The sequence below is a fragment of the Salvelinus namaycush genome, chromosome 17 (assembly GCF_016432855.1).
Source record: "Salvelinus namaycush isolate Seneca chromosome 17, SaNama_1.0, whole genome shotgun sequence".
Taxonomy (NCBI): Eukaryota; Metazoa; Chordata; class Actinopteri; order Salmoniformes; family Salmonidae; genus Salvelinus; species Salvelinus namaycush.
Genome location: NC_052323.1, coordinates 14,217,275 through 14,283,603, shown reverse-complemented (window position 1 = coordinate 14,283,603; position 66,329 = coordinate 14,217,275). Strand labels below are relative to the sequence as shown.

General features: G+C 43.0%; 3 protein-coding genes and 1 pseudogene across 5 annotated transcripts; 2 read left to right on the top strand and 2 right to left on the bottom strand.

Annotated features, from left to right (window-relative positions):
• The first annotated feature begins 6,305 nt into the window (after nt 1-6,305).
• Nucleotides 6,306-11,342, top strand: LOC120062320 (RNA-binding motif protein, X chromosome-like). 2 transcript variants are annotated; one of them, XM_039012198.1, is made up of 10 exons: nt 6,306-6,414; nt 7,122-7,247; nt 7,563-7,669; nt 7,762-7,915; nt 8,139-8,252; nt 8,360-8,474; nt 8,601-8,717; nt 8,796-8,887; nt 9,433-11,122; nt 11,224-11,342. In XM_039012198.1, the coding sequence occupies exons 2-9, from the start codon at nt 7,139-7,141 to the stop codon at nt 9,747-9,749; spliced, it is 1,125 nt and encodes a 374-aa protein (XP_038868126.1). In that variant the 5' UTR covers nt 6,306-6,414; nt 7,122-7,138; the 3' UTR covers nt 9,750-11,122; nt 11,224-11,342. The 2 variants fall into 2 exon arrangements, with proteins under 2 accessions (XP_038868126.1, XP_038868125.1); XM_039012197.1 differs by having other exon boundaries at nt 8,112-8,252.
• Nucleotides 11,343-11,789: 447 nt separating this feature from the next.
• Nucleotides 11,790-42,584, top strand: LOC120062319 (rho guanine nucleotide exchange factor 6-like). Of its 2 annotated transcripts, XM_039012195.1 has the most exons (22): nt 11,790-12,056; nt 15,820-15,903; nt 20,140-20,224; nt 24,694-24,806; nt 25,074-25,278; nt 25,422-25,474; nt 25,621-25,715; nt 25,912-26,007; nt 29,227-29,349; nt 30,806-30,944; nt 31,196-31,255; nt 32,118-32,264; nt 33,595-33,681; nt 33,764-33,845; nt 34,676-34,791; nt 35,046-35,210; nt 36,174-36,194; nt 37,133-37,226; nt 38,072-38,173; nt 38,385-38,484; nt 39,757-39,811; nt 39,980-42,584. In XM_039012195.1, the coding sequence occupies exons 1-22, from the start codon at nt 11,892-11,894 to the stop codon at nt 40,100-40,102; spliced, it is 2,310 nt and encodes a 769-aa protein (XP_038868123.1). In that variant the 5' UTR covers nt 11,790-11,891; the 3' UTR covers nt 40,103-42,584. The 2 variants fall into 2 exon arrangements, with proteins under 2 accessions (XP_038868123.1, XP_038868124.1); XM_039012196.1 differs by lacking the exon at nt 36,174-36,194.
• Nucleotides 42,585-44,086: 1,502 nt separating this feature from the next.
• Nucleotides 44,087-48,365, bottom strand: LOC120062108 (CD40 ligand-like). Its single transcript, XM_039011919.1, has 5 exons — nt 48,183-48,365; nt 47,314-47,448; nt 47,173-47,194; nt 44,867-44,953; nt 44,087-44,454 (listed from the first exon to the last, which is right to left on the bottom strand). The coding sequence occupies exons 1-5, from the start codon at nt 48,363-48,365 to the stop codon at nt 44,087-44,089; spliced, it is 795 nt and encodes a 264-aa protein (XP_038867847.1).
• Nucleotides 48,366-64,593: 16,228 nt separating this feature from the next.
• LOC120061958 overlaps nt 64,594-66,329 on the bottom strand; it is a 4,850-nt pseudogene continuing 3,114 nt past the window's right edge.

Genomic DNA, 66,329 nt, shown 5'->3' with positions numbered 1-66,329 from the left:
CCTTCACACTCCTGGGCCAGACTACACTCAATCATATGACCTACTGAAGAGATGAGTCGTCAGTAAAGACTTAAAGGTTGAGACCGAGTCTGCGTCTCTCACATGGGTAGGCAGACCATTCCATAAAAATGGAGATCTATAGGAGAAAGCCCTGCCTCCAGCTGTTTGCTTAGAAATTCTAGGGACAATTAGGAGGCCTGCGTCTTGTGACCGTAGCGTACGTGTAGGTATGTACGGCAGGACCAACTCGGAAAGATAGGTAGGAGCAAGCCAGTGTAACGCTTTGTAGGTTAACAGTAAAACCTTGAAATCAGCCCTTGCCTTAACAGGAAGCCAGTGTAGGGAAGCTAGCACTGGAGTAATATGATCAAATTTTTGGGTTCTAGTCAGGATTCTAGCAGCCGTATTTAGCACTAACTGAAGTTTATTTAGTGCTTTATCCGGGTAGCCGGAAAGTAGAGCATTGCAGTAGTCTAACCTAGAAGTAACAAAAGCATGGATTAATTTTTCTGCATCATTTTTGGACAGAACATTTCTGATTTTTGCAATGTTACGTAGATGGAAAAAAGCTGTCCTTGAAACAGTCTTGATATGTTCGTCAAAAGAGAGATCAGGGTCCAGAGTAACGCCGAGGTCCTTCACAGTTTTATTTGAGACAACTTTACAACCATCAAGATTAATTGTCAGATTCAACAGAAGATCTCTTTGTTTCTTGGGACCTAGAACAAGCATCTCTGTTTTGTCCGAGTTTAAAAGTAGAACGTTTTCAGCCATCCACTTCCTTATGTCTGAAACACAGGCTTCTAGCGAGGGCAATTTTGGGGCTTCACCATGTTTCATTGAAATGTACAGCTGTGTGTCATCCGCATAGCAGTGAAAGTTAACATTATGTTTTCAAATGACATCCCCAAGAGGTAAAATATATAGTGAAAACAATAGTGGTCCTAAAACGGAACCTTGAGGAACACCGAAATGTACAGTTGATTTGTCAGAGGACAAACCATTCACAGAGACAAACTGATATATTTCCAACAGATAAGATCTAAACCAGGCCAGAACTTGTCCGTGTAGACCAATTTGGGTTTCCAATTTCTCCAAAAGAATGTGGTGATCGATGGTATCAAAGGCAGCACTAAGGTCTAGTAGCACGAGGACAGATGCAGAGCCTCGGTCTGACGCCATTAAAAGGTAATTTACCACCTTCACAAGTGCAGTCTCAGTGCTATGATGGGGTCTAAAGCCAGACTGGAGCATTTCGTATACATTGTTTGTCTTAAGGAAGGCAGTGAGTTGCTGCGCAACAGCTTTTTCTAAAAATTTTGAGAGGAATGGAAGATTCGATATAGGCTGATAGTTTTTTATATTTTCTGGGTCAAGGTTTGGCTTTTTCAAGAGAGGCTTTATTACTGCCACTTTTAGTGAGTTTGGTACACATCCGGTGGATAGAGAGCCGTTTATTATGTTCAACATAGGAGGGCCGAGCACAGGAAGCAGCTTTTTCAGTAGTTTAGTTGGAATAGCGTCCAGTATGCAGCTTGAAGGTTTAGAGGCCATGATTATTTTCATCATTGTGTCAAGAGATATAGTACTAAAACACTTAAGTGTCTCTCTTGATCCTAGGTCCTGGCAGAGTTGTGCAGACTCAGGACAGCTGAGCTTTGGAGGAATACGCAGATTTAAAGAGGAGTCCGTAATTTGCTTTCTAATGATCATGATCTTTTTCTCAAAGAAGTTCATGAATTTATTACTGCTGAAGTGAAAGCCATCCTCACTTGGGGAATGCTGCTTTTTAGTTAGCTTTGCGACAGTATCAAAAATAAATTTTGGATTGTTCTTATTTTCCTCAATTAAGTTGGAAAAATAGGATGATCGAGCAGCAGTGAGGGCTCTTCGATACTGCACGGTACTGTCTTTCCAAGCTAGTCGGAAGACTTCCAGTTTGGTGTGGCGCCATTTCCGTTCCAATTTTCTGGAAGCTTGCTTCAGAGCTCGGGTACTTTCTGTATACCAGGGAGCTAGTTTCTTATGACAAATATTTTTAGTTTTTATGGGTGCGACTGCATCTAGGGTATTGCGCAAGGTTAAATTGAGTTCCTCAGTTAGGTGGTTAACTGATTTTTGTCCTCTGACGTCCTTGGGTAGGCAGAAGGAGTCTGGAAGGGCATCAAGGAATCTTTGTGTTGTCTGAGAATTTATAGCACGACTTTTGATGCTCCTTGGTTGGGGTCTGAGCAGATTATTTGTTGCGATTGCAAACGTAATAAAATGGAGGTCCGATATTCCAGGATTATGAGGAAAAATATTAAGATCTACAACATTTATTCCATGGGACAAAACTAGGTCCAGAGTATGACTGTGGCAGTGAGTAGGTCCAGAGACATGTTGGACAAAACCCACTGAGTCGATGATGGCTCCGAAAGCCTTTTGGAGTGGGTCTGTGGACTTTTCCATGTGAATATTAAAATCACCAAAAATTAGAATATTATCTGCTATGACTACAAGGTCCGATAAGAATTCAGGGAACTCAGTGAGGAATGCTGTATATGGCCCAGGAGGCCTGTAAACAGTAGCTATAAAAAGTGATTGAGTAGGCTGCATAGATTTCATGACTAGAAGCTCAAAAGACGAAAACGTAAAAAAAATAATTGTAAATTGAAATTTGCTATCGTAAATGTTAGCAACACCTCCGCCTTTGCGGGATGCACGGGGGATATGGTCACTAGTGTAACCAGGAGGTGAGGCCTCATTTAACACAGTAAATTCATCAGGCTTAAGCCATGTTTCAGTCAGGCCAATCACATCAAGATTATGATCAGTGATTAGTTCATTGACTATAACTGCCTTTGAAGTGAGGGATCTAACATTAAGTAGCCCTATTTTGAGATGTGAGGTATCACGATCTCTTTCAATAATGGCAGGAATGGAGGATGTCTTTATCCTAGTGAGATTGCTAAGGCGAACACCGCCATGTTTACTTTTGCCCAACCTAGGTCGAGGCACAGACACAGTCTCAATGGGGATAGCTGAGCTGACTACACTGACTATGCTAGTGGCAGACTCCACTAAGCTGGCAGGCTGGCTAACAGCCTGCTGCCTGGCCTGCACCCTATTTCATTGTGGAGCTAGAGGAGTTAGAGCCCTGTCTATGTTGGTAGATAAGATGAGAGCACCCCTCCAGCTAGGATGGAGTCCGTCACTCCTCAGCAGGCCAGGCTTGGTCCTGTTTGTGGGTGAGTCCCAGAAAGAGGGCCAATTATCTACAAATTCTATCTTTTGGGAGGGGCAGAAAAAAGTTTTCAACCAGCGATTGAGTTGTGAGACTGCTGTAGAGCTCATCACTCCCCCTAACTGGGAGGGGGCCAGAGACAATTACTCGATGCCGACACATCTTTCTAGCTGATTTACACGCTGAAGCTATGTTGTGCTTGGTGACCTCTGACTGTTGCATCCTAACATCATTGGTGCCGACGTGGATAACAATATCTCTATACTAATATCTCTATCTCTACAATATCTCTATACTAATATCTCTATCTCTATAAATCAAAATATATTTTATATTTGAGATTCTTCAAAGTAGCCACCCTTTGCCTTGATGACAGCTTTGCACACTCTTGGCATTCTCTCAACCAGCTTCATGAGGTAGTCACCTGGAATGCATTTCAATTAACAGGTATGCTTTGTTAAACGTTCATTTGTGGAATATCTTTCCTTAATGCGTTTAAGACAATCAGTTGTGTTGTGACAAGGTAGGGGTGGTATACAGAAGATTGCCCTATTTGGTTAAAGACCAATTCCATATTTTGGCAAGAACAGCTGAAATAAGCAAAGAGAAATGACAGTCCATCAAAATATGAAAAAACACTTTTTGTTGTTGTTGAAGTAACCCAAACAGTTTTAAACAAATCATAATATATTTTAGATTCTTCAAAGTAGCCAACCCTTGTCTTGATGACAGCTTTACACACTCTTGGCATTCTCTCAACCAGCTTCACGAGGAATGCTTTTCCAACCGTCTTTAAGGAGTTCCCACATATGCTGAGCACTTGTTGGCTATTTTCCCTTCACCCTGCGGTCCAACTCATCCTAAACCATCTCAACTGGGTTGAGGTCGAGTGATTGTGGAGGCCAGGTCATCTGATGCAGCACTCCATCACTCTCCGTGGTCAAATAGCCCTTTCACTGCCTGGAGGTGTGTTTTGGGTCATTGTGCTGTTGAAAAACAAATGATAGTCCCACTAAGCGCAAACCAGATGGAATGGTGTATCACTGCAGAATGCTGTGGTAGACATGCTGGTTACGTGTGCCTTGAATTCGAAATGAATCAGTGTCACCAGCAAAGCACCATCACACCTCCTCCTTCATGCTTCACGGTGGGAACCACACATGTGGAGATCATCTGTTCACCTATTCTGCATCTCAAAGACAGCGGTTGGAACCAGAAATCTTAAACTTGGACTCATCAGACCAAAGGGCATATTTCCACCGGTCTAATGTCCATTGCTCGTGTTTCTTGGCCCAAGCAATTCTCTTCTTATTATTGGTGTCCTTTAGTAGTGGTTTCTTTGCAGCAATTCAAATATGAAGGCCTGATAGTCACTTTAACTATACCTACATGTACATATTACCTCAATTAGCCCAACTAACTGGTGCCCCCGCACATTGACTCTGTACCGGTACCACCTGTATATAACCTCGCTACTGTTTTTAAATGTTTTCGTTAATTATCTTTTGTTTACCTAATACCTATTTTTTTCCTTACAAGCCCTAACCAACAGCGCAATTTGTAAGTGAGCATTTCACTGTAAGGTCTACACCTGTACCGGAGCATGTGACATTTATTTGGGCTGCAATTTCTGAGGCTGGTAACTCGAATGAACTTATCCTCTGCAGCAGAGGTAACTCTGGGTTTTCCTTTCCTGTGGTGGTCCTCATGAGAGCCAGTTTCATCATAGTGCTTGATGGTTTTTGCAACTGCAATTTAAGACATTTTCAAAGTTCTTGAAATGTTCCGTATTGACTGACCTTCATGTCTTAAAGTAATGATAGACTGTCGTTTCTCTTTGCTTATTTGAGCTATTCGTGCCATAATATGGACTTGGTCTTTCACCAAATATGGCTATCTTCTGTATACCACCCCTACCTTGTCACAACACAACTGATTGGCTCAAACACAATAAGATGGAAATTCCACAAATGAACTTTTAATGAGGCACACTTGATCATTGAAATGTACTCCAGGTGACTATCTTATGAAGCTGGTTGATAGAATCCAAGAGTGTGCATAGCTGTCAAGGCAAAGGGTGGCTACTTTGAAGAATCTCAAATATAAAATATATTTTGATTTGTTTAACACTAGTTTGGTTACTACATGATTCCATATGTGTTATTTCATAGTTTTGAAATCTTCACTATTATTCTATAATGTAGAAAATAGTAAAGATAAAGAAAAAGCCTTTAATGAGTAGGTGTGTCAACTTTTGACACGTACTGTATTTCCTATAGTAGGTCACTCCTATTAGATTTACCAGGTGATAAACTATTCAATACAGAGAGTACTATAATTCTAACAGGTTGTACGTCCTCCACCCACTAGAGAGAAACAATTATCACTTACAGTTCAACTGCGTATACTGACAGTTCATCTGTTAGCCTTCTACATATCTGCACATCAAATTCACGCCTGCTCCTGTGCGCCCACTATCTGGGTCCTTGGATCGATCTGTGAAAAGCGGTAAAAAAGCATAACTTCTACCAATGTAACTGTCAACCTTTCTCTATATCACTGACTTCTAACCAGTTTTTTCTTTTCTCTACCAAGGTTAGACCAACAACAGGATCTGACAGTGACCATGGAGGAACATCCCCTATCACCACAGAAGGGCCAACCTCCAACTCCCTCAAACCACTTTCATCAGCAAGCTTTCCAACTGTCCAACCAAAACCACTGCCTTGTCTACTAGCACACATCCAAACCGTCGTTCGTTTGGTTGTCATTAAGAAGTGGGACGGAAGATACGTTTGATTGGTTAGTCTGCCAGACTCTTGGCAAATATATGTACAACTATCCCCCCTTGTTCCATCTGTGCACTTGGTCTTCTCTAAAGTCGTGTCAGTTTAAATGTTGCAAGCGATCTACCTATAACATTATTACTGTTCAATGCTGTCAATGTTCTATATTTGTATGCTCATTAGAATAAAACAAAAATAGAAGAAAATAGAATATGAAAAAATATCAGACATGCACATAAAAAAGAGGCAGTGGTTTTACTTTTTGCTGTGCTGGTTTTTCAGATAGAATATGCATAAATTGCCAGCTACTTCCGGATGCGTGATAGCACGTGATCATTATAAATTTACATCCATCGTTTCGCAGTTTTCTTGATGCGCCAGCGCGTTGTGGAAATCGTAGAGGTAGGTGTCAAGCACCGTTCAAATGTATTTTGTGCACAATGTTTTGCAGATGGTAAACATCAAACTCACGTTAATATCAGATAAAACCCCATACATTTACGCGTGCACCTATGTTTTAACATCCGACTAAAAGCTAGCCAGCCTCAAATGAACTAGTCGCCATTTTGAGTTTTGTTCAATGAATCCACAGTTTTGTCCGGTTGTTATTTATTGTTAAATGCACGTTTATTGTTAAGTTACTAATAATGCACTTGGACTGACATGGTCCCACGTGGTAATTCTGCTTTAAACTAACTCGTTTGTAAATCAGCTTACTTGCCAGGTAACTTGAACTAGTATAATTGATGTCCTGGCTGGAGGGAATTGGCAGAGATACGTTTGGTTTGGAAATGTTAACTAGCCATTCATTCCACTTTCGACGCCATTTTGTCCTGCATGTTAAAGCTTAACAAAGATACAATAGCATTGTACATTAGAAAGTTAATCGTAATTAAGTAGTTAACGATAGCTACACAACACATAAACTTGCTAGACACCACGTAGACCCGAATCAAATATTAAGCTAACGTTAGCTAGTTAACGGCATGTTTCGAAACCGAGGTCAGGAGGGAGGACTAATTGTTTTCCCCAACATGCTTTAGTCCAAGCACGCTCATTTGTTTCACAAACAGTCGATATGGTGGCTTTAAACTAATTTCTCCTGTTAGGTTAAACCGACGCAAAAATGGCAGAGGCTGACCGACCAGGGAAGCTTTTCATCGGAGGCCTGGACACTGAAACTGACGAAAAGGCCCTTGAAAAGTATTTCAGCAAATATGGCAGAATAGTAGAAGGTACATATTTTTTATTTTGGTTATGAAGAATACACCTAAATGGATTGCTGTTACATTGCAATAGTTATGTCCCAATAAAGACATTACTCTTGCTATAGTATGAGGACAGTTGGATTCTAGAGCACATAACTTATGCATATTGGAACTGCTTGGATCTCAAGTATGAGCATTTAAGTGAATAACATGTTTTTGATAAGCAATGAGCTGGGGAAAAATACACCTAATACCTCAATTCTGAGCATCAGTTCAGATTAATATTTTGTAACCTAGTCTTCTTGTGTCTGCATTAAATATCTATTTTTTTCCTTTCATCAGTTCTGTTGATGAAAGATCGGGAAACAAACAAATCAAGAGGTTTTGCTTTTGTGACCTTTGAGAGTCCTGCAGATGCAAAGGATGCTGCACGTGAAATGAATGGGAAGGTAAAGTTGTGCATTTTTTAATCTACTTAAATGACCCTAGCGTCTGTAGCTTGTCTACATTCCTAATGTTCGCTTCAATCTCTTTTTAAAAGTCGCTTGATGGTAAGCCAATCAAGGTTGAACAAGCTACGAAACCTACTTTTGGACGCGGCCCACCACCGATGCATCCACGCAGCCGTGGTCCCCCTAGAGGCCTTCGAGGATCTAGAGGAGCACCAAGCGGTATGAGGGGTCCCCCATCCAGAGGTAACTTTGCGGAAGTACTCACAGGAGTTGTTGCATTGGGCATTTATGAATAGTATTATTTAAAAACCACTTACATTGGGATACGTATGTAGGCTATGAAACTGGCGTTTATGTCTTTTGAAATTACTTTTTCACATACATTGTTTCGTGAGTGCTGAGTTTGCCATTAATATTTGCATTTCTTGTCTGCCGAAAGACTACTATGATAACGTAGGAATTGTAGAACCCTTTTTCAAAGGGATTTCATCCAGAGGCCCCCCACCACTGAAGAGAGGACCTCCGATTCGTAATGGAGGCCCCCCACCCAAGAGACATGCTTCCTCTCCTATGGGTAGAAGTAAGTGTGAATACCTCTCGAACTTATTCCTGTAAGGACTGACTAACCACGTAGTGCCACAGACTTCTGTTCTCCTGATAATTACTGCAGGATCTTGTTTTCTTTAGCTCCCATGTCCAGGGACAGGGACCCCTATGGCCCACCCCCTCCCCGCAGAGAGTCGATGTCCAGAAGGGATGATTACCCATCACCAAGGGATGACTATTACAGCACAAAGGACAGGTGGGTTTGCCCATTCAACAAATATCTTGCTACTCTGTTTGTGGTTGGTTACATGTTCTTAATGTTACTTTTAACATTTGTCACATTGCTTGTTTACACAAGTGGCATGTTTTCCCATTTTGACAGCTATTCTAGCCGGGACTATACGAGTTCCAGGGATACAAGGGACTACGCACCACCACCAAGGGATTATCCCCAATCCAGTTCTCGTGATGACTATGGGTCAATGTCCAGGGGCTACAGGTATGTTTGGCTTGTGACTCTAAAGATTGGTTGAGAGTTCCGTTGACATAAGTAACGTTACACCATTCCTTTCACTAGTGAGCGTGATGGTTATGGTGGAGGCCGGGAACCCAAAAGCTATATGGAGCGCCCTAGTGCAGCTGCCTATCGAGAGCCCTACGGTGGTTACGGTAAGATTGACCACTTAAGTGTAATGGACAAAAGTTGCTCTAGTCTCCCACAACCTGCTCAATGTCCCCCTGGGAGCTGGAGACCTTACATGCACCACAAGAGGCGAGGGAAACATCCAAAAAGCCTCTTAACCATTCAATGTTCATTCTACAGTGTCACAAAATACTCCCTCAAGGAGTCATGCTCAAATCTGTTTTTGTAGGGTGAAACGACCCTCACAAAACCATCAAGACCTCACTGAAAAACTGTGACCAATGTGAGATTCTAACAACTGGAATTCTAAAAGGAAAAAGCAGCTCCTCAACAAAACCATGGCATGCTCAAAGGGCTTTCATTGCCTAATTTATGATCCCCAAAGCTTGGATAAATAATCGCTGAAAGCACCTAAATGTTAAGTTTTGATCAGATCCCTAGCATATTGGAGATTTAAACATATAGTTGCAATTGATAATCTTTAAGAAATACTCACAGAAAACATTGGCTCATAATTCAGCAAAGTGTGTGAAGTGAAACTTGCCAATTACCTGACCCATTGACCCTGCAGGTAACTCACGCAGCGCCCCACCCTCAAGAGCCCCCCAACCATCCTACAATGGCAGTGGCGGAAGCAGTCGCTATGACGACTATGGCAGCAGTTCCCGGGATGGCTATGGCGGTCGTGAAAGTTACCCCAGCAGTCGAAGTGACCCATACCCCCCTAGCCGTGGTGAGCGAATGGGCAGGCAGGAGCGGGGGCCAGCGCCCCCAATCGAGAGAGGCTACCCTCCTCGTGACGCGTACAGTGGCTCAAGTCGTGGAGCACCCCGTGGTGGCCGCGGAGGCACCAGAGTCGATAGAGGAATTGCCCGGAGCAGATACTGAGATGGACTTGGACATGACATCAAAGCGACCGCTACGTAATGCGTGTTCATTCACTACTTATATAAGTGGGTGGAAAGTTGGAGAGGGCAAAAAAACTAGGATGTGAAATTCCATGGACAAGCATAGATTTTGAGATGTTTATCTTCAGGCTGTCAATTTATTTTTGTTTTAAGTGTTAAAATTACTTTTATTTCCCCAGCCCATGTGATATCATTGCCAAGTGATGCGTGTTTAGTTTTTGTACATTTAGTGCTGTTAAGTCCTGCTATGCCCTTGGATATGGCTTTCGTATACTAATAAAGTTTTTAACCAAAGTTCTTTACGCAACACTAATGGATGTTCTGAAAGTGACAAACTATTACATAAATGTACACCGATTGCCCAGCGCACATCAACAAGTAGAGATCATTTGAGATGCAGAACTTTCAACTGTGACGCTTGTAGATGACACTTAGCAGTCCTGTACTTTGCATTGTCCAACCGGTTGTCGGAGGACAACGCATGTCAATCAGTGTAGTTTTCCCTCTGGAAATGGAGTCATCGCCATAAAGCCAAACAATGCTGGCTTGCAACGACCTTACCAAAGACCAACAACCAAACGCCAGAGTCTTTTCAACCCGACTGATAGTGTCAACAGCTGGTAAGCAAAGCAAAACTTTTTGTTTCTCGTCTGTTAACTGAATTTCTCATTACCGTGAATTGCAGTCAGCTCAAAAGTTATAGTGTGCAAGAGACTGGATGCCCCAGGGAATGAAACGAATCAATGTAGTTCAATTGAAGTAGCTTTTTTTTGTTGTCTTTTGTCTACTAAATTTTAATTGCAGCTATTTTAAGAAATTGTATTTTGCTTGATAAACAATGAATTAGCCACTAAACCTACGTTACGGGTCAACATCTTACTTGTCAACAATGCGCAGAATCACAAAAGGAGATCACCTTTGCTGGGCACTTGTTTTTCTCAACTCATCCCAAAAAATGTTTGGCAAATTTTTTTTTTTCTGAGGGGCAATGTTCATAATAAGGAATCTTTTTTTGTGTACAGTGGATTTCATTTTATTTTTCTGTGCCATAGTCAAAGATCAAGCTTGTCTCAAGCATGCCAATTCTCAAATGGAGACCACTCGGAAGAGCAGCCATGTCCTAACAACCAAGCTGGAAAGTGAATGGGAGCGAGAATCAAATCGGACCATTGCGTTATTTGAAGGGGATACTGGAGGATTGGGTTATCAATTTTATGTAATCCAAAAGAAATGGCGGGATTTTAATTTATATTTTTTTGTTTCAGGATGAGCAATCTTCTGGAACTATTGCTGATTAAAGCCGTCCTGTTGGATCCAAGTGGATGTTGGACCACTGCACAGAGAACCGAACGTGTATGACCACCACCAATTCAGTAATCAATAGTTTAATCACTCTTAATAGCTACATGTAACATTTTCAGACTTAATAGACTGTATTTGCTTCCCTGTTCCAGGTACCTGTGCTGATCATGTGATGGAACCAAGAGTGGTGGGCATGTCCATGGACAGAACTCTGGCTGAGAAATTAGCCTTGAAATCTTGATGTCTATTTTTGCCAATAAAACATGTTTTACTTGGAATTGTTTGGTTTAGATTTGTTTGTCATTTGCAGACAGTCCTGAACAGCGATGGTTAGCCACTAAGTGGTTGATGTTATATGGTGCCCAAAAGCAAAATAACTTGATTCCTGGAGTTTTGGGAGTCCATGAAGATGTTGGACTAGAATGTAATGCAGATTTCATTTTTTTTGCTGAGGCACTATTGTGGTCGCCACTTTCTACAGCATTCTGTTGAATATGGGATGTGTCCCTTCAGATAACATGATTTCTCTGTTTCCTGGTGTTATTTCAGTGGAATTGGAGGCAGAAAACATTCAACCATAGCTCAGAATTCACCTACAGTGTCTCAGGTGTGGAAGGGCGAAAACTTATTGCATAGGATGGAAACCACCTTCATCAATATGTATTGCTACAGTGCTTGTTATTAACCAGTAGGGGAACCCAGTACTAACGGCGTTTTTACAAGCAGAAGTGTGACACGGATGTGGGTAACATTTTGATACGGAGTTGTATAATTTGGCGCCTTCGGTGGGGATGCATAATAAGGAGGGTTAATTGGAACCATGAACCCAGAGGAGCAGACAGTAACGTGGCTGATATCATTAGGGGTGCTTAATTCACCCAAGAAGAACATAGCTGACCCAGAAGAATTTCTGAAAACATCTCTGAAAGATGGGGTCGTCTTGTGCAAACTCATGGAGCGGCTCGTGCCCGGCACTCTTCCAAAGGTAAGCAGAACATTGTTACTGCACTGTTATCCGTGCAACATTCTAACGGTGATAACGGAGAAAGTAAATATTACTTAAGTCAACAACTTGAACCGTGAGAAGAAAAAAACACTGGCTATGCCAGTGGAGGGATTGTTAGAATCGCAAGGGAGGGGTTGTTTGAATAAATTACCAATCCCCGTTGGCGTAATGTAACTTCAATAGTCCAATTAAACCAGCGTGGAATACATTAATATGCAACGTTACGATGAGAAATGTATCAATAATGTAAAAGAGTGCTGAACTCCTATGGGTTTGCATGCATTGCTGACTTCCTGTCAAGTGAAAAGTGTTTCCGCATTCTGAAAATGACAAAACATGTTCCAAAACGCATATAATTATGTAACCAAAGATGCTTATATATTCAGGTTAATGCACATTATACTATGCAAAACCTGTGCATTTTAGCAGGTATATTTGTTTTTACACTTCGGGTACCAGACAGGAATAATATTTTGTACAGATCAGCTGAATCACAGATGTAGAACAAGGAACATAGCCTACTTGGTTAATTTAACAGGCTACATTAGGCGGAAGACATTTTTCTAATTTAATTGTAGGCTATCCAATTCAAAACTGACGATTGTCACTGACTAGGGGGGAAAAAATTGCACTGCATTTTCGATTATGCTGAGCCGAGGGGGCACCGGTCTATGGCCCGTGACGTGAACAGGGAAAAACGGTGGAGGAGGAACGCCTATCTCAAATCGAACTGCAATCAAACCAAATCAAATCAATCTGCGCCGCTCGGTCATACTGTCAATAAGGCAGCGTGGTGAATGGTCCAGAAACATAACATAACAGCAATCACTTTTAGATGCGAAAAGAATCCTACTCATTACACCACGTGCTTAATTAGGTCACTTTTGTTTAGTGCCGACTTCGCCGTGGGATTTGACCGGTGCACCTGGCTCAAGCCCGGGACGCAGCCCGGTTCCAAAACAAATGCAATCAATTTTCACATAGTGAAAGAACACACCTGCCCGGGCCAGATTGGTAATGTACTTTTATAATCTCCCGGCACAGACAGAAGAGGACTGGCCACCCCTCAGAGCCTGGTTCCTCTCTCAAATAAAATTGTATTGGTCACGTACACGTGTTTCGCAGATGTTATTGCGGGGTGTAGTGAAATGCTTGTGTTTCTAGACCCAACAGTGCTGTAATGTCTAACAAGTAATATGTACCAATTTCACCACAATACACACAAATCTAATGGAATGGAATTAAGAATATATACATATTTGGACGAGCAATGTCAGTGTTGCATAGACTAAGACAATAGAATAGAATACAGTATATACATATGAGATGAGTAATGCAAAATATGTAAACATTATTAAAGTGACTCGTGTTCCATTATTGAAGTGGCCAGTGATTTCAAGTCTATGTATATAGTGCAGCAGCCTCTAATGTGCTAATGGTGGCTATTTAACAGTCTGATGGCCTTGAGATAGATGCTGTTTTTCAGTGTTTTGGTCCCAGCTTTGATGCACCTGTACTGTCCTTGATGATTTTTTTGGCCTTCCTGTGACATCGGGTGCTGTATGTGTCCTGGAGGGCAGGTAGTTTGCCCCCGGCGATGCGTTGGGCAGACCGCACCACCCTCTGGAGAGCTCTGCGGTTGTGGGCGGTGCAGTTGTCGTACCAGGCGGTGATACAACCCGACAGGATGCTCTCAATTGTGCATCTGTAAAAGTTTGAGGGTTTTAGGTGCCAAGCCAAATTTCTTCAGCCTCCTGAGGTTGAAGAGGCACTGTTGCTGTGTGGGTGGACCATTTCAGTTTGTCAGTGGTGTGTACGCCGAGGAACTTGAAGCTTTCCACTTCTCCACTGTGGTCCTGTCGATATGGATAGGGGGGTGCTCCCTCTGCTGTTTTCTGAAGTCCACAATCAGCTCCTTTGTTTTGTTGACATTGGGTGAGAGGTTATTTTCCTGGCACCACACTCACAGGGCCCTCACCTCCTCCCTGTAGGCTGTCTCGTCATTGTTGGTAATCAGACCCGTTGTGTTGTCTGCAAACTTGATGATTGAGTTGGAGGCGTGCATGGCCACGCAGTCATGGGTGAACAGGGAGTACAGGAGTGGGCTGAGCACACACCCTTGTGTGGTCCCAGTGTTGAGGATCAGTGAAGTGGATGTGTTGTTTCCTACCTTCACCACCTGGGGGCGGCCTGTCAGGAAGTCCAGGACCCAGTTGCACAGGGCGGAGTTCAGACTCAGGGCTTCTATGTTTCTTCCTAGGTTCATGCCTTTCAAGGGAGTTTTTTCTAGCCACCGTGCTCCTACATCTGCATTGCTTGCTGATTGGGGTTTTAGGCTGGGTTTCTGTATAGCACTTTGTTGATGTAAAAAAAGGGCTTTATACATACATTTGATTTGATTGATGGTTTCCACTATTTACCACAGCCACAAAGTCAAAATTGTCTATATTGTTTAAAAAAACATAAATATGTTTTTGGGTATTTATTTAATGTCAGGGTTAGGCACACGGTTATCTGTGTGGTTAAGGTTAGGTTTAAAATCACATTTTAAGAAAATCAATTGTAGAAATCGGCGGGGTTTATGACTGTGTCTGTGGCAACTAGGGACGGCTCAAATTGATCGAATCCCCTCGTTTGAGGAATAATCGAGGGGAATAGGCGAAGCGACAGGTATAGTGGGCGCAAAATCTGTCTTCTCCAGCAGGTGTTTTGAGGAGTGAGGAGTTTTTTCAAGTGAGGAGTTTTTTGTATGTAGGTCAATGAGTGTCGAAGTTGGTCAATAAAAAAAATGAATGGCTTATTTGCTACGTGCGGCTTATTTGATCGAATAGAAGTTTCGAAGAAAAGGTTGTTACAAGTGTATATCCCGGCAACTGAGAAAAAAACACTTTATATTGGATTGTGCCTGTTGTTCACGCACGTATCTGCCCTCTCATTGGCTAGAATGGTCCCACTTGAATTTGCACCTTCCCACTGCCTTCCATTTTTTAAGAAACGTATTTTCATCGTTAGAGCGACCACCTCAGTATCTGGTCAATATAATGGCTAATCTGTGGATATTTATGAAATGCAGCGAGAGGTCATCGTCACTTCCTCCTCAAAGGCTTGCTTCCTGGTGCAACCACCCCCTTGAGCGAGTGGTGGGTATATTTGCTGCATTCAAGACAACTGGGAACTCGGAGGGGGGGGAGAAATAGTTCAATCGTGACGTCAGAGATATTTAGGTCGAAAAGTCAGAACTCTAGGAAGATGCCTGAATTTCCGTCTTGGAATTCCGACTTTTGTAAATGTTTAACTGTTATTTTTCTATTGTTTATTTCCCGTTTGTTTATTATCTATTTCACTTGCTTTGACAATGTAAACATATGTTTCCCATGCCAATGAAGCCCCTGACATTGAAATTGAAGTTGACCGTTCTAAACAATTTTATCCCCATCAGAGTTCGTTTTTTTCGAGTTCTCAGTTGTATAACGCACGGAAGTTCGATTTAAAGATTTCCGAGTTCCCAGTTGTCTTGAAACCGACACGATATTCCTGAAAGAGACGTAGGAAGAGTCCACCGTTACTTTGTTAAACTGTAAAATATCAACATTCGAAAGGATACAGTGGATTGTGACTTTGTTTATTTTCCCCACCTTGAGTTGTCATTTGCGTCAACGCCTATAATAGTAAACCAAAAAAATAAACCGTTTATCTCCAAAATAGGCTATGCTTTTATATATTTATTTTATGTCTGTTTTAGTACTGTCAGGAACCGAGGAACGAAGCCGACTGCATCGCCAATATCAAGGAGTTTTTGAGAGGATGCACATCCTTGAAAGTAGAGGTAAGTCATTTCAAACAGCTTGGTTGGTGGTTGTTTCATCTCTTCTATATTGACATGTTTTGTTTTGTGATAATGTGTTTGTTGTTGTTGGAGATTTTGATTTGAGTTCCTTGCTGAATTCTTGTTTCTAGCTTTAGTCAACATTTTCATACAAACAATAATACATTGCCGTAAGGGTTTGCTTGTTTGAGGACTGGTCTCCACGATTTACATATCTGTCAACTGAGCAATTCGAAGCGGTGATTATTGCCACAATTATGCAGTATTATTTTCTAGAGTCAACTCAGGTTTCAGTCAACAAAAGCTTAACTTTCCTACAATTGTTTAGCTGTTACTTCAGCATAGATTTGTTTTCCTCTGCAGGCAGTATTTTTGTGACATGTCTCTTGATTGCCATGTGGAGTGGGTTGCCCTCTTAAGCAAGCATGCTGTCAGTCACTCCCACAGAACACACAGACAGATGGGTTTGTTGATGGGTCTCAACTAAGACTGCTCGTCTTAAATAATGCCGCGTCCAAGTGCTAGTCGGAACTAGTAAACTCGAAAATTTACGACTGGTTGAACGTGGCACATGTTAACTACAAACCGTTAGCAAGACGGACATTTCTGAGTTTCCTAGTTCTGACTAGCACTTAAACACGGCATAAGGCTCCACTGTCTATTACTGCTTGAGCAGTGTGCATTGAGCAGTATGCATCATATTGCTTGGTTAAACAGCAATAGAAAATCTAGCAGCACTCCCTACCTTTTCTACAAGTGAAAATGATCCCCCTCTTCAGCCATGTGACATTGATATTTACAGTGCATTCGGAAAGTATTCAGACCCCTTGACTTATCCACATTTTGTTACGTTATAGCCTCTAAAATAGATTTTATTTAAAAATCAATCTACACACAATATCCCATAATGACAAAGCAAATACAGGTTTTTAATTTTCTTAATCTAATTTATAACATTTAAAAAAAAAACAGAAATACCTTATTTACAGTTGAAGTCAGAAGGTTACATACACCTTAGCCAAATAAATTTAAACTCAGTTTCACAATTCCTGACTTTTAATCCTAGTAAAAATGCCCTGTCTTAGGTCAGTTAGGATCACCATTTTATTTTAAGAATGTGAAATGTCAGAATAATAGTTGAGAAAATTATTTATTTCATCACATTGCCAGTGGGTCAGAAGCTTACATATGCTCAATTAGTATTTGGTAGCATTGCCTTTAAATTGTTTAACTTGGGTCAAATGTTTCGGGTAGCCTTCCACAAGCTTCGCACAATGTTGGGTGAATTTTGGACTATTCTTCCTGACAGACCTGGTGTAACTGAGTCAGGTTTGTAGGCCTCCTTGCTCGCACATGCTTTTTCAGTTCTGCCCACAAATTCTCTATAGGATTGAGGTCAGGGCTTTGATGACCACTCCAATATCTTGACTTTGTTTTCCTTAAGCCATTTTGCCACAACTTTGGAAGTATGCTTTGGGTCATTGTCCATTTGGAAGACCCATTTGCGACCAATCTTTAACTTCCTGACTGATGTCTTGAGATGTTGCTTCAATATATCCACATCATTTTCCTCCCTCATGATGCCATCTATTTTGTGAAGTGCACCAGTCCCTCCTGCAGCAAAGCACCCCCACAACATGACGCTGACACCCCCGTGTTTCACGGTTGGGATGGTGTTCTTCGGCTTGCAAACCTCCCCCTTTTTCCTCCAAACATAACGATGGTCATTATGACCAAACAATTCTATTTTTGTTTCATCAGACCAGAGGACATTTCTCCAAAAAGTACGATCTTTGTCCTCATGTGCAGTTGCAAACCATGGTCTGGCTTTTTTTATGGCGATTTTGGAGCAGTGGCTTCCTCCTTGCTGAGCGGCCTTTCAGGTTATGTCGATATAGGACTCGTTTTACTGTGGATATAGATACTTTTGTACCTGTTTCCTCCAGCATCTTTGCTGCTGTTCTGGGATTAATTTGCACTTTTCGCACCAAATACATTCATCTCTAGGAGACAGAACGTGTCTCTTTCCTGAGCGGTATGATGGCTGCGTGGTCCCATGGTGTTTATACTTGCGTATTATTGTTTGTACAGATGAATGTGGTACCTTCTGGCGTTTGGAAATTGCTCCCAAGGATGAACCAGATTTGTGGAGGTCTACCATTTTTTTCCTGAGGTCTTGGCTGATTTCTTTTGATTTCCCCATGATGTCAAGCAAAGAGGCACTGCGTTTGAAGGTAGGCCTTGAAATACATCCACAGGTACACCTCCAATTGACTCAAATTATGTCAATTAGCTTCTAAATTCATGACAATTTTCTGGAATTTTCCAAGCTGTTTAAAGGCACAGTCAACTTAGTGTATGTAAACTTCTGACCCACTGGAATTGTGATACAGTAAATTATATGTGAAATAATCTGTTTGTAAACAATTGTTGGAAAAATTACTTGTGTCATGCACAAAGTAGATGTCCTAACCGACTTGCCAAAACTATAGTTTGTAAACAAGAAATGTGTGGAGTGGTTGAAAAACGAATTATAATGACTCCAACCTAAGTGTATGTAAACTTCCGACTTCAACTGTATTTCCAGCACTATGAGTGATGATGCACATAATAAGAGGGTGTTGGAAGTCCTTTCCCTCCCTATGCATTACAGTGACTGCTGCACTGGACCCTCAGTCATGCCTTTTCCTCCCCAACCCTTATAAACAGTCGTTTCTGGTCTTGAATCACATTAGTTGGTTAGAAAAAAAAGAAAGTAATTTAATCAGCCAGGCTCGCTACTGCAAGTCAAGTGGTTCGGGGGGAGAAACGCAGGCTGGTCTGTTGTGGTTTGGGAGGTCCCTTCTGCTTTCTTGCAGCGATCGCACTTCTCCATAATTAGAGGCTTTGGGGCAGTTCAGGAGCTCACGTCCGTAAGGATTTGGAAAGCCCCTGTACAATGTGTCTTCTTGACTTTTTCCGGACCGTTGCAGTTCATACTCTGGCCAGTCACCCTCTCACTCCATTTTTCTTAACCACAGCCATGGGGCTGTCATGTGACTGGACAAAGACCACATTCACACAACTTTCACTTCTGTTCCGAGATGCAGAAAAGGGAAGCAGCTGCGACGGCTTGAGTGACGGCTAACTTGACGAGTTATGGTCGACTACAGTATAGTTGAATTTATAGATCCTGAGCCTACAGTATTATTATTTTTATAGACATATACAGTTGTAACGCCTGTGAGTCACATACTACCCTGGCCCTGCTCAATGCTTTTTGACAGCAACAAACAAGTTTGATTCCTGTGTCATATGTTAGCTTCAGATTGTTAAACTTTTGTCACTGTTTTAATGTTTGTATCCGTGCTTCGTTTCTCTAGATGCTTGTTCATTTTTGACAACAACAGATTGCTACATGTCAATATCACACGCTACCTCAGTCTGTCGTCTTGACATGGTTACCAGATAGGCCACACTTCAGCTTTGAAAAGACTATGCATGAGTCAGTCAGTCGCGTTGGCTCTGAAGGGCTAGATAGTGAACAGATGCCTCGTGGACTGCTACCCTCTATATTTAAGATGTTTCATTTCAAGTGTGAAACCATAGCCGCTAGAGGAAAGTGGATAACCGGCTGTCTGTGAGGCCCGGGAGACAGACAGACAGACCGAGCGAGTGCTCGGCGCGCATCGAAGGACAAATTAGTTTTTTTATTTAACCTTTCTTTAACTAGGCAAGTCAGTTAAGAAGAAATTCTTATTTACAATGACTGCCTACCCCGGTCAAACCCTAACCCGGACGACGCTGTGCCAATTGTGCGCCGCCCTATGGGACTCCCAATCACAGCTGGTTGTGATACAGCCTGGAATCGAACCAGGGTCTGTAGTGACGCCTTTTGCACTGAGATGCAGTGCCTTAGACAGCTGCGCCACTCAGGAACCCCCCAAATGAGGAGCGAACCGTCTGTTTCGTTACCAAAACCACTAGGCCACGAAAAATATGGGTCACATTCAACATGTTTGTTTTTCTCTCCGTCTTCTTGTGTGTAAGTCACATCCCATTATGTGTTGATGCTGGGCTGCGGTCAGGATTCTCTCTGTCTGATAATCAGCCAAGCAGTATCTCCTACATCTTTGTTGCTAATGATTTTATACCTACTTCTTGTCCCCTGCTGATTTTAGTCAGTCATATAAGCAGCCAGGTATTTTGTTTTTGAATTGAAAGTGTCTTCTTTGTGTCGGTCTCCTCTCCTGCCAGGGATTTGAACCAGAGTGCCTGTACTCTGGCGAGAACTTTAACAAAGTGCTGACCACTCTGCTGGGAGTCAACTTCGCCACCCAAGGTAAGTCGAATGACTGTTGGGCCTTATTCAGGAGGATGCAGAGCTACAAAACAGTCGGATAGAAATGCACTGGGTTAAACAGACATTCCTACTCCACACATTATTTCTATTTTTAAGGTGGTAAACATTGTACCCCACTGAATAAGACCATACATAATGAGCTTAAAGTTTAGGCCCAAATAAAATGTACTCACCTGCCTTCATTATCATGCAATATTGTAATCATTTTCCTGTAAGCTCTAGTAGAAAACTGAATCATTTTACAGCTACGCATTAGTGTGTGAAGTGTGTAGTGCTGAGACTCACAATGACCACACTCAACGTTGTGGTTTAAAATACACTCTGTCTTGTGTGTGTAAAATGAATATGCATGTGTCATTTTTCGCTGGATTGGTCCCAGTAGGCCTGGTGAATCTTAAAAGGTGCCCTGTTCACAGACAGCTGGCATGGCTGTGTGTCTGTTTCTAAGGGCCTCCTGCAGAGTACCATATTTACTCTGATGACTACCATGGCTCTCATGTCCTACTGAACATGCCTTGCTCTTTTCTGTAACATTGCATTAGAAGACACCTGGCTCAGCTTGAATAAGACGGTTGTAGGAAGGGAATTTACATGGCAGACAGCTCATTGTCAATATGATGAAATGGTATTTCATGTCAAAGCAACAGTGTAGCTCGGCTGTAAGACATTCACGTGATATACAGCAAGCTGACACAGTCACTCCAATCGATACACTGTCTGACTTTCTGCTAGCGCAAAGCTTTTGCTGCTAATTCTAAAAGCCATCACTTGACTGTATCCAATAGTGTCGTTATGTGTTTGAAGTTGTCTTAGCGCCAATCCTCATCAGAGAGCATCGATGCTAAAGGCCGGAGCATGACGATTGGACCAGAATCTCTCGCTCTCTCAGCTTGAAATGGAATAGTCTTCAAAATGTCTGTCTAGTGCTATTGATTTGGGCTGGGTTAGTCATATGCTCTTTAATGGGTTCGAGAAGAGGCATCTCTCTCTGTGTTTCTGCTTATCATGATCCTCTGACAGGCCTCAGTACTGTGTCTCTCTCCCTGTGTTTCTGCTTATCATGTTCCTCTGACAGCCCTCAGTACTGTGTCTCTCTCCCTGTGTTTCTGCTTATCATGATCCTCTGACAGGCCTCAGTACTGTGTCTCTCTCTCTGTGTTTCTGCTTATCATGATCCTCTGACAGGCCTCAGTACTGTGTCTCTCTCCCTGTGTTTCTGCTTATCATGATCCTCTGACAGGCCTCAGTACTGTGTCTCTCTCTCTGTGTTTCTGCTTATCATGATCCTCTGACAGGCCTCAGTACTGTGTCTCTCTCCCTGTGTTTCTGCTTATCATGATCCTCTGACAGGCCTCAGTACTGTGTCTCTCTCCCTGTGTTTCTGCTTATCATGATCCTCTGACAGGCCTCAGTACTGTGTCTCTCTCTCTGTGTTTCTGCTTATCATGATCCTCTGACAGGCCTCAGTACTGTGTCTCTCTCCCTGTGTTTCTGCTTATCATGATCCTCTGACAGGCCTCAGTACTGTGTCTCTCTCCCTGTGTTTCTGCTTATCATGATCCTCTGACAGGCCTCAGTACTGTGTCTCTCTCTCTGTGTTTCTGCTTATCATGATCCTCTGACAGGCCTCAGTACTGTGTCTCTCTCTCTGTGTTTCTGCTTATCATGATCCTCTGACAGGCCTCAGTACTGTGTCTCTCTCTCTGTGTTTCTGCTTATCATGATCCTCTGACAGGCCTCAGTACTGTCTCTCTCTCTGTGTTTCTGCTTATCATGATCCTCTGACAGGCCTCAGTACTGTGTCTCTCTCCCTGTGTTTCTGCTTATCATGATCCTCTGACAGGCCTCAGTACTGTGTCTCTCTCCCTGTGTTTCTGCTTATTATGATCCTCTGACAGGCCTCAGTACTGTGTCTCTCTCTCTGTGTTTCTGCTTATCATGATCCTCTGACAGGCCTCAGTACTGTGTCTCTCTCCCTGTGTTTCTGCTTATTATGATCCTGACAGGCCTCAGTACTGTGTCTCTCTCCCTGTGTTTCTGCTTATCATGATCCTCTGACAGGCCTCAGTACTGTGTCTCTCTCCTTGTGTTTCTGCTTATCATGATCCTCTGACAGCCCTCAGTACTGTGTCTCTCTCCCTGTGTTTCTGCTTATCATGATCCTCTGACAGGCCTCAGTACTGTGTCTCTCTCTCTGTGTTTCTGCTTATCATGATCCTCTGACAGGCCTCAGTACTGTGTCTCTCTCCCTGTGTTTCTGCTTATTATGATCCTGACAGGCCTCAGTACTGTGTCTCTCTCCCTGTGTTTCTGCTTATCATGATCCTCTGACAGGCCTCAGTACTGTGTCTCTCTCTCTGTGTTTCTGCTTATCATGATCCTCTGACAGGCCTCAGTACTGTGTCTCTCTCCCTGTGTTTCTGCTTATCATGATCCTCTGACAGGCCTCAGTACTGTGTCTCTCTCTCTGTGTTTCTGCTTATCATGATCCTCTGACAGGCCTCAGTACTGTGTCTCTCTCTCTGTGTTTCTGCTTATCATGATCCTCTGACAGGCCTCAGTACTGTGTCTCTCTCCCTGTGTTTCTGTGTGGTTGTGTGCACGTTCTGACAGTGCAGCTGCAAGAAGTATTGGTGGCCAGGCCATGAGGAGGGAGCTGCCGACTACAGTACAGGGCTTGTCTGGGCATCTCACTGCATGTGTAAAGGGATGTGGAATACTCACCCCCTCACAGCTAAGAGAAACGCAAGCATTCCTTCTATACTGGCCTGCCGTCTGCGCTCTTTTTTTCTGCAGTTGTAAAGGGATGGGGAATGAGGGTGATGTCCAGGTTGGCACTGACTCTTGGCGGTGCCCTAGAAATAGTTGGCTGAACCAGTATGGATATATGTATGGAGTGCCCTCCAATTGTTAAAGGAGAACTCTGAACCACCAAAGCACACCAGTCATTTTATATCTGGACAGGGCTTTCCTATAGCCTACATGACCAGATCTACCTTGGAAAATGTCTTTTTTTTATATCTCTATTCTCGGGTCTAAAAGGTTGAATAAAAACATGATCCTGGTGCTTTTTCCTCCTGTCATTTCCAGACTGTCGCAATACCTCTGCCAATCTCTCTTTATCAATTCTTATTATAATAGTCTGTGTGACTAATAGGATATATAGCTAATCCTGCCTTCCAGATGGTTGGTTCTCTATCAAAACATGTATAAATCGCTTGGTGATGATCTGCTCCTATATTGAAAGGAGATCAATTGAAGGTTCTACTCCAGGACACTTTCCCTCGTTGGATAGTGGATGTAGACTCGGTACCAGCCGACAAGGATGCAAATGTTTCATTTTAAAGTCATGTGTTGGTTCATTTAGAAAGTATTCGCTGTCACCTCCCGACATCGATCCAAGTATTGATCTAATAGTACACTGCTCAAAAAAATAAAGGGAACACTTAAACAACACAATGTAACTCCAAGTCAATCACACTTCTGTGAAATCAAACTGTCCACTTAGGAAGCAACACTGATTGACAAAAATTTCACATGCTGTTGTGCAAATGGAATAGACAAAAGGTGGAAATTATAGGCAATTAGCAAGACACCCCCAAAAAAGGAGTGATTCTGCAGGTGGTGACCACAGACCACTTCTCAGTTCCTATGCTTCCTGGCTGATGTTTTGGTCACTTGAATGCTGGCGGTGCTCTCACTCTAGTGGTAGCATGAGACGGAGTCTACAACCCACACAAGTGGCTCAGGTAGTGCAGTTCATCCAGGATGGCACATCAATGCGAGCTGTGGCAAAAAGGTTTGTTGTGTCTGTCAGCGTAGTGTCCAGAGCATGGAGGCGCTACCAGGAGACAGGCCAGTACATCAGGAGATGTGGAGGAGGCCGTAGGAGGGCAACAACCCAGCAGCAGGACCGCTAGCTCCGCCTTTGTGCAAGGAGGTGCACTGCCAGCGCCCTGCAAAATGACCTCCAGCAGGCCACAAATGTGCATTAGATGGCTGGTCTGGGATCAGTGTGTGCTAGTTAAGGTGATGTGAGGTGATTCTGTCAGCTAGGCACTGCAGACATCTGTGTGCCCACTGTCCCTTGGGGACTCCGCAGAGCGAACAGCTTGCATTGAAACACATTGTCATCAACAAGCTGCTAGCACTGCACAGACCAATGCTTCAACATTGGTCTGAAATCCATTTAACCTGACGACTGAAGTGTGTGTGCCAAAGACAAGTATTTCTGTCATCTCATCTGTCATGAGTAGTGTAATTGTAGAAATGAAACAGTGATTTTGTACTTGATTAAAATAATTGTAAGTTGTCGTATTCATGATATTCAAGGACAGACTCACAAACATTTATATAACCTCCGAGTCCTTTGCAGTCACATTGCTACATGGTGGATCATAATTAACTATTTAAGGTGTGTGTGTGTGTGTGTATTTTCTCCTCCACAGACTGTGGCACTGAGAGGTCATGTCCCCAGTCCGGCACACCTGCTCCTAGCCAGTCAACCACCTCACACACCTCTTCCAGGTCCAAGTCCCTGCGCAGACAATCCAAACCAGCGGTAAGGTCGCACGCACGCACACACTGTCACATTAGTCGTTTGTGTGTCATTCCGTGTTTGTAAAAGGATGACCCTGACAGTGAAACGGACCTAATTGGAACCTTTTTTGTAGCAAATATATTACAAATATATTCACACTCCTGTACGCCTGTCCTGAACGGCTTGTACACTCGGCTCACAAATTACATAAATGCATAATAAATCAAACTTTCCTGATTGGTTAGATTGTATACGAGTCAGTAACTGACAACTATTCTACGCAACCAGGAGATGTCGGAGAACGGCGGAGGCGGGCTGGTGCTGGTGAAGGCGCGCTTCCAGTTCAAGCAGAACAACGAGGATGAGCTGTCTTTCAACAAGGGAGACCTGATCAGTGTGTCGCGCCAGGAGGAGGGCGGCTGGTGGGAGGGCTCGCTCAATGGCAAGACGGGCTGGTTCCCCAGCAACTATGTCCGCGAGGTCAAGCCCTGTGGTGAGTAGGGCTGGGAAAGAGTCTGTGGTACCATGCTGGACAAACACCAGACTAGATTATGATGCTTAGCAGAACACCACCACTCATTCTGTGTGCTGTTTGCTGCTCTGTAACTTCGGCCCCGACTACCTTACTTCTTGCAGATAAACCTGTGTCTCCTAAAGCATCTCAACTGACCAAGAACTACTACAGTGTGGTGAGTGGGCCCTCTCCCATTGGATCTCCCTTTTCTACAGCTCCATATGCACTGGGCCACTACAGCTTCGCTTTGCGGAACAGTTTAGGCTGTGTCAGCGTTTCTGTCTCGAATAGGATGTGGGTTATTTAAATGATCTTTCTCAGGTGGTGCAGGACATCCTGGAGCATGAGAGGGAGTTTGTCAAGGAGCTGCAGACAATGTTGAGCTGTTACCTACGACCTCTAAAGGCCAGCGACAAGTAAGCTCAGCGAACAAGGATGGGGGTCAATTCCTTTAGATGCAAACTGTTTAGATACATTTTGAAATACCAGTTACTAAAGAGTCTTGTGGCATTGTGAATCTCTCCGAATGACCCATGCAACATGCCGTTGTTTTTAATGGGTATATCTGTTCTACTCATTGTAATTCTATGTTCTCTGCTGTGTGGTGTCCAGGCTGAGCATTACAGACAGTGGCAGTCTGAGTGGTAACCTGGAGGAGATCCTCACCTTCCAGCAGGGTCTGGTTCTTGCTCTGGACGAGTGCACCAAGTAAGTGTACAGTGCATTCGGAAAGTATTCAGACATTTTGTTACGTTGCAGCCTTATTCTAAAATGGATTAAATCGGTTTTTGCCCCTCATCAATCTACACCCAATACCACATAATGACAAAGCAAAAACATTTTTTTATACATTTTTGCCAATGTATAAAAAACATTTTTTTAAAGGAAATATCACATTTACAATTGTATTCAGACCCTTTACTCAGTACTTTGTTGAAGCATGATGATATAAGCTTGTCACACCTGTATTTGGGGAGTTTCTTCCATTGTTCTCTGCAGATCCTCTCAAGCTCTGTCAGGTTGGATGGGGCGCGTCGCTTCTCAGCTATTTTCAGGTCTCTCCAGAGATGTTCGATCGGGTTCAAATCCGGGCTCTTGCTGGGCCACTCAAGGACATTCATAGACTTGTCCCGAAGCCACTCCTGCATTGTCTTGGCTGTGTGCTTAGGGTTGTTGTCCTGTTGGAAGGTGAACCTTCGCCCCAGTCTGAGGTCCTGAGCCCTCTGGAGCAGGTTTTCATCAAGGGTCTCTCTGTACTTTGCTCTGTTCATCTTTCCCTCGATCCTGACTAGTCTCCCGGTCTCTGCCACTGAAAAACGTCCAAACAGCATAATGCTGCCACCACCATGCTTCACCGTAGGGATGGTGCCAGGTTTCCTCCAGACTTAACGCTTGGCATTCAGGCCAAAGAGTTCCATCTTATTTTCATGAGACCAGAGAATCTTGTTTCCCATAGCCAGCGAGACTTTAGGTGCCTTTTGGCAAACTCCAAGCGGGCTGTCGTGTGCCTTTTACTGAGGAGTGTCTTCCGTCTGGTCACTCTACCATAAAGGACTTATTAGTGGAGTGCTGCAGAGATGGTTGTCCTTCTGGAAGTTTCTTCCATCTCCACAGAGAAACTCTGGTGATCTGTCAGAGTTATTGGTCACCTCCCTGAACAAGGCCCATCTCACCCGATTGCTCAGTTTGGCCGGGTGGCCAGCTCTAGGAAGAGTCTTGGTGGTTCAAAAATTCTTCCATTTAAGAATGATGGAGGCCACTGTGTTCTTGGGAACCTTCAATGCTACAGACATTTTTTTGGTACCCTTCCCCAGATCTGCGCCTCGACACAATCCTGTCTCGGGGCTCTACGGACAATTCCTTCAACTTCATGGCTTGGTTTTTGCTCTGACATGCACTGTCAACTGTGGGATCTTACATTGACAGGTGTGTACCTTTCCAAATCATGTCTAATCAATTGAATTTACCACAGGTGGACTCCAATCAAGTTGTAGAAACATCTCAAGGATGATCAATGGAAACAGGATGCACCATTAAATGTATATAGTATGTATAAGCTGGAAATACAGGCCTAAGCGTTGTTGTTCACTAGTTTTCTCCATTTGGGGGAGGGGTGGTAGGGTTGGAGGATAATAAAGGAAATATGTGTGTGTGTACCGTTCAAAGGTTTGAGGATACTTAGAAACTCTCTCTCTATTCTGGTTAGAGCCAGTTTGCGCTGTTCTGTGAAGGGAGTAGTACACAGCGTTGTACGAAATCTTCAGTTTCTTGGCAATTTCTCGCATGGAATAGCCTTCTTTTCTCAGAACAAGAATAGACTGACGAGTTTCAGGAGAAAGGTCTTTGTTTCTGGCCACTTTGAGCCTGTAATCGAACCCAAAAATGCTGATGCTCCAGATACTCAGCTAATCTAAAGAAGGCCAGTTTTATTGCTTCTTTAATTAGAACAACAGTTTTCAGCTGTGCTAACATAATTGCAGAAAGGTTTTCTAATGCTCAATTAGCCTTTTAAAATGATAAACTTGGTTTAGTTAACACAACGTGCCATTGGAACACAGGAGTGATGGTTGCTGATAATGGGCCTCTGTACGCCTATGTAGATATTCCATTAAAATCCGTTTCCAGCTACAATAGTCATTTACAACATTAACAATGTCTACACTGTATTTCTGATCAATTTGATGTTATTGTAATGGACAAAAAATGGGCTTTTCTTTCAAAAACAAGGACATTTCTAAGTGAACCCAAACCTTTGAATGTTAGTGTGTTCCTGTTTTTCAAGTTTAATACATTTGAAAAACCTGTTTTCGCTTTGTCATTACGGGGTATTGTGTGTAGATTGCTGAGGATTTTTATCCATTTTAGAATGAGGCTGTAAGGTAACAAAAGGTGGAAAAAGTCAAGGGGTCTGAATAATTTCAGAAGGAACTGTGAGAGAGCGTAATGAGGAAACAGTGGGGGCACTGCTCGTTGAGGCAACTGAATTGGTCCAATCACATTAGCCTAACGCAATGTCTAATCGGTCCCGTGTGGCTCAGTTGGTAGAGCATGGCGCTTGCAACGCCAGGGTTGTGGGTTCAATTCCCACGGGGGGACCAGGGTTCAATTCCCACGGGGGGACCAGGATGAATATGTATGAACTTTCCAATTTGTAAGTCGCTCTGGATAAGAGCGTCTGCTAAATGACTTAAATGTAAATGTAAATGTAATCTTTGTCACTACACTTTCTGCCTACTCAGCTGTTTCTATCAGATATTCTGGGGATAATTGTATTTGTTGTGATGTACTTGTAACTGACAAAATAATGGAAACACTTGAGTAAATGAGGAATACAAAGTATATTGAATGCAAGTGCTTCCACACAGGTGTGTTTCCTGAGTTAATTATGCAATTAGCATCCCATCATGCTTAGGGTAATGTCTAAAAATGCTGTGCAGGCCATTATTTAGGCTTCCATGGCTATGCCCCAATAGGATGACAATGCCCCCATCCACAGGGCACGAGTGTTCACTGAATGGTTTGATGAGCATGATAACGATGTAAACCATATGCACTAGGCCGTCACCAGATCTCAAACCAATTGAACAGTTATGGGAGATTCTGGAGTGGCGCATGAGACAGCGTTTGATCATCAACAAAGAATGGTATCACATCCTTCCAATAGAGTTCCAGACACTTTGCCAATAATCTATGCCATGGCGTAGTGAACCTGTTCTGGCGGCTCGTGGTGGCCCAACGCCTTATTAAGACACTTGTTGGTGTTTCCTTTATTTTGGCAGTTACTTGCAGCTCTAGATGGTATGGCCTCAGGTTTCTATGCTCCCTCTAGTGGTCAATATGTAGAATGGAATCTGAAACTAAACATACAGGAACAACCCAACTGTTGACCTAGTAACTAACACACCCACTTCTCTCTGTGTGTTGCAGGGTTCCAGAGAGCCAGCAGCGATTGGCTGCCTGCTACCTCAACCTGATTAGTCAGATCAGGAGGCTGTACCGGTCATACTGCTCCAGTCACCCTTCTGCTGTCTGCGTACTCACTGACCACAGGTCAGTCCTTACTGGTCTCAGTTCTGCATGACATGCATCTGCATTTGATTGACATTTCACTGCAAATTAACATGTCCATCAGTTTAGTATTGCAAGTCAAATGTAATGTCTTTGTGGATAACCATAGGCTATAGAAGAGTAGTTGCAGTTTCTCTTTGAGCCACTAGGAGTCATACTTTCTCTGGAAATGTAGAGACGCAACAGAGCGGTGTCTCAAATAAAATTGTATTAGTCACATACGCCGAATACAACAGGTGTAGACCTTACAGTGAAATGCTTACTTACGAGCCCCTAACCAACAGTGCAGTTTCAAAAAATATGGATAAGAATAAGAGATAAAAGTAACAAGTAATTAAAGAGCAGCAGTAAAAAAATCAAATGACAATATATACAGGGGGTGCCGGTACAGAGTCAATGGGCGGGGGCACCGGTTAGTTGAGGTAGTATGTACATGTAGGTAGAGTTAATTAAAGTGACTATGCATAGATGACAACAGAGTGGCAGTGGTGTGGGGAGGGGGGTGCAATGTGAATAGTCTGGGTAGCCATTTGACTCGATGTTCAGGAGTCTTATGGCTTGGGGGTAGAAGCTGTTTAGAAGCCTCTTGGACCTAGACTTGGCGCTCCAGTACCACTTGCCATGCAGTAGCAGAGAGAACAGTATGACTAGGGTGTCTGGAGTCTTTGACAATTTTTATGGCCTTCCTCTGACACCGCCTGATATAGAGGTCCTGGATGGCAGGAAGCTTGGCCCCAGTGATGTACTGGGCCGTTCGCACTACCCTCTGTAGTGCCTTGCGGTCGGAGGCTGAGCAGTTCTCATAACGAACAGTGATGCAACCAGTCAGGATTTCTCGTCCGTTGTGAGTGACCTTTTTTAATTTGTAGCCTCCTCATTCATATCCCCTCACTACAATCAGCCGGGCCCTGAGGCTCTGAACAGTTAATCACAGCGCTGTCCATCACACGCAATGTAGTTGTAACGAGCAAACAGAGCAATGAATCAAGCGGTTGTGTAATTATTATGTTAGTAACGCAATTAATCATGTACACTATTGTGGAACTGGTGTTTCCCCCCCCCCCCCCCCCCCCCCCCCCCCCCCCCCCCCCCCCCTCGGTCTCTTGCTGCGTAATTGTTAATGTGAAAACATGCACTGCAGAGACAAGAGAACACTGTCATGACACATACATACAAACACACACACACACACACACACACACAGGAAGCTGCACACAGGATATCTATAGTTGTGGTTATGTTCCAGGCAGGTGAGGCACTTTTGATTTCACACTGAACTAATTAGCATCTTTCATACTGTGGGATCCTTTTCAGCTTTTTTCTTTCACTACCAAACACATTCAACAAATCTAGATTTTTTTCCCATGGTAGAATATTTTCTCTGTCTCTTTACATGGTCACCCAGCAGTAAAACTGTGTGTGTCTCTGTCTGTTGTAGTGAGGAGCTGGGTACGTTCATGGAGAGCCAGGGGGCTAGTACGCCAGGCATCCTGACCCTGACCACCAGCCTGAGTAAACCCTTCATGAGGCTGGACAAGTATCCCATCCTGCTGCAGGAGCTGGAGAGACATATAGAGGTACATTAGGCCTCATCTGGAGCCAACATAACTCTCTATAGGCCCATCTATGGATCCGTATGCAACTGAGATTGAACTCACCTCCGCTGTTCCAGATAGCACTCCCCTACAATGCCCAAATACCATTGATATACCATGAATTGATATCCCTCCCAAACGTGTTAATGTAGATTTGATTTCTATATTTTTAATTGGGTATTGTGTAAGATATAAATTATTTAAATGTTTATAATTTGTTGACTATCTTGCAGGAGGCCCACCCGGACTACAGTGACATCTTGAAGGTTACGGTGGCTTTTAAAAGCTTGGTGGTAGGTACAGAACCCCTGTGGTTCCTCATGCAATGTTTAGGTAGACATGGTCCATAGAGATTAGCCGTGTACACTGAGTACTGTATCAACTCACAAGTCTACAGTAGCATCATCTAGTCTATATTACCTAACACACTACCAAGAATCATCACTGTCTGTCTTGATGAAAGCACACCTAGCAATTTGAAACTACTGAAGGCTGTCCTTCTCAGAAGATTGGAGATGTTGCTTGTATATAGTTCTTATGTTTCCAAACTGAGATGGAGCATCACATAAAAGACTGTCTTCCATGAGAGAAATTCTCAAGATGATACGCCCATCTCGGTTGTTTTAATTGAAAAGAAAAAACGATCTTGCTTCCTGTGTAATATGTCCTCAGTGAAATTTTTTTTCCAATCGTGGGTTGTGGACTGAAATAGCAGCATGAAACACCGTTTTCTGTTGGAGCAGTAGTTTGAGAGGCAGTTTCCACAGTGTGGCTGAGAGTTTGCGGGGAAGCGTTGACTCACACCAACCAGTGTAGTAGTCCCTTGAGGTGTGTATTTGAGCATATTTTGGGTCCACCAGCCCTATTTACGTGAACCTGGTTGGTGTTGATTTGTCATTTTGTCTTTGAGAGATGGGGAATCCCCCTTCTGGTCCCGGTAAACTGTTCTCTGTAACTCACCTTTGCACGATGCACAGTTCTTTTATACCTGTTGCAGCATTGCCATATCATGGACATTTTTACATTATAGTGTGGAAATGCTTACTAAACCAGGCTTAAAACCGCTTTTATCTTATGGTTAATCTGTCCACCACACATTAACAGTGTTTCAATTTCTCATATGAACTATACAGTAATGGACACCTCTCCTTTCAGACCCAGTGTCAGGACCTGCGGAAGCGTAAGAACCTGGAGCTACAGATCCTGTCAGAGCCAGTGAGAGGCTGGGAGGGAGACGGCATGAAGTCTCTGGGTCACGTGGCCTACATGTCCCTGGTCCACATGCAGAACGGGACCAATGAGGTGAGAGCAACAGATACAGGTGTATCCCAATATTAAGTGTTAGGATCTGGGGAAGGTAAGCCTATCCTAGATCTGTGTGTAAAGGCAAGTACCCAGAGAGAGTGCTACAGACCACCTCCGAGACGGTCAAAGTTCAAAATAACAATGTTTTGAGCAGTATGAACGGTGGTTAGGCGAATAACGAGAAAAGTGAGGTAGACCAGTTACATTCTCTGCTTGACGACCAGGAAATACAATTGTTGCCTGTTTGTTCACTCACAGGCGTAGAATTGATACAAGGACCTATTTCCCCAGAATTATATTATTTCAGCTCCTGTGAATAGCATTTCCAAATGACTGAACGTGCCATTGCCACATTATTTGGCACAGATAAGATTGTTTCCGTCGAACACATTCTGGAGATCAAATTGTATTAGTCACATGCGCTGAATACAACCGGTTAGTTGAGGTAGTATGTACATGTAGGGAAGAGTTAATTAAAGTGACTATGCATAGATGACAACAGAGAGTGGCAGTGATGTGGAGGGAGGTGCAATGCAAATAGTCTGGGTAGCCATTTGACTAGAGGTTCAGGAGGGTTATGGCTTGGGGGTAGAAGCTGTTTAGAAGCCTTTTGGACCTAGACTTGGCGCTCCGGTACCGCTTGCCATGCAGTAGCTGAGAGAACAGTCTATGACTAGGGTGGCTGGAGTCTTTGACAATTTTTAGTGCCTTTCTCTGACACCGCCTGGTATAGAGGTCCTGGATGGCAGGAAGCTTGGCCCCAGTGATGTACGGAGCCGTTCGCACTACCCTCTGTAGTCCTATAGATGAGTCCTATATGCTGATTGCCACCCCCTCTCATACGTTATGCCTATGTTAATCAAATATCTAATTTCATTATGAATCGGAAACCCCAGACTGGCCATATATAGAGTGGAAAGCCAGTCCCGCTCCCCCGCAGTGTGGTTTCTGTGTAGGGGTCGACTGTGAAGATCTGAAAGCTGACAGGAACAATTATCTGGCTGTGTTTTGGCCCGATTGAAGCACCACCTGACGCCAATCTAACATCTTTCAAACCTATTCCCTGTTGTCTTGATCTTTTTAACTTAGCTGAAATATTGTGATTTGGAATTCACATTCGATGTCAAATCAAAAGTATTCGCCATGTACACAGTTTACAGCAGGGATAAAAGGTGCACCGAAATGCTTATGGGCTAGCTCCCTCAACAATGCAGTACATGTGACAGGGATTTTCATGTCCCATTGCCCGAGTTCCCAGACACTCACCTGTGTCCGTGGGTGTCGTTGTGTGATTGATTCTGTGACGCTGCGTGTGTGTTCCCCATAGGAGAAGGAGGAGCGCTACCTCATGCTGTTTCCCGGTGTGCTGGTCCTGCTGTCTGCTAGTCCGCGCATGAGCGGCTTCATATACCAGGTAACCTAATGCGTCCCAAGTATTGCACTCAATCTGGGGAAGTGTGTCAACCCCCCCCCCCCCTCTCTCTGGCCCCCCCCAGGGAAGGCTGCCGCTGACAGGCTCCACAGTCTCCAGGCAGACGGAGGACACGGAGAACGGCCACTACACCTTTGAGATCACAGGTACCGTAGGTTAGCGAGGGACCCTTGAGTCATTTAGCAGACGCTCTAATCCAGAGCGACTTACAGTAGTGGGTGCATACATTTTCATACGCTTTGGTGTTGTCTGCAGTTCCATCAAATAGATACGTTCTAGTGATTTTTGTGATCAGTGCCAAGGATTGGGTTTCCTGTGAATGGCCTATATCTTAACACACTGGTCCTGTTGAATAGATCAGAGGTCACTGGTCCATTACACTCTACACGTCAGTGGGTTGAAGGTCAGTAATGCAGTTGCGCCTCATTTTTAGTGAATCAATGGAGGATTCCTTGACATCCCTCTTCCTTGACATCCCTCTGATAGAGCAGCTTCCTATTATATTATGTCATTCTCATTCCAATGTCTTCAGTACAAACTGTGTAAAAACCTTGATTCGTCTCGGGTTTAATGATGCAGTAACTCATGACGTTCACTGAGGGAAAGGGAAACGACGCTACATTAATGAATTACGTGAAATTATGCATCATAGCGTTTATGCAATGCTATCAAAACATGCCAGGGCTGCAGGGAGAACCACTCCTCCTAGTTGTCTTATATACTTGCCGCAGGACACAGGCTATGATTGGCTAACATTTTTTTATAATTTTTTTAACCATGACACCATAATCCAGTTTTTCATCCAGTCGCGACTCGCCAGCTGTCATGGTGGACGTTTATGATTCATGCCAGGTGCCCTACATGTGGGCTTTACGAAACGTCTTGCTAACAGTTTTACCCAGCCCTATCTCTAGGTAACCTAGCCTGAATCTTCCCTGCAAAGTGCAACCCACTGAAGTGTGTGTGTGTGTTGCAGGAAGCACGATGGATCGCGTCACAGTGTTCTGCAGTAACCCCCAGGAGCTGCAGGAGTGGCTGGACCATCTCCATGCCTACAGCGAAGGAGCCAGCCCCGTGGGCACCATTATCAAGGTAAAGACGTGGCACACTGTTCATGATTTCTTTTTGAAAAGATGCAGAAAGTGCCGTTGCGTAGAGAATGTTCACTAAACAAAATGGCTGTGCTGTATTTCCCTCTAGACTTAGTATCATAGTATGAAAACATCTACACCACTTCACATGTATCCAGAACTCGCATTGCGCTGAACCATTTGAACATCCACTGTACTTCACACATGGCTGGCACTTGCATTGAACCTCACACATCTCATCTCTCTGACTGAAAGCCGGTCAGTATGCTGGGCACCCCCACTCACCTGCCCAGCTTCAGCACCCCCTGCCAGGCCAACCGGGGACCCCTGGAGCCCCCCAAGACCACCAAGCCCTGGTCCCTGAGCTGCCTGCGCCCCGCCCCACCTCTCAAGCCCTCCGCTGCACTGGGCTACAAGGAGGTAGGCCAACCCAGACCTACAGAATATCCATCTATCTCTTTGTTCTTCAGTCTTGATACCTGAGAGGTGCAGGGTTTTGTTCCAGCCCAGCACTAACCCTCTAGAGTCTGGAGCTATTCAGGTTCTTGATGAATAGCTGATTACTTGAATCAGGATATAGTGCTGGGTTAGGACAAAAGCCTGCACCCACTAAGTATATTCGGAGCCTGGGGTAAAGAGCACTGCTTTGTCTTTTACAGTAACATGAGTTTAACGGGTCCATGGAAAAACCCTGTCAGATATAGCTGTTTGAGTGGGCAGAGCTCTTACCAGATGAGTAGGCAAACGGGGGTCAACGAATCTATATAAAAACAGTGTATAGACAAGGTGGGGGGGTTGTGTTGGTGATAAGTAACTACATTCATTCCGGTACAGACTTGTCTTTTGAATGGCGTTTGTCTGGCTGTCAAGTTGACCTGGTGGTGGGCTGCACCAGCTGCTACTCCACAGGGTCGGGAAGTGGTCAGTGTCCGGTGAGGTCGAGCTTGGTCACTGACCATTTATTTTGCCAGAATAGTCCTCTTAAAAAATGGTTATCGTTTTGCGGATTCCTGAGATCCATGAAAACGTTGACAGAAAGACGTTACGTACAATGACGTAGGTTGAAAATAGGTCATTTGTGGTGAGATTTCACGATATTCTAAAGCTAGAGTGCAGCATTACCCACTATGCTCTATGCCCCCAGGGTTAAAGCAGCTATTAGCTGGGGTCTCCTCTACCTCTCTGGAGAATGCATCTCCTCTTTACCTCTCTTTTGTTCTGTGGAATCATCACTCTGTTTTCTTCATACTGCAGGATGAGGGGGGGTACTGACATTTTCACCGTTCACCCTGTTCTAATTTCTCCCACTTTTTTTTTCTTCTCATGCATTTCTCTCTATATCTCTATCTATCTCTCTCTCTATCTCCATACTGGCTGCTGTAGAGGATGTCTTCTATCTTGAAGGTGAGGCTAGATCTATCGCTCTCCTTCTGTGTGGATGTGTGCGTGCATGTGCTGAAGTGGCATGTCATTGCTCTGTTTGCCTCTTCCTCTGTTGTAAGCTGTTGGTTTCCTGTGTTCTCTGCTGCCTTGTCTGTCTTTTATCCCCGTACTCACCAAGAGCCTCTGGCAGACGTTCTGTTTTCTAGGTAACACAAAGTTATTTCTAGGTAACGGATACAAGTAGAATTTGATGCAGAAACACTCATCCCACACATCTTTATTGAGATGGACACATTGTGCATAAATTAATGTGTGTGTGTGCTTTATTTTCAACGAAGCTGCTTCTTGTTGCACCTTGGCTAGCATATGATCAAATAAGAAAGAATAAATGGTAATTTACAGGTTTGAAAATGGGAGGGGTTACATAAAAGAGGGTTTTAAAATTGTTCATTATTTTAATCATGATCTCGTTAATGGTAAAGGTGATTCATTATAGCAGATGTGATGACATAGGCCACACAGTTAGCACCAAGTGTGTGACATGGTTGTGCTAAAAACAAAATCTGTTAATTAATGACTCGGAGGGGACAATTTTTGTTTCTAAAAGTAAACTGTTTAAAATAATACCAGGGTTGTGTTCATTAGGCACCAAATGGAAGAAACCTGACTGAAACGGGGAGTGGCTACTTAAATTCTCCAATAAGAAATTATAATTTTATTTTCCTGTTGCGTGCCCTAATGAACATGCCCCAGGTTTCTTTGGTTACTGCTGTCCCATGCTTGTGGAACTTCTAAGACTTTGTCACCGTGTATGTTTTCGTCTATGGAGGCAATGTGTGTGTGTTACTGTAGGCTTGCATTTACTGTGATGTTTTTCCCCCTGGCTTGAAGGTGTGTGTCACTGTGTTGGCTATGACTCTGTGTACCGTACCCTCCTAACAGTTCTGTCACTCCTACAGGACTCCAGTAAGAGCTCTGGGCCCATTAAGAATTTCTTCCCAAAACGCAGAGCAGAAAGAAAACATTCCGATGATGAGTTCCTCTTACGGAAAAGTAGGTTTGATCATTCCACTCTAGGAAATGAAACCATAAATGTGTTGCCACCAAGGAAAGCACAGATTCACACTGCGTGGCAAAATACAGTCGCTGCCTAAACAATTAACTCATTTCTCTCACTGTGAATCAACACTCCAGTGTAATTCACTGCACGTAACTCAAAACGCATGTCTCACGTGGTTTATGGTACCTCACACATTCAGTGTCATCGCTAGGTGAGACATCCAGCTCCTAGTAACTGTCCAGTAAAATCTCACTTTTTGAAGTTCATAGTCCGTTAACTCATACCCAAATAATGTTGTTGACTCATCCTATACTCATATTTGTGGCCAAAGTGTAAATAAAATAAAAACACTTCGGGGGGAAAAAATACTACTCAAACAGACTGTTTAAAAATGCTTGCTGTTTCCTCATTTAACGTGATGTCAAGTTGGCTGAGCTGGCCAATCAGCTTTTGCCATTTAATATTTTTAATGACGGTAGACACCATTCTGTTGTAGCCCTTAACCATTCTAACACAGAAAAGCTGCTTTTAAACACACTTCATTACCATTTATTGGAAGGAAAACTATTTCACTCATATTGTAATTAATTATAGGTCATATTTAATAGAAATCTGGAAAAACTAGACAGTTAATTTAAAGTAACTGGAACAATGAGAGGGGAACTGACCATCTGTAGCAGACACACAGACAGTTACCATAGAGATGAAGCAGCTAAATCAGTTGTTCCTGTCTGTCTGTCAGGTCTGTGTGTCAGTTGAATGTTGTAATTTAAAGTCAGTCTTTGTGGTTCAGAAGGCTCCTGACTCCCAGTTTCCCCTGTGCGCCTTTGATTGACAGGTACAGCTGCTCTGGAGGAGGATGCCCAGATTCTGAAGGTGATCGAGGCCTACTGCACAGGGGCCAGCCAGCATCATGCCAGCCAGCATCAAGCCAGCACAGGTGAGCTGAAGAGAGTGTCTGTCTGTGGGCACGCGCACTTGTATGCATCTGTGTGTGAGTGAATATTTTCAACCTGTCATAGATGTGTGTGTTATACAGACAAATAATTTATTTCAACAGGTACAAGGTGTGTGTGTCACACCTTTAATGGCCCATAGATAGGCATGGCAATGACTCAGACTTACATGTGTGTTATTGTGTCTTTCTGCAGCGGTGAGGAAAGTGTGTGTCCCTCAGGTCCTGCTGCCAGAGGAAGAGAAGATCATGGTGGAGGAGATGAAGAACAACGGTCAGACAAGCATAGAGGAAAAGTAAGATGGCCACCACTCAGGAGAATAGACGTTTATTAAACCATTACAACACTGTGTGTTAGGGCGGGGCGGTATACCATCAGAATGGAGAAAGACTCATTTGAAATCACTTATTTGTTGCCCCCTAAGATCATGAACTACTCAAAGTATATTTTAGAACTTTTTTATTATTAAAAACATAAAATACCGTATATTTTAAGATACCAATATGATATATTGGCCAGAATTCAAAAGGCACTCGCACATCTAGCTGTCTTTGTTGCAGGTGCATGGTAACAGTTGAATAAAATGAGAAACCTGCACACCGCTCTTGATAGTGTCGCCGCTCTTGATAGTGTCGCCGCTCTTGATAGTGTCGCCGCTCTTGATAGTGTCACCGCACCACTCTTGATAGTGTCACCGCTCTTGATAGTGTCACCGCACCACTCTTGATAGTGTCGCCACTCTTGATAGTGTCACCGCACCGCTCTTGATAGTGTCACCGCTCTTGATAGTGTCACCGCACCACTCTTGATAGTGTCACCGCTCTTGATAGTGTCACTGCTCTTTAATAAGCTTTATGTATCGGACACACTGCCTTAGCACTATTATGTAGACATGGCTCCACCCACATCCGTTCCACGCATCGAATGGGGTTGGAGTCAAGAGAAAAAATAAGTGCTACCAATATAACAATGTGCATTTCATAAATATTTGAAATAGTGTGTACGTTAAACGTATTAAACACAATGAGGACATCGACCTACCAAGCAAGTTTTCATAAATCATCGGCTACAGCGCAAGAAAAACGTCAGAGTAATCCTAAATGTTCACATTTACAACATAACATACATAGGCATTTCATCATTAAGACCTCTAGGAAATAATGTCTGGAGGGTGAAAATCCCAAAACATTCTCTTTTACTCAGAGTATTATGTATATCACCTGGCCATATCGCCCAGCCCTCCTGTGTATGACATGGATCTGCAGTTAGTTTTGTTTAGGTGGTCGTTTCAACACATCTAATACGATGCTTTTTCAAATCTGTGGTATTTATTAATCCAGTTAAAATTAAGAAATGTATTTCTTTACATAATAACGTTAAGGTATTAGCAAGTGGTGGTTTTACCTTGAACATTGAGAAGCAAGAAATTGCCTCGTCAATATTTGTGAAATTATGTTCGACTGCCTGGAACACTCAAATCCCAAAGCCTTTGTCAAAGAACATAATGTGACATTAAGATATGCTGTTGTCCCACTTTCTGATAACCTTTTTGTTTCTGCACTGGCAGGAGTCTGGTTGATGCAGTATATGCTTTAAAGGATGAGGTCCATGAATTAAAGAAGGTAAAACAAGAATTGTTCACTCTGAGAAATGTAAAGGCTGACAAGCCATTTTTGTTAAGTAGTGTTGGTGTAATGGGTAATTGTGGTTTGTGTGGGTTCATACTTGTGGGTGTAGGTGTGTTCTCACATCTGTGCTGTGTAATATTTAACTTGTATGGGTCTTGTCAGGAGAATAAGTGGATGAAGCATTGTCTGGAGGAGGAGCAAAAGTCTCGTAAGGAGCTGGAGAGAGTGGTCAGGAAGCTGGCCAAGCAGAAGAACGACTGTACCTGGGAGGATGGAGGGCACTGAACAACTCCCCATACCTACCCAACTACCTACCTACCTAGCCCGTGTGTGTGTGTGTGTGCGACTGTGTGTGACTGCCTTCAATCCCTACAACACAGAAGGGTTGGATTCATGTATCTGGACAATGGTTAGAGCAACTCTCTGGTCTGATGCTTGGAGGGGGGGGAATAACCAGAAGCGAAAATTCTGATTGATTGCCTCCCGTCTACTGGCACTGGTCAACTCTGATGGAAGCATTTTGGACAAAGGAGAAAGAACTACTGCTCTAGTGTCACCAGCTGCATCACCACTGTGGACTACTGTGTCTACATTTTCAATAGAACATCTAATGGGAACGAGAAGCCATCTTTCAGTTCAATGGAGTGTTCTCTTGCATGCATTTGTTTCAGCAGGAGAGCGACTCCCTCAGCCATAACTAGGGCTCATCCGTCCCACTCTACGTCTGTTACAGCACTGTTTCTTTATTTAGGTGTTGAGGACACCCCCTGCAGCCTTGTCGGGAAAGAGCGAGGCTTGCGTCGAGCTTTAGTGAACATCATTGGCATTTTGAGAATGCACGTTCAAGACGTGAGACTCTGCGTCTCCAAGCTATTTCATAGTCCTCAAAGCTTTAGCTTTTCATTTCAGATGGGTGAGACCTATCCATGAACTATCAAACAGTCCTCTAGCTCATGGTAAGTGGATTTCAATACCGCTCATATCCACGCTGGTGTTAACATTAGTGAATAATGTCCTTGACTGTGTTTCTTACAATCTGCATGGATGTACAGTATTTTTATGATATTGTCACACATTAGATGTGACAATCAATATATAGGCCAAAGCTTTCAGGGATATAGATATATAACAAATAGAATACCCGTATATGGTGTATTGCGTATAAAATAGACACATGTAAAGATGACAACGGTGTGGCCTATACTTTCTTACCGAAATGATATAACAATTAAATACATGTACTAATAATACATAGCTTTGCTTTATTCGGGAGTTAAAGAATATATATTGCTTATTTATTTTCCATGAAAACATTTCATTATGTAGGTAGAGACGTGTGTATTGTATGTAGGTTATATGGTACTGGGAACCCACATGGGGCGGTCTCTGGGTTTCTGCCTTAAACCAACCCGCACCGCAGAAACCACCTCTACAGAATGATAACCTAAGGATTTTTTAAAAAGTGATCTTTATTTATTTGGCATTGTCCATTGGGGAAGACAAAACACGACCCATTTTGATTTTAAGAATTTGGTACCACAGGAACAATGTTATTTGTACGTCGTAAACTGTCCCACAATGTGAGTTAGGGTTACATTCCAAGGAAGTCTCATTGCATCAGTGTCCTGCGCCCATTTTCAGAGTGTCTGAGTAGGACTGCTGTTCTAGGATCAGGACCCTCCTGTCCATTTTTTTAATCTTAACTAATTATGGTCTAAAAGGGAACAAAGATGATCCGTTTCTTGGACGGTTTGTAAATTTCGTCCCTGGTCTGTCGTTCTTATGCTTCTTTCTCATGAGTTAATGCAGATGGAGATATGTCCCCACTTTGATTGTGTTGATGGAGAGTGTAAAGTATGAGTAGTGGGATCAAGGGCCTCCTGATCACAGTGGATTAAGTTATGAGGTACAGAGGAAGTGGCAGGGATTTACATGCACAGGTTTTCTGTCATGTTTCCCATTTTCAATGGGGCTGATGGCACTGTTTAGACGTTCATGGGGACAGGTAAGGGTCGTGTAACAATTCAATGTGAACCGGGCTTTGATGCCTTATGTCAAGGCCTTAGGTGAAAGATTATTCAGTTGAATCACAGCACTTCCTCCCAGGATGACGTGCAGTGCATGCACTGTAGGACCTGATGTCAACCTCATACTGCAGAGTGACAGTAGGAACTTCATGAAAATGCAATGTGACCACTTCAGTATGACTGTTTTTACTTTAGTGTCACTCTGAGACAGTCAGTTGGGCAGTAGACCAGAATGTATAAAGAAACGTATCTCTGTTAATGTACAGTGATGATGACTCTTTCACCCCCTTAACCAAATGGGCCTATTGCCTTGTCCCTGTTTCCTGGCCACTGTGTTCTCTGTAGTCCTGATGTATAGCAGTATACTGTTACAAGCTGTTGTGTTCAGGTCCCACGGTCTGTCAGGTCAACTCCACATGTTTTGTCACCTGTACAAATGTCCTTCAGTATTGTTTGTTTGTTTTATTGCTGAGATTATTTTTACCATCAATATTTTTATCAATGCATTTTGTTTTCTTCATAAAGTGTCTTAAAGTTTTCAATGCCTGATAGCCTAAGCGAGCACTTGGACTGTTCCATCCTGCTCATGACGACTTGTCGGCAGACCACTCCATGTGTATCATTTGAAAAAGTTGTTTGACGCAAATTATAACTCTATTGTAAGGCATTTTTTTCCTTCTAGTGGCGGCATACTGTCATGTTTTCAGTATGGTCATTCTTTTAATAAAAATCAAACTTGATCCGTTGTGATTCATCAGTTTTTCTTTCATGCTGGAAAAGTCCATTGGTAAACTGCGTTCCACCTGTTCTCCACTTCTGAGTGATTGCACAGGTACATAGACCACGCTACAGTGACTAGCGTATGTTGAGAGAGACCCATGACGGGATGGAATGACTGAGTAAAGATGACATCCTGTGAAAGCCACTTCACCTCCTGACAGGGTACGCTGCACCTCTGCTCTGTAGACTTACTCTTTCCATGCAGCTCAACAACTCCTCTACCTCTGGAGTGGAATGGTCTATATGACGGCAGGGCTGTGTGGAGTTTGTCGCCATACGTTCGTACTGTTTTTATAAACCAGATTAGTCATTGTATCCCTGAAATCCCAATCGAAACCTGAAAGCCAGTTTCACTGCTCTTTAATTCTTCCCCTCTAAATCAGGACTGATTTAGACCTGGGACAAGATGGTGCAATTAATTCAGGTAGAACAGAAAGACAGCAGTACTCCGGACCTCGTGGGGCAGCGTTTCCCAAACTGTGTCATGGGGACCCCAAGGGGTGCACGTTTTGGTTAGCACTACACATCTGATTAAAATAATCAACTCATCATCGAGCTTTGATTCTTTTTTTTAATTAATCGGCTGTGTAACGCTACAGACAAAAAGAAAACGTTCACCCCTTTGGGTCCCCAGGACCGAGTTTGGGAAGCGCTGTCGTAGGGTAAGATTTGAATACCCCTGGAGTAGCTGTTACTACAGTATACAAAATGGCTTAGTCAGTGCCCTCTGTGAAGACCTCATATTGCTGTCACAGCATCCTCATGAAACGCACTGATTTTCATTAGACCTGTCTGGTTTTGTTGCACAGATCTTTTTGCTCTGGTGCTAATTCTAGAGGTTACTGCAGCGTTTGTTGTGAGGGGATGCAACATTGCTGCAGAAGGTTTGCGTGAGACACTTTTTCTTTTTTTTTCAACTTGGTTTCATAAGTTGTGTTGGGGACCATAACCATAAAGTACATGACATTTGTCTGTGGTGATGAGTCAAACACACCATTTAGTTTGATAATTATGCTTAGCAACCCACGAAATTGCGGGGGGGCTTGTGGAAATAAAGGTTTCACGGGTTGTGTCAGTTCCAAGCACTGAGATGATACTGTATGCGATAAACCAATTGGAAACTTACCACAGAGATATGGTTATTTTTAATTCAAATAATCAAGCACGTTTTAAATTAAAATATAATAATTTATTAACTATACAGACACCATCCGTCACAATAAATACACAGTCATTGCCAGGGAGAGCAGGTTATCCAATCAACAGCGATAAGTTCCAGGGATTCCTTTCACCATGGCCTTTTTTTAGAAAGATGTTCAAATTGTAGTCCATGAGCAGATCTGTGATCAGTCCTGTACCAAATCCAACAGCACGCAGGGCTTTGATTCCACCCATCACTCCAATACAGTAATAATCCAAAGTAATAGAGTCCATCCTCTCCATACTGTAGGTAATGTCTAGCCTACAGTTTATATAATCCAAAGGTGGTCGTCCCCTCCTCATAGTTGACCAGGCTGGGGTCCGTCACCCACACAGAGATCTGGTCTTCAGGCTCCAGACTAAACACTCCTCCCTGGAAGGCCGTACACACGTCTGTACGATTCTGGTCCCCCAGGCTGCAGTAGGCTGTCATCAGGTTCTTCTCCTCTCCTGTCTCCCCCTTCCTCAGCTTCACCCGGCTGGCCAGAGGGGTTTTGGGGTGCCATTTGGAGAAGGCCACCTGGGAGTAAATGTCGTAGTCTCCAGACTGCTGAACCTTCAGCCAGCTGGACTTGAAGTACTGGACGTTCCTCAGCACTGAGTGGCCTATGTTCCACTCCAGATACTTTGCTGTTCAACCAAACAATTTATCTTTTAAGAATGTGCATTTATTATGGATCCCCATTAGTTTCTGCCAAAGCAGCAGCAGCTACTCTTCCTGGGGTCCAGCAACATTAAGGAAATGTACATACAGTTCAAACGTTACACTTCGCAATACATTATTACACTACTACAACATATCTACAATACAAAATCGATGTGTGTATGTGTTAGCGTGTGTGTGTGTCTTCACTGTCGGCGTTGTTCCATAAGGTGTAGTTCTTTTGTTTGAATCAGATTTTACTGCTTACATTAGTTAAGAGTTCCATGTAGTCATGGTTTTATGTAGTACCTCATACTGACACTCTTATCTTGAATTGAGGCTGCAATTCCATAGGAAAAAGACAAACCAAGAATGTTCGTGATAAGTAACATCTCTTACATGAAGGGAGTGCACCAACCACAGGTTGCTTGACTATCATGCGTGCCATGGCTCCATTCGAGAGCAAACCCCCAGTGAGTTTGACAGCTGAAATGGAGAACAGACAGTCAGTCTTCACCCTCTCAGAATAGGAGGTTCTCTGCTGACAGTGTGGCAAGTAAAGCAGGTGAAGTACAGGAACACATATAAAGAGCTCCAAAAGTACACTGCTCAAAAAAATAAAGGGAACACTAAAATAACACATCCTAGATCTGAATGAATGAAATATTCTTATTAAATACTTTTTTCTTTACATAGTTGAATGTGCTGACAACAAAATCACACAAAAATTAAAGTGGAAAACCACACTACAGGCTGATCCAACTTTGATGTAATGTCCTTAAAACAAGTCAAAATGAGGCTCAGTAGTGTGTGTGGCCTCCACGTGCCTGTATGACCTCCCTACAACGCCTGGGCATGCTCCTGATGAGGTGGCGGATGGTCTCCTGAGGGATCTCCTCCCAGACCTGGACTAAAGCATCCGCCAACTCCTGGACAGTCTGTGGTGCAACGTGGCGTTGGTGGATGGAGCGAGACATGATGTCCCAGATGTGCTCAATTGGATTCAGGTCTGGGGAACGGGCGGGCCAGTCCATAGCATCAATGCCTTCCTCTTGCAGGAACTGCTGACACACTCCAGCCACATGAGGTCTAGCATTGTCTTGCATTAGGAGGAACCCAGGGCCAACCGCACCAGCATATGGTCTCACAAGGGGTCTGAGGATCTCATCTCGGTACCTAATGGCAGTCAGGCTACCTCTGGTGAGCACATGGAGGGCTGTGCGGCCCCCCAAAGAAATGCCACCCCACACCATGACTGACCCACCGCCAAACCGGTCATGCTGGAGGATGTTGCAGGCAGCAGAACGTTCTCCACGGCGTCTCCAGACTCTGTCATGTCTGTCACATGTGCTCAGTGTGAACCTGCTTTCATCTGTGAAAAGCACAGGGCACCAGTGGCGAATTTGCCAATCTTGGTGTTCTCTGGCAAATGCCAAACGTCCTGCACAGTGTTGGGCTGTAAGCACAACCCCCACCTGTGGACGTCGGGCCCTCATACCACCCTCATGGAGTCTGTTTCTGACCGTTTGAGCAGACACATGCACATTTCCACCTGTTGTCTATTCCATTTGCACAACAGCATGTGAAATTTATTGTCAATCAGTGTTGCTTCCTAAGTGGACAGTTTGATTTCACAGAAGTGTGATTGACTTGGAGTTACATTGTGTTGTTTAAGTGTTCCCTTTATTTTTTTGAGCAGTGTATTTGGACGGTGACACATGTTGTTGTTTTGGCTCTGTACTCCAGCACTTTGGATTTGAAGTGATACATTGACTGAGGTTAAAGTGCAGACTGTCAGCTTTAATTTCAGGATATGTTCATCCATATTGGGTGAACTGCTTAGAAATTACAGCACTTTTTGTACATACTCCACCCATTTTAGGGGACCAAAAGTATTGGGACAAATTCACTTATGTATTAAAGTAGTCAAAAGTTAAGTATTTGGTCCCATATTCCTAGCATGCAATGAATTAAGTACATCCAAGCTTGTGACACACTTGTTGGATGCATTTGCTGTTTGTTTTGGTTGTGTTTCAGATTATTTTGTGCCCAATAATAATGAATGGTAAATAATGTATTGTGTCATTGTGGAGTCGCACAACTGTCATACCCCCAAGACATGCTAACCTCTCACCATTACAATGGCAGTTGAGGTTAGCATTGTTTTTTGGGGAGGTATGATAATTGTGTGTCTAACTTTCTCACTCATCATTATCCACGATTCATTCAGGATTATCTGTAATCATGGTAGCATCCACTTTAATGCAGAAGTGTTTAGAAACATATTCTATTCTTATTTACAATAAAAGTAAGACAATACATTATTTATCAGCAATTTCGATTGGGCACAGCGTAATCTGAAACGCAACCAAAACAAACAGCAAATGCATCCTACAAAGGTGTAGTCACAAGCTTGATGTAGTCATTGCGTGCTATGAATATGGGACCAAATACTTAAAATTGTACTACTTTAATTCACATAAGAGAATTTGTCCCAATACCCTTGGTCCCCTAAAATGGGCAGACTATGTACAAAAGGTCTGTCATCTCTAAACGGTTCACCCGATATGGATGAAAATACCCTCAAATGAAAGATGATAGTCTGTACTCCAAAGTGCAGGAGTACAGATCCAAAACAACAACAAATGTGTCACTGTCCCAATACTTTTGGAGCTCACTGTATGTAATTAAATATTTTGACATACCTTTTCCTTCCACTTCTGAGACCTTGAGGAGAGAGAGAGCATAGCATTGCTTAATTATCTGTTAATACTGCATATTTCTTCTTCTCCAAATGTACTCCTAAAACCTCTATCTTAATTTGAGTCTCAGAAACCATAGCCTACCTTTTCCATTATGTTTTTGTATTTCTCCACAAGCTTCTCACAGTCCAGCATTGACTGGCTGTCTTTCTCACACTCCCCAAGTCTCCTCAGGACAATCATGTCATCCAGGTACTTGTGTTCAAAGTCCTCGTCATACTGAGCCCAAACAAAGCAGGAATTAATGTTAACATTATATTTAATATCAGCATTGATTAAGGAGGATCACGTGTCTTTCAAGTTCACATCAGGACAAGCTCATGAAGCATGTTAGGACTAAGCAGTTGTTTTGTATGTGCTGTTTCTAAATGTTTCTGTTGAATGTTTATTCTGGTCATGGAAAATGTTCTCATGAACCTATTTTAATTGTTTTATAACGGAGGTTGTTTCCTGTGCTTGAAGAATAGTAGGCCTAGGTTGAAACTGAAATACTTTAGATGTTGAAAAGACGCTCTTACTCTGTAAACCACAATGCTCTTTGAAAATACACTATACTATGTCACGTATAGCCGACGGCAGTCATATTCAAACAATATCTCTCTCTAGTAGAGTTCAGGATAGATTTCAGCTATAAAATAATTAAACGGGTCACACTTTATTTGGGTAGTCCGGATAGTTCGTCTAGATATGCTCTACAGGTGGTCATACTATCTGTTCATAAGCAACTGCTGGCTAAGGTTAGGGTTAGGTTTAGAATAAAGGTTAGGATAAGGACTAGTGTTCGTAGACAGTTAGTTGAAATGCTATTGAGAGTCTGTAGAGCATTCACGGATGGACTTATCCAATTAAAGTGTTACCAAAAATAAACTTGTATCCATGATCTATGATAGTTTTGAACGTGGCACTAAGAAACTAATACATGTATAACCATATCTAGAAAGGTGAGTTCTTACCTTGTTTTCCTTGTGGTACAGGTAGGTGAATCCCCCCAGTAGTAGCAGCATTTGGAGCACTATCATACCAATGAGGAACCCGAGGAGAGGTTTGTTGTGGCCCGGGCCTGGTGCTGACTTGACAGAGCCTAGCCGGGGGGGGATCGGTGGTGGAGGCAGGTTGGTCTGGTACATGTTGATCATGGTGGTGCAGAGAGATTTACTCTGGGGAGGTCGGGCTGCCTTCACACACCATTCACTTCTGAATAGCTACTGTCAGTCGACTGTCACTAGCAAGTGTGTTCTTCAGAGGCCACTTCCCGGAAGCTCTCGACTTTTAGGTGTGTACCTCTGAGTGCATGTCTGTGTGTGTGTGTGTGTGTGTACATTGTGTCTGAGTTTGATTTGAATGCATCAACCTCTCTAAACAATCCCATTTTTACCTGTTGGCTTCTCCAGTCCACGTTTACCCAGGGACTGATTCCAAAAGGTTCCTTTCTTGAAGTGATTGGTGTGTGATATGATAGAGCTTAGTAGAAATGCTGATGGAAATCACCTAAAGAAGAGTTTGAATGTTGCACAATCAATGCATTTGCTGACCAAGGCTTTTTGGCTGAAATTTGTCCATCTGACAGAAAACAATTCAACCAGCACCTAGAGATGCATCTATATATTTCTGTTTAGAGTTGGGCATGTTAGATATTTCAATTGAATCAAACGTTTTCATAGGTTTACAGTTGAAAGGACAAATATATATTTTTTTACCATTTCAGATCCCATCAAGGCCCTGATTGGTGAACCACTGATCCATTCACAGCTCGTTGTCTGTTGTCAAGGTTAGGGACATCCACACAAACAGTGCTTTTAATATACAATGTTTTCAACTTACATATTTGACACATGATTACATTGTTCATTTATACAGTTATTATTCCACAGTTATTATTCCACATGTCCTCACCTAAGACTCACAACTTTTTGGTTAATCTGATCTTCCTGCTATGCCACCACATTTGTTTTAAACATCATTGGTTAGGCATGTACTTGCAACGTTCCCATGACACGTGTCTAGAACATTAATTTAGGATATTCAGTAAACATGGTAACCATATTCTGTTTGACAATTTGTTCAGAGCACTTTGAATAGGAAGTAGTACGAACGCTTCTTTTTAACGAGACTGTCCTTGAAAGGGAATGTTCTCTTAAGTCTAATGCCAAAACATGCTAAATAAGTTCTCCGGAGGTTTTTGCTAACATACATAGAATGTTCCCATAACTAAAGGAAAAAATGGGCACAAACATCAGGAGAACATTACAAGAACATTCTCTCCCCCTAGAATTGTTAGCTGGGTTGTTTATCACACACTGCACCCTGCAAAGAAAGTGGAAGTGAAAACTGGTGGCTAACCTTTCTGACCGTCTCACACAGGATATGATTCACAAATGTGTCATTTCTTTTCTATACTTCCACTGAATCAGTTGATCCAAAAAAATAGAGCAAATAAATCAAATTGTATTTGTCACATACAACAGGTGTGTTCACCTTACAGTGAAATGCTTATTTACAAGCCCCTAACCAACAATGCAGTTTAAAAAAATATGAATAAGAAAAAGTAACAAGTAGTTAAAGAGCAGCAGTAAAATAACAATAGTGAGACTGTACCGGTACCTCCTGTATATAGAGTCAATGTGCGAGGGCACCGGTTAGTCGAGGTAATATGTACATGTAGGTAGAGTTATTAAAGTGACTATGCATAGATAATAACAGAGTAGCAGCAGTGTAAAACAGGGGGGGGGGGCAATGCAAATTGTCTGTGTAGTTATTTGATTAGATGTTCAGGAGTCTTATGGCTTGGGGGTAGAAGCTGTTTAGAAGACTCAAGGACATAGACTTGGGGTAGAAGCTGTTTAGAAGCCTCAAAGACCTAGACTTGGTGCTCCGGTTCCACTCTGCGGTAGCAGAGAGAACAGTCTATGACTAGGGTGGCTGGAGCCTGACAATTTTTTAGGGCGTTCCTCTGATACTGCCTGGTATAGAGGTCCTGGGTGGCAGGAAGCTTGGCCCCGGTTATGTACCGGGCCGTACACACTACCTTCTGTAGTGCCTTGCGGTCGGAGGCCGAGCAGTTGCCATACCAGGCAGTGATGCAACCAGTCAGGATGCCCTTGATGGTGCAGCTGTGGAACCTTTTAAGGATCTGAGGACCCATGCCAAATCTTTTCAGTCTTCACGACTGTCTTGGTGTGCTTGAACCATGTTAGTTTGTTGGTGATGTGGACACCAAGGAACTTGGAGCGCTCAACCTGCTCCACTACAGCCCCGTCGATGAGAAAGGGGGCGTGCTCAGTCCTCCTTTTCCTGTAGTCCACAATCATCTCCTTTGTCTTGATTACATTGAGGGAGAGGTTGTTGTCCTGGCACCACACGGCCAGGTCTCTGACTTCCTCCCTATAGGCTTTCTCGTCGTTGTCGGTGATCAGGCCTACCACTGTTGTGTCATAGGCAAACTCAATGATGGTGTTGGAGTTGTGCCTGGCCGTGAAGTCATGAGTAAACAGGGAGTGCAGGAGGGGACTGAGCACGTACCCCTGTGGGGCCCCTGTGTTGAGGTTCAGCGTGGCGGATGTGTTGTTACCTACCCTTACCACCTGGGGGCGGCCCGTTAGGAAGTCCTGGATCTAGATGCAGAGGGAGGTGTTTAGTCCTAGGGTCCTTAGCGTAGTGATGAGCTTTGAGGGCACAATGGTGTTGAACGCTGAGTTGTAATCAATGAATAGCATTCTCACACAGGTGTTCCTTTTGTCCAGGTGGGAAAGGGCAGTGTGGAGTGCAATAGAGATTGCATCACTTGTGGATCTGTTAGGGCGGTATGCAAATCGGGGTGGGTCTAGAGTTTCTGGGATAATGGTGTTGATGTGAGCCATTTAAAGCACTTCATGGCTACAGATGTGAGTTCTACGAGTCGGTAGTCATTTAGGCAGGTTACCTTAGTGTTCTTGGGCACAGGGACTATGGTGGTCTCCTTAAAACATGTTGGTATTACAGACCTCGGACAGGGAGAGGTTGACGATGTCAGTGAAGACACTTGCCAGTTGGTCAGCGCATGCTCGCAGTGCACGTCCTGGTAATCCGTCTGGCCCTGCGGCCTTGTGAATGTTAACCTGTTTAAAAGGTCTTACTCACATCGGCTACGGAGAGCGTGATCACACAGTCATCCGGAACAGCTGGTGCTCTCATGCATGTTTGTGTTATTTGTCTCAAAGTGAGCATAGAAGTAGTTTAGCTCATCTGGTAGGCTTGTGTCACTAGGCAGCTCTCGGCTGTGCTTCCCTTTGTAGTCTAATGGTTTGCAAGCCCTACCACATCCGACGAGCGTCGGAGCCGGTGTAGTACGATTCGATCTTAGTCCTGTATTGACACTTTGCCTATTTGATGGTTCATCTGAGGTCCTAGCGGGATTTCTTATAGGCTTCCGGGTTAGAGTCCCGCTCCTTGAAAGCAGCAGCTCTAGCCTTTAGCTCAGTGCGGATGTTGCCTGTAATCCATGGCTTCTGGTTGGGGTATGTACGTACGGTCACTGTGGGGACGACGTCATCGATGCACTTATTGATGAAGCCAATGACTGATGTTGTGTACTCCTCAATGCCATCAGAAGAATCCGATGTACGTGTCTCTGTGTGTGGAGTGGAGTATAGGTGGTATAGAGTTCTTTTTCTCTGGTTGCACATTTAACATGCTGATAGAAATTTGGTAAAACTGATTTAAGTTTCCCTGCATTAAAGTTCACTAGGAGCGCCGCCTCTGGATGAGCGTTTTCCTCTTTGCTTATGGCGGAATACAGCTCATTGAGTGTGGTCTTAGTGCCAGCATCGGTCTGTGGTGGTGTGTAGACAGCTAGGAAAAATACAGATAAACTCTCAAAGTAGATAGAGTATCTCATTATAAGCTGTAGACCACACTACCTCAGGCGAGCAAAACCTCAAGACTTCCTTAGATATCGTGCACCAGCTGTTGTTTACAAATATATATAGTCCGCCCCTCCTTGTCTTACCAGACGCCACTGTTCTATCCTGCCGATACAGCGTATAACCAGCCGTATGTTGATAATGTCGTCATTCAGCCACTACTCCGAAGCATAAGATATTACAGTTTTTAAATGTCCCGTTGGTAGTTTGATCTTCCTCGTAGGTCGTCGATTTTAATTTTCCAATGATTGCACATTAGCTAGTAGAACTGAAGGCAGGGGGGGTTTATTCGATCACCTACGAATTCTCAGAAGGCAGCCTGACCTCTGTCCTCTTTTTCGCCGTCGTCTCTTCACGCAAATGACGGGGATTTGGGCCTGTCACCGGGAAAGCAGTATGTCCTTCACGTCGGGCTTGTCAGACTCGTTAAAGTAAAAAAAAAGCTTCTGCCAGTTCGTGGTGAATAATCACTGTTCTGATGTCCAAAAGTTATTTTCAGTCATTAGAGACGGTAGCAACAACAGTATGTACAAAATAAGTTTAAAAAAATAAGTTACAAAAACAAAAATACAGACAAAAAAGCACAAATGGTTAGGAGCACGTAAAACGTCAGCCATCTTCTCCGGCACCGAATAAAATACACATTTTAACTGCGTCATCAAATTAGTTTTAAAACATCTAAGTCCACTGTTTAGGGGACCTGCGTGGTTCTGGTACTGGAAGCCATTTGTTTATAAATAGATCTGTGGACACCGAAGACTGCTTGCATTGAGCGGTAGCCCTGATTCTCACAGACACAGGAGTGAGTATGTCTCTGAAATCTGACACCACTTGTAGCTGGGATGTCCCACCGACCATTTTGTTTGCTCTTCGGACTGTCCATCAACTCCTGTCTGAGCCCTACATCACATCCACTAACAACGCATACGCCTGGAATCCTTACATCGTAACGCAACAGGAAAGTGGTTTCGTCACTGTAGCACATTGCAATCAATTTATAGCCAGTAATCTAAAATAATTCATAGATTTTAAAACAGAAACAACGTTCACTTTCTCATAGATGGACAAGATTAATATTAGATGAAAGGCAGGTTCCTAACAAATTCAGAAAGCCAAGCTAGAGTCCTGTGATACTTCAACAGTGATGGAGGCTGATGTTTAGATCAAGAAAGATCTTTCAAAATATGCACATTTTCTCTAAGACCAAATACAGTGCATTCAAAAAGTATTCAGACCCCTTGACTTTTTCCACATTTTATTATGTTACAGCCTTATTTCTAAAATGTATTAAAATGTATTTTCTTCAATCTCCACACAATACCCCACAATGACAAAGAAAAAATGGTTATTATACATTTTTGCAAATTTATAAAAAATTAAAAGGAAATATCACATTTACATAAGTATTCAGACCCTTTACTCAGTACTTTGTTGAAGCACCTTTGGCAGCGATTACAGCCTCAAGTCTTCTTGGGTATGACCCTACAAGCTTGGCACACCTGTATTTGGGGAGTTTCTTCCATTCTTCTCTGTAGATCCTCTCAAGCTATGTCAGGTTGGATGGGGAGCGTCACTGCACAGCTATTTTCAGGTCTCTCCAGAGATGTTCGATCGGGTTCAAGTTCGGGCTCTGGCTGGGCCTTTCAAGGACATTCAGAGACTTGTCCCGAAGCCACTCCTGCGTTGTCTTGGCTGTGTGCTTAGGGTTGTTGTCCTGTTGGAAGGTGAACCTTTTCCTGCAGTCTGAGGTCCTGAGCGTTCTGGAGCAGGTTTTCATCAAGGATCTCTCTGTACTTTGCTCCGTTAATCTTAATCTCGATCCTGACTAGTCTCCCAGTCCCTGCCACTGAAAAACAGCCCCACAGCATGATGCCACCACCATGCTTCACCATAGGGATGGTATCGGCCAGGTGATGAGCAGTGCCTGGTTTCCTCCAGACGTGATGCTTGGCATTCAGGCCAAAGTCTTCAATCTTGTTTTCATCAGATCAGAGAATCTTGTTTCTCATGGTCTGAGATTCTTTAGTTGCCTTTTTGCAAACTCCAAGTGGGCTGTCATTTGACTTTTACTGAGGAGTGGCTTCCGTCTGGCCACTCTACCGTAAAGGCCTGATTGGTGGAGTGCTGCAGAGATGGTAGAATCTTCCAGAAGGACAACCATCTCTGTAGAGGAACTCTGGAGCTCTGTCAGAGTGACCACCTCCCTGACCAAGGCCCTTCTCCCCCGATTGCTCAGTTTGGCTGGGCGGCCAGCTCTAAAGAAAGAGTCTTGGTGGTTCCAAACTTCTTCCATTTAGGAATGGAGGCCACTGTGTTCTTCGGGACCTTCAATGCTGCAGACATTTTTTGGTACCTTTCCCCAGATATGTGCCTCGACACAATTGTCTCGGAGCTCTATGGACAATTCCTTCAACCTCATGGCTTGGTTTTTGCTCTGTCATGCACTGTCAACTGTGGGACCTTATATAGACAGGTGTGTGCCTTTCCAAATCATGTCCAATCAATAAATTGTACCACAGGTGGACTCCAATCAAGTTGTAGAAACATCAAGGATGATCAATGGAAACAGGATACACCTGAGCTCAATTAAGTCTCATAGCAAATAGTCTGAATGTTTTTTTTTTTTTTAAATTTACCAAAAAGGTGAGATGAACCTTTCTTGGAGTATGCAGAATTAAATGTAATGCTATTGAACACAAACACGTGGTTTCCATATGTTTGATACCATTCCATTCAAGGCATTATGAGCCTTCCACCCATCAGCAGCCTCCTGTAGTTGAGACGTTGATCAATGGGATTACAACCTATATTCACCCACTCCAAAAGACAGCCAAAAGTTAATTGAATTTCCAATGTGTTATCACTATGCTTTCACCAACCTCAAATCAAATTTTATTGGTCACATATAGCAGATGTTATTGCGGGTGTAGTGAAATGCTTGTGTTTCCAGCTGCGACAGTGCAGTAATATCTAACAATACACACAAATCTAAGTAAAGGAATGTAATTTAAGAATATATAAATATATGGAGGACAAGCAATGTCAAAGCAGTATAGACTAAGATACAGTAGAATACGGTATATGCAGTTGAGATGAGTAATGCAAGATATGTAAACGTTAAAGTGACTAGTTGTCCGTTTATTAAAGTGGCCAGTGATTTCAAGTATATGTATATAGGCAGCAGCCTCTTAAAGCTCAACCAAATTCCAATGGAGAAATGTTTAACACTGCGCTATCAACTATTTAAAAGCACAGCATAGTAAATGGGAATTCAATGTCAGATTTGTCTATTTATAGGACAGATTGTGTTGCCATTGTGTTTAATCTAATGACAGAACCAAATGACCTGCATTCCAGTTGAGATTACAATAGAATGGTGGAAATGATCAATGCCATTCAACCGTCTGCGCAGATTATTACAGCCATTGGATAGTTCCATCTGGGTTACTGATTTAGTCTGGCTTAAATTATTCATTTGTAGACAAACTGGAATTAATGTTGAATTCATGTCTCCATCTCAACCAAAAATGTAAATTAAAGAACAGGATAAAATCTAACTTTATATGCACTTTAAATAAAGTTATTTGATTTAGTCCTGTTTTGTTTTACTTAGAATGTTGAGATGGAGCTGCGAATCCAACATCATTATACATTTGTAGACAAACTGAAATTAAAGCCAGACTAACTCAGTGGCACAGATTGAACTAACCCAGCAGAAAATACATCACCTTTAAATATTGATATTTGGTTGTGTTGACAGCCAAACACAATTGAATATAACTAAATATCATTCCATTTGAAATCAACCAGAGCTTTAAACCCTAGACCTATTGTATTGTCTATTCTTAGTTGAATCATGGGTTGAATTGAAACAATAGCTGTTGATGACTTTACAAATGCTTTATAGTATTTAGGTTGATAGCACATTGGTAACAGTCAGTGACAAATAACATAGGTTTGGTTAAAACCTTGGATGGGAGGTGCCGCACAGCCTAATGTTTTTTATCTGATCGTGGATCTAGATCTGATGTTTTTTTTAAAGTACAAATTACACATATACAATTTACACATATGCCCCAATAACAATTTAGTTCTCTTGTCCCATCACTGCAACTCCCCTACGGAGAGGAGAAGGTCGAGAGCCATGTGTCCTCCGAAACACGACCCTGCCAAGCCGCACTGCTTCTTGACACACTGCTCGCTTAACCCGGAAGCCAGCCGCACCAATGTGTCAGGGGAAATACAGTCCAGCTGATGACCTAAGTCAGCTTGCAGGCACCCGTCCCGCCACAAGGAGCAGCTACAGCACGATGGGACAAGGAAATCCCAGCCGGCCAAACTTTCCCCTAACCCGGACGACGCTGGGCCAATTGTGAGCGTTTATTTTGTGCGTTTAACTTTGCCTTTTCCAGTCTCAGCATGACAATGCCCCCGTGCACAAAGCGAGGTCCATACAGAAATGGTTTGTCAAGATCAGTGTGGACGAACTTGACTGGCCTGCACAGAGCCCTGACCTCAACCAAATATAACACCTTTGGGAAGATTTGGAACGCCGACTGCGAGCCAGGCCTAATAGCCCAACATCAGTGCCCGAGCTCACTAATGCTTGTGGCTAAATGGAAGCAAATCCCCGCAGCAATGTTCCGACATCTAGTGGGAAAGCCTTCCCAGAAGAGTTGAGGCTGTTATAGCAGCAAAGGGGGGGCAACTCCATATTAATACCCATGATTTTGGAATGAGATGTTTGTCGAGCAGGTGTCCACGTACTTTTGATCATATGGTATTTTAAACAAGGTATGTCTGTTGAAATTCAGTTACCTTGACATAATCCTGTGGTTGAAATTGCTCCCTCAAAATTATTTTTTTCTAATCCAATGTATTTCTCACGTAACAATACGTTGACAAACTACATTGAAACAATGTTGATTCAACCAGCTTGTACCCAGTGGGAAGACATTTTTGGAAATCCGCCCCTCTCAAGTATAGGTGCCCAAAAACCCACACTGGTTACAGAAAGAATTAGTCAGTGTCAACCACACCAACGCTTGAGAGGCCAATGTTATCCCACAAATCAACAGCGGGGATGGTTGGTTTTCATCAGAATTCTGTAAATTGCTGTAAGAGCCACCCCCAGCCTCCTCTCATAGTGAAGCATTTGAGTTGGACCACAGGACGAGCGAGAATGGAAAGACTGCTAGCTTGAAGGCATGTTAATATATGTAGGGTTTTACTGAAAGTGGAACAGTGTTCCACATTCGCATGCAAAATTTCACAGGTGGGTTGTGGGCACAAAGTCATCCCCTGTGGCTTGCCTCAAAACAGACCCCAGAGTTGATGTAACCTTTTTGCTTAAAGGTGCACTATGCAGAAATCACTCTGCCATTTCCTGGTTGCTAAAATGTTAACAGTTTGCCTAATTTCAGGTTGTGACAAAACAAGCAAATATAGTGTAGAGAATCATTGCACCATCTAAACCACTGTTTAATATATTTTCCATAACAAAGAGTATTTTCAGCTGGTGTACTAAACCAAAAGTAAAAGATGCAAAAACAAAACTTGAGAACAGGAAGCATATAAATAGCACACAGAACAGATCTATCGCTTCTTAGACTTTTTTTCAATGAGTGACAGATCTATAACTCACATTTCTATGTGCATTTGGTCAGGTCGCCCAAAAAGTTACATATTGCCGCTTTAAAACCTCTTAAGGATTAGTCTTTTTTCCCAATTTTCATCTAAAATGACCCCCAAATCTAACTGCCTGTAGCTCAGGCCCTGAAGCAAGGATATGCATATTCTTGATCCCAATTTAAAGTAAAATACTCTTAACAATATATGACAAATCTGTGCTTTGGTTTTATTTACCTGACCACTGTTTCAAATGCTAATATTTTACCATTGATGGCACAATCCAAAGTGAGTCAATGGTAAGCTACCCATATCAGAATTTGTGTACTTCATGTCCAAAAAATAAATTGTATAACTCAATAGTTATAGATTTGGACATGAAGCGCAAGAAAATGCTAATATGGGTACCATTGACTTGCTTTGGCTTGTGAATTCCAGCACTAACCTTAGTGTTAGCATTCCTGCTCCATTCTTAGCGTTAGCCTTCTTGCATCTTCATCCTCATATCCTTATAAATCAGACTTCTACTGCATTTAGGGCTGAATCATAACTTGATATTTATACATGGATTTAAACCCCTTTATCATCAGTTAAACAAATACTATAGCTCAAGGGGCATACCACCAGAGATTCATATGTATGCCACTAAGGGAAGCCCTGGTTTGTTACTGATCACCATACTAAATATAAATGTGTATTTCTCTTATGCCTATAATGTAGAATTTAGTGCTTTGGCAGTTGTGTATTGGTGAACTTTGTTTAGACAGCTTGCCAGTCATGTTAATATGCCGCTGTATTATTTTCTATATTGTTGCAATGTATGTCATTGTTCATATATTTTAGATACAAGGAAACTAAGCTGATTCCAAAACAGTGCGTTTTTGTAGTAAAAAAAAAAAAATGTTGCTAAGGCTGCATTTAATAATGGAACACTTCAAACTGTCATTTCCCTGTTCAGCAATGTGCATTATGAAAATGAAAGTTTCAGGGGGTTTTTCCCCCTAGTTTGTCTTAAGTCCTCTTTTACTGCTAGTGCAGAGTGAATGTTAACTCAAGACATTTAGTGGTAGTCGACGTCCGAAATGGCACCCTATTGTCTTTATAGTGCAACTTTGAACATGGCTCTTGTAGTGCACTATAAAGCGACTAGGGTGCCATTTCGGAAGTAGACTACCATTCCAAATGAGTCTGCTGATGAAATGCTATGGAAACTGCTTGACTCAATAGGATTAAATTAGAAGCTTTCCATTTACTGAGAAATCCTGACTTGACCATAATCTTCCCTTGCTCTGAGTTCCACCTTGTGATTCCTCTACAGTGTGTGTGTGCCCATGCTCACACGTTGCATGCGTCAATCAATGGTCGCTTGCCACTTCATTGACTGTGCCTTCGGGCACCAGATTTACAGGGCTGTGCAATTCTGATCCAGGAGGGCTGAAACACTTCTGTTTTTTTCTTACTACCTTGTAGTTAATTGCACTCACCTGGTGTCCCAGGTCTGAGTAGAAGGAGAGAATGAAAACAATAAGTGTTTTGGCTCTGTAGGACTGCCCTGCAACATGTGGTTAGATGATATGTAAAATATCTATCCAATACCTATCTTGTAAGATCTGGCATCAAGTCGTCGATCACCGCCTTTCGTCACCTGCATAGTGGGAGGCTCTATTATCCCCTAATCGTGAGGGTGTTTGTTTGGTTTTGACGCAAACGTGACCAGACTGAAACAGGAACCAACTTTGCCGAGATTCATACAGTGGCTACAAATTGCTGTGATATTTGAGGCTGACTATACCATGTACACACAGTATTTCAGTTGGTGGGTGTGTGTGATGAGGTTGTTTTTTTTACATCAAAGAAACTTCTAAATAATGGCAACACTGCCATGTTACTCTGAGCCTTGTTGGATAACCAGATCAGTGTCTGACGTTTGGCTGTTGCAGAGGCACCCCCTCGACTTTCGTTTACAGTCGGTTAGTGTAGCCTTACCACTCAAACGCGCTCACATACAGAAACTTCTCCTTTGCACCCAGGGGTAAAAATTCAGGGAGAACTAGTTAGTGCTTTTAACTTTGGTTCCACGGGGGATGTCAGATCCTGACCCAGTTGTTAGCATCCTACTTGTATTGGCTATTAGAAAATGAAATTATGACTTGAGTGTGCTTCAAGTACCTCTTATGGTGCCTGGAGTGCAAGCAAAGTCATTCTCTCTACTGCAACTGGGCCAAACAAATGTCTGATTTAACTGCAGGAGGGCATTCTTTCCCCTCCCAAATGTAATTACATAATTAAGGTTTCAATTAGCACAAATGGAGAAAAAGATGCTCAAACACTGTTGTTAAAATACACATTCAATTTTAAAAGCAGATTAATGAAATTAGTTCCGCATAGACGGAGCGTACAAGATTCATACAGTAAAAGGGAAGTGTGTAAGTGAAAGAATGTCGATACGAGCGAGTATTTGTATCATGAAATGTTTTTTGTTAGAAAGCTTCACAACTGCAGTCCATTAATTTGTTCAGAGCACTTTGAATAGGAAGTCGTAAGAAAACGTTTTTAACAAGACTGTCCTTGAAAGAGATAATGTTTTTAATTTCTTCAACTGCAGTATTGATCTGACCATTTTTGTACCCCCCTTTCCTTTAAATTTATTTCCATATCGTTCGTTGAAATCCGATTGTTTTTTGCTAATTATTTTTGATTCGACAGAATTGGCTGTAGAGCAAAAACTCTGATATCATGGCAGTCCGCAAACAATCGTTTAAGTGCATGTCGCCACGTACTGTAAAATCATGATCTGCCCAATTCTGTACACCATGAAAATAAAATTCAAACCAAATAAATCCCTAACTTTACCAAACCCTCCCCCAAAACCCCTTCCATTAAACTTTCTCTATATCATGCTGAAACACTCCACCCGTAGGATTGTTCAGCATGTCAACAACCATTTCAACAGTAACATCTGTTACCCACAATATCTCTTTTTCCGTCTCCACAATAATCTTCAACCTGGCATTTCTGCTTTCCACAACCTAAGTCGTATTGATAATACCAATAAAAGTTATGAAGGCAACTTTATTCATTATTAAAGTGTCCTTGGACGCCGCACATTCATGAGCACAACATTTCTGAACAGGCCTCAAAACCCTGCCAGGACCATGAGAAGCATCAGCCCTGACAGTAGGTCCACTAAGTACAGGTACATCCATGTAATCTCCATCAGTCCCCACTGTAGTTCTACCAATCTGTTTCACGGCCTCTGCATATGACACATCCTGACTGATCTTATATCTCTGAGCTTCTCTAGCCTTTCTCTGTACCTGGCATCCACCAAATGCTACACTGTGTTCTCCCCCACATGTACAGCACTTAACCTTCACATTGCATCTACATTCACCATAATCATGTTCCCACATCTTTTCTTTACACTGAGCAACTACAGTACATGTCCCATGCTTTGACATTTAAAACGTTTCAAATTCTAACATAGTTTCAATCTGTACTTTGCCCAGCAAGACTTTCTCCTACCTCAGCGTCACTGATAAGCTTTCACTTCTTTGACCCTCTTTCCTACTGATGAACCCTTTGGCCTCAATCACTCTGCCTCCCTTCACATTTTCTTTAATGTCATCTGTGGACATAGATATTGGGATCTGTCATGACTGTCCTGTGAGGATCCAAAATGGGTCAGATCAGGTTTGCAATGAATAGATGTCAGCAAGATCCTCTCTCCCCCACAGGGGGGGAGGGAGCTGCTGGGGGGGGGGGGGGGGGGGGTTGACATTTCACACCCTGTTGTAAATCAAGGAAAGAGAGAACATCCCTCTCCAAATTGACACAGGAATGTTCCTTTGTCTACACCAACAGTTTCCCGAAGAAACTCTAACACGTTCTAAAGCCAATACTGGGACAATATTTCTAACAGAGAACGTGGGGAATGGCCAGAGGTGATCTAAAGAATGACATATGGGTTATTTTGTGATGTAATTAAACATGTTATAAAGGAAATACTGTAAGTTAAAGTATAAACACTACATGTATAAAATATCCATCCTCTACATTGTGCATGAAATATGAACAATTATGAAAGTATTTATTAAAATATTTTTGGAGCCAGAGAATTTGTTTTCTATAAACTTTGCACAGTAAATAGCCTGACGGAACCGTCCCTTTCGACCAGAGTGTATAAAAGGATTGGTAAAGAAATTCATATTTAGACCAGAGAGGCATGTAGCTGCAGCTCACATCCAAAGTGGTTTGAACTCTGACTATCAACACGAGGTAGAGGCGAGAAGCTCACCTCCTGGACAATCACTGGTACAGCTGATTAGCGGTCCTAAGTAAAGTATCTAGAAAAGCTAATTTTAGTGGGACCATTCTACTATTCTCAAATCACTGTAGTATGCTACTCTCAGCACAGCTGGCTAGCCTATCTTCAAATAATTCTCTTCCAGATCAAGTGGAAGCAGAGTGAGCTCTAGTTCTGTTCAGGACTACACAACTGGTCACTGGATTCCGGGTGATGGCAGAGGAGAGCAACAGTAGAAGAGACCGCGTGCCGCGGAAAGACCCAACCAAATCCTATCCAAGAAAGTTTGGTTCCGACATACATACATGGCGAACGAAGACATTTATACGTAAATACATTCATGATTTTATTCCAAACGGGCGGCGGTTCGTGTGCAAAGTATATGATTACTGTGAGAGTAGTTCCTAAAATGTATCAATGATAAGCGTCTTTCTATCTCCTTTGTAACAAGCCGACATATGTTGTGTCAGTCTGCTAGGGACCTTTTTCTAATGTATTAGTGTATGTTTATCCTGTGTTAGTTAGCTAATAAATCAACCGATTTGTGTAGTACTGAATCATAAGTAAGGCTGGGGTTTTTGCAGATGCAGGAGGTTACAACTGTTCAGAATGATGATATGATACAAGGTTATGATTAATACGTTGACTGTTTTATGGATGTGATAGGTAAAGACCTTGAGTTTAATTCAGGAGATGGTAACGCTAAAACAACCACTCTCGTGGTTCCCCAAATCCTAATGAGTTAATTGTTACATGATTCATTTCAATTGGGTAACAATTAAACATAGTTGATTATCTGATGACTTATCTAATTAAAGTAAAGTCACGACAGACCCCAGTGATGACTCCCCTTAACCTAGCATACGCAGCAGGTACATGGCTTTTAATCTTCATCCCATTAAGTTTCCATTTTCAAAATCTTCTCTTGCTGAGCCTTACTACCATTAGTTAGTCAGATAGGGCCTCACTTACACCCTGTGGTCACAAACACCATCACCACTTCCCACTCCAACACATCATTACTCTTGCTTCCTACGTTGGCCCTCTTTATGCTTTCTTTACTAGACGCTCCACTGCTCTCTTTCCCCCCCATGTCTTTCCACTACCGACCATTCCTGGCTTTTCAATTGCCTCCATTTCATCCGCACTACTCATCATTAACCTTTTACCACATTCAACGATCTCAAACTCATTTGACGTGTGTCAGATTGCATAGGGAATCTCAGGTGCTCAGAACAAGAGTTAAGCTTGGAACGTCTGGAGCTGTTTTGCATCACCCCTCCATAAAACAAATATATCAATGCACCATTTCCAAATAATAACGTTAGGCACATTGTTTTGTTGGTGAGATGATTGATAATTGACTTTTTTTTTGACTCCATGTAACCACATACTCATGAGCATAGTTAGGAGCGATAGGGGATCCCATAGCAGTACCCTTAGTCTGGATAAAGAAGTTGTTTTGAAACATTAAATAGTGAGTACTATTTCAGTATTTCAGCCAACGTTATAATGCATGCACTGGAGGGTAGTTAATTTGGATCACAAAAAAAAAATGTTCCATGGCTTCAATACCGCTCTCATGTGGAATATTAGCAAAGATTTTTATAACTAAACCAAGAGAACACAGCCTGTCGTTTCCAATGTGAACAAATGAGTCAGAGGGCAGAACAATCAAGGAAGTGGGCAGAGCGAAGCATGAGCTAGCGAGATCCATGAGCTAGCGTTCTAGTCTGCATCTGCATATTTCCGATAGGGAACGCAACCTATGTGCACATGCAATGACTCAATTCGCCTTGGCACTCTTAAACAATGCCATTTTTTTTTGTTGCAAAGGGTAAAGTCTACATAACTTAGTCCACTCTGTTCATAACATTCTAGTTTTGGGAACCGAAAACTATTGAGATCAAATGTTTCATTGATGAGAGAATGTACAGTATGTCGGCAAAAATCTCTTGTTCCATCTTCTCCCACTGCCAGCCAGTGGGCTTCCTCTCACTACCATATTTGGTATTGAGTGGAAGCACCAAGCGGATGCTTAACATTTCTACATCGGGTGAAATATCACTCATATTGTTTTTTAATAGTGTATAACGAGTCAACATCAAAAGTAACTAACAAAGTATTCTCAGGGAAAGGATAACATACCAGGAAGTGATGTTGCAGGCTAGCTCAGTGCTGCCCTCTCGGAGTAACTCAAGTTGTAGGCACACTGGGCTACTGCAGGCTGTCATTATCCTTGTATCGTCTGTGTGCGATTTTAAAGTAAATCGGTTCAAAGACATACATCTGGTGTATTAAAAGCAATTTCTTCCTTGGTGGCTTCAATGAGAGGGGGCAGTCGTTCTCCGCTGTTCGCAGGTCATGGTGTTCTGAGTTTGGATTTGTGTTGCGGTTCCTGTCCATTAGTGTTTTGTGTGGACCACAGGAAGAATAGCTGCTGCTTCTTCTGTAGCAAATGGGAATCTGAAATAAATATCCACCTCAGAGAGTGGTTCCCCCAGCCCTGTAGAGGGGGGGGGGGTGGCGCTCTCAGGGGGTGTAGTGGCCCACCAGAGACCTGGTGTGCCACTCACTCCGCAGGCCACACGGGGGGGAATTGCTGGGGTTCCTGTAGCCGAGTGTATGTGGAGAGCCGAGCGAGTGTTGTTTTGGGGCCAGGGAGGGGTGTGAGAGAGGTGTCCCGGGGGAGTGTTCTCCTCTCTGCTGGGTGTTGAAGCCGTACACAGACTGGGGCTCCCCTCCTCACAAAGGCCACGAAACATCTGTGAAACTGACAAACACACACACCACTTTGAGTATCAATCTCTTTCACGCACACTGAAGCAATAGCATTTGACAACTCATCCATGAAAATAGAACACACTGAACTTCTAGTTTAGTATGTGTACTCTATTAACAGGAGTTAAATCCAGTCTGTGTTGATACTCGACTCCTCTTCTTGGCTCAAGGGAAGCCAGAGACGACAGATGTCAGCCAGTCCGTTCTTAAGTGTCATTGGTAGCATCTGGGAGGCAGGATTGCAGAGGGTGTTGAGAGGCACAGAGTAATTACTGGGAGTGTGTTTTCTCACAATGACAGGAGCCAGGGTGTCACTGTCAGTAGTCCTTGTGGGGACATTAGCAGTGTCACTCCACCCAGCCCCTCTCTGCTCTTCACTGACAAGTACTTTAACCCCCATTGATCAACCGAGCTCTCATAAGAGACCTGATTAGCTGGTCAAGCTAAAGTCATGTCTATGAACCTGAACCCGGGTTCAGTACAACACTGAAACTGAACTAGAGTATTTAGCAAAAACATAATGTCAGCATGGTAGGACAAACCACATAAAATGAAACCTCAATGATATCCACAGTATGGACTCTGAAAGGCTGTCTGTGCTTGTTTTTCTGGGCTCACATGCCAGGATGCAATAGAAGGCTGTCTAAGCTGCACCCCACTGCTGTAAAGGCTACACAACAGTTGAACACCATTGTCCCTCTGGTCTGCCCTCTAGTGCCCCCTCTCACCTGGTTGTTGAACAGCACGTAGATGACAGGGTTGATGACGGTGCTGCTCTTAGCCAAGATGGTGGGCACCACGCTGGCCACAGGGGTGACCAGGCCTGACCGGCCGAAGGTGGCCACTAGGGCCATGACGCCGTAGGGCATCCAGCATAACAGGTAGCACGACACCATGGACAGCACCATGATCAGGATGTGCTGCTCTCGCCTCTGGGCCAACTGCAGGTTGGTCTTAGCCACCTGGGAACAGGAGGGAGAGAAGAGTTGGAATTGTATTATTGTTGCTATTATCAATGTGTAGCACCCACTTGTAATGCTGTGGTGCTAGTCATGCATGTTAGGGGTTCAAAGACAGTGGATCTTATGTAATGTGTGAAAGAGCTAAACGATTAACTGTGTCAATTTCACTTCTCAGAACAGAAGGTTCTTCTGCATCATGTCTTGGGGTTAAAAGTAGCCCAGTCCTGGCATGAGACCTCCCCAGAGTTGATTTAACATTGTGTAATGTCCTAATGTAGCTAATGAGCATGGCCGACTAGGGATATACCAGCCAATCAGGAGTAATAACAATGTCAGTTCCTGTAAAACGTTTCCTCCCTGTCTGTCACCAGACACCTCTTAGATGCTCAATTAGACTGAGCCTTGTAGCCCATTACCGGTGTTATAAACACAATGTTCAACCATGTAGTGGCAAGAAAAAATGTGAACCCTTTGGAATTACCTGGATTTCTGCATAAATTGGTCATAACATTTGATCTTCATCTA

Excerpts from the sequence above, each read along its gene's own strand:
- LOC120062320 (XM_039012197.1), top strand. The coding sequence starts at position 7,139 with ATGGCAGAGGCTGACCGACCAGGGAAGCTTTTCATCGGAGGCCTGGAC. Across the intron at positions 8,475-8,600 it reads TATTACAGCACAAAGGACAG|CTATTCTAGCCGGGACTATA; the intron begins GTGGGTTTGCCC and ends CCATTTTGACAG. Across the intron at positions 8,718-8,795 it reads TCAATGTCCAGGGGCTACAG|TGAGCGTGATGGTTATGGTG; the intron begins GTATGTTTGGCT and ends TCCTTTCACTAG.
- LOC120062319 (XM_039012195.1), top strand. The coding sequence starts at position 11,892 with ATGAACCCAGAGGAGCAGACAGTAACGTGGCTGATATCATTAGGGGTG. Across the intron at positions 25,475-25,620 it reads CCAAGAACTACTACAGTGTG|GTGGTGCAGGACATCCTGGA; the intron begins GTGAGTGGGCCC and ends GATCTTTCTCAG. Across the intron at positions 30,945-31,195 it reads AGCTGGAGAGACATATAGAG|GAGGCCCACCCGGACTACAG; the intron begins GTACATTAGGCC and ends ACTATCTTGCAG.
- LOC120062108 (XM_039011919.1), bottom strand. The coding sequence starts at position 48,365 with ATGATCAACATGTACCAGACCAACCTGCCTCCACCACCGATCCCCCCC. Across the intron at positions 47,449-48,182 it reads TGTACCACAAGGAAAACAAG|TATGACGAGGACTTTGAACA; the intron begins GTAAGAACTCAC and ends GTTTGGGCTCAG. Across the intron at positions 44,455-44,866 it reads GGTTGGTGCACTCCCTTCAT|CAAAGTATCTGGAGTGGAAC; the intron begins GTAAGAGATGTT and ends TTGGTTGAACAG.